Here is a 70,646-nt window from a genome sequence, read left to right as displayed (position 1 = left end):
GGCAGTGTTGGCTTTTGTTGAATGTACTACACTGTCTCACCTGTCAGAACTGCGGGCTGTACCTGCCGGGGCTGTGAGTATGTCCTTCCAGGGACATGGCATGGGGATAGCCACACTGTCAGGCAACAAGACGTGGGGGCAGGATCCCTGCAGCTGGTTTCCTCACCCTCCTGCTCTCGCCCCCCTGCAGAAGCCATCGTGGAGTCTGCCTTGTACAAGTGTGTCCTGAAGCCCCTGAAGGAGGCCATCAACTCCTGCCTGCGTGAGATCCACAGGAAGGACGGCTCGCTGCAGCAGCTCAAGGAGAACCAGGTGGTGATCCTAGCCACCACGACCACCGACCTGGGCGTGACCACTAGCGTGCCGGAGGTGCCCATCATGGAGAAGATCCTGCAGAAGTTTGCCAGTATGCACAAGGCCTACTCGCCCGAGAAGAAGATCTCCACCCTGCTCAAGACCTGTAAGCTCATCTACGACTCCATGGCCCTTGGCAACCCAGGTAGGTGGGCAGCCGGGAGGGACCCGGGCTGGGGGCGCTCTCCGGATCCCTGGAGCAGCGATATCGTATGAGGCTGGGACCCCTTCCCCTCGACAACTCCAGAGCCCTTGGAAGGCACTGGAGAAGCCTTCCCAGAATCAGAAGCCTGTTGGGGCAGGAGTAGCCACCGTGGGTTCCCTGGGGGCCGGGAGGGGAGCCACGGTTGGCTGCCACACTGAAAGCAGCCAAGGAAGCCAGCCCATACTGTGCCTTCGTATGACTTAGGCAAAGGTGCTACGTTCGTTTGCTAGGGCTGCCGCCACAAAGTTCCACAAACTGGTGACAACAGAAATTTATTGTCTCACAGTTCTGGAGGCTGGCAGGTAGAGATCAAGGTGTCAGCAGGGCCCTCCTCCCTCTAAAGGCCGTAAGGAAGGAGGTGCTCCAGGCCTCTCTGCTAGCTTCTGGGAGTTCCTTGGCTTGTGGCAACATCACTCCAGTCTTTGCATGGTGTGCTCTCTGTGTACGTGTCTGTGTCCACGCTTCCCCTTTTGATAAGGACGTCAGTCATATTGGATTAGGGGCCCACCCTACAACAGTATGACCTCATCTTAGCTAATTATATCGGCAAAGACCCAATGTCCCAGTAAGGTCACATTTCGAGGTACTGAGGGCTAGGACTTCAACATATGAGTTTTGGAAGGACACAATTCCACCCATAATGGCCACGTAACTCAGTTACAGAAGCCAGTGGGGCAGGTGTGCCCGCGCTGGGCTGGGCTGATGCGAGGGTCTGTGGTCGGAGGGGGTCGTTTGGAGGCCGGCTGGGCTAGGATGGCCTTGCTTATGTGTTGGGTGGTCGATTGGCTACTGACTGGTCTCGGATGGGGGTGACTGGGCCACGTGTTTCTCATTCTCCAGCAGGTTAGCCCAAGCTTGTACCCATGGCGGTAGTTGGGGTCCAAGTGGGCAAGTACAGACTGCAAGGCCTCTCGATATGAACTTGAACTGGCACAACGCCGGTCTGACACATTTCACTGACTCGTTTAGTCACAAGACTAGCCCAGATTTAAGGGGTGAGGAACCAGACTTCCCTGCTTGATGAGAAGAGCTGCAAAGGCACCTAGCAGGGGGTGCAGATGTTGGGAAGGGCATCATTAGGACCATTTCTAATCAGTCTGTCCCAGTGCTCCTCCAGGCAGACAAGCACAGGCACCACTGCACCGTGGTGCACACCTTACACTGAGCGCAGTGCTGGCTGGATTTCATCCCCTGACTACCCCTTCAGGTGGATGTCCCTGTGCAGTAAGCAACCTGCGTAACTGTACATGACAGCCATGGTAATGGAGAGTGGAGGGAGTTTTAACCTCTGTAGCCATACAGACTTAGGTTCAGATTCCTGCTCTGTCACTTACTACCTGTGTGACCTTGAGTGATTTACTTAACCCCATAAGACCCAGTTTCCTCATCTGAGGAAGCTGTTTTACAAAGAGGCAAAACTAGGACCCCTAATGGTTCAGAAGCCACACTTGGTCGCTTGTGGGTATTGGAAACAGCATATGTAAAATGTCAACCTCAGTGCATGGTGCCTGGCGGGCTCGACCAGTGGTGGCTGTTTTAGGGTAGGGATTCTCCATCTGCCTTGGAGAAGGGCAGGCCAGTGTGACCACAGGCCAACAGAAAACATCTGTTAGTGTGTGACTGGGGGATGGTGCAAGGTCCCCTCACCCTAGAAAAACTTCCTCACAGGCCTGGAACAGGCCACAGTTCCAGGTTGGAGTCACTCTTTTGGATTAAACTGACTTGGGTCCAACAGTCAACTGTGAGAATGAATACTGTTCCCCGTAAGCAGATGCCACCCTGACTTACAGCTGCACATTAACCCTGTATCATAATATTGGAAATGTGATTGGAAGAGAGAGGGTTACAGCAGTGGAGTCGGGGTGCTGAAGTGGAGGGTTTTCTTCATGGAGTGGGAGTCAGACCTCGAGATGGGATGTCCCATGCGGTGCAGAGTCCAGAGAACAGGCCAGCGTGTGAGCTCCACAGCTGAGAAACCGCCTCAGAAATCGCCAAGGAAGTAAGGTGGGGGTCAGCAGGCAGCCTGCACCCCCCAGAGCTCTCAGAGGTGGACCTGCTCTGTCCCAGGGGTGCAGAACCCGGGAAGCTGTCCAGGAGCCCACAGCAGCGATGTGAGGCTGGAGGTTAAGTCCCCACTGTGGCGTGGCAGAGGGCTGGCCAGGAACCTTCTCAGAGCGAGGCGGCCCCAGGTCAGCAGCGGGGGAGGGAGGCAGGCTCAGGGGGTGTCCTGCGTGGTGTGCAGAGGGGGCAGCTGGATCAGGGCAGGAAAAGAGACAAAGCCCCGTAGGACCCTTTGCTGGGAGCAGCCTCAGCGAGAACAGACAGGCGGGCCTGGGACCTTGGGGGAATGTGGAAGAGAGAGATCCGGGCTTCCTTCCCAGCTGTGTGATTGTGTCCAGGTAACTTCGGTGCTCTGAGCCTCAGTTTTGCCTGTGTTAAGTCAGCACAGCTACACCCGCGTTACGGGGCTGTTGTGAGACTGAGATGAGCCTGCAGTTTGCATCCAGCCCAGTGGCTGGCACTTAACAAGGACAGTTACCTTCCCCTCTGAACTTCTCGTTCGGGCAGTCATTCTCCCTGCCTTGAGGGGGCTCGGGGCAAAGTCAGGACCCAGGGCTCTACAGACCCTGAGCCGTTATCAGGGAGGCAGCTTTGGGCCTGAAATGGGCAATTGCGTCCTCAGCGAGTCCCCGTTTACTCAGAAGCCTTGAGCTTCCTGCAGTTCTTTTAAACACTCAGTGTCTTGGCAGTGACTTCAAACACTGTTTTGCTGACAATGAATTCACTTACTAAAAACTTACCAGCGAGCAGGGAATGGGGGAGGGAATGGCTAAATCTGAGGGAAAAGAAAGACAGAGAGGCACTGCCGGAGCTCAGCCCGTGAAAGACTGAACAGAACAAGGACGATCATAGCTTCCTTGTCCTTGGCTGGCAGGGGCAGGAAGACAGGAACCTCTGCTGATTCAAAAGCCAGCTCCAGGCAGGGAGACTCTGAGCCCAGAAATTCAGGACGGGATCAAGGCTCCGTGTGAAGATTCCCCACCAGGAACAGACCCACCAGGAACAGATGGGTTTCTTGGCAAGAGCCAGACAGTGGGTTCCCCTCCCACTGCTGAGTGAGCACTGGCCTTGTGAACCCAGTGGCTCCCAATCTTGCAGGCCTGGGCTGCCCCACTCGGAACCTCAGCCTCTTCCCTGAGAGGAAGCAGTTCCGCCAAGAAGAGCAGGGGTCTGAGGGTTCCTTCAAGGACGTGGGTTTGAACCCCGCTCCGGTGCTGTAGCCTTAGACTTGAATCTCATGGGGCCTCTGCTTGTGTGTAAAATGGGGATGATGAGACCTACCTTGCAGGTTGCCGTGCGGGGTAGAGGTGGGGAGAGCACACAGAAAACACCTGGGCTGCGTGGCCCCAAGGAGGTACTGATCTTCCAGAGCCTCTGGTTTCTAGCCCCGTTCAAAAAGAGGCTGGGAACACCTCTCTCACCTGGGCTGTGGCGAGGCTCAGAGGCAAACAGGTGTGTGGGTGAGTGTCCAGTAGATGTGAAGATGCAGGAACGGCTGCTCCAAATGTGGAGGATGCAGCCACTCAGTGGTTTCCAAGCTGGGTTCCCCGAGGCACCCCAGGGGCCGCCAGAGGGACACAGGACTGGGCTTGACCCCAGACAAACCTGCTTGTCCCTCTTTTACACACAGGGTTCCACCTGGGATTTTGTTTGAAATAACCAGTTCTGCTGCTAAATTTTTTGGCCTTTTGAGAAAACCTTTCATTTGGAAAACATTTCAGACTTCAAAAACTTCAAGAATAGGAATAGTACATTAAAATAGGAACATCCACTTACCCCTTGTGGACTGTTAATATCTTACGTCATTTGCTTTATCATTTATACTCTCTCTGTGCATATGTAATTTTTTCCTGAATCATATAAGGGCAAGTTACATACATCTTGGCCCTTTACCCCTAAATACTTCTGAGAATAGGGATATTCCCTCACATAACCACATTAAAGTTGTCTGCTTCGTAAACTTACATCAATAAAATATTTTTCTCCACTGCACTGCCTGTATTCCAGGTGGTCACTGATCTAACAAGGCTCTCATTAGCATTTCCTCCTCCAGTTCAGGGTCCGATCCAAGGTCAGGTATCGCATTTAGTTGCCTCCTTTAATCTGGAACGTTACAGCCTTTCTTTGTCTTTTATAGCATTGGCATCTTTAAAGAATACAGGTTTCCCTCCCTGCCCCCTCCCCATCTTTTCTTTGTCACGAAAGTTCCTCATTTTGTGTTTGTCAGATGTTTCCGCATGATTAGACTGAGGTTAGGCATTTTCAGTCAGATCTGGACTGACTCTTAAATTCTCTTCTGACTTTGACATGCAGTGACCTTAGGACCAGGTCTTCTGCTCACAACCTCCGCCCACCCGGCCCCGCTCCCCTCCCGCACCCTCACCCCCTCACCCACCAGACGCTTCCAGAGCTTTGCTACTCTGAGTGTGGTCCCCAGCACCCCCCGCCCCACCATGGAAGCCCTGGGAGGCATGGGCGACCCCGTGGAGGGCACAGCGCCGGCTTGGCTGCCGCCGGCCTCCACCACCGACACCCACTCTACGCAGAAAACTGCCCTTCCCCCCACCTGCCCTGCCCCAGCCCCTCAAGTCCAGGAAAGAAGCTCCACCGGCCCATCTCTCCCACTGCACGATGCTGGCGATAGTAACTGGTATCCACACGGCCTGGCTGCTGGCGAGACTGGCTGGGACAGTGGGAAAGGCAGAACTTAGAGACACAAAGCCTGAGGTAACGGCCAGGCTGTCTTTTCCAGAAAGGTAGTTGCTGTTAATGCCCATGTTACAGATGGGCCAGGATTCAAAGCTAGGATATCCTTACTCCAGAGCCTGTGCTTCCATCACTGTCCCAAGCAGTCAGCCTGGGAACGGGTCCCAAAGCTCCCGAGTCCTGATCAAGTGCTTCCTCCACTGTAGCAGGTTTAGGGGCCCGTGTCAGGGAGGGTGGGGAGCTCACAGAGACAGTGGCTTTGGATAGACCTGGCCCTCTGTCCTGCAGCCAGGAGCAGACTGCATGAGGCTCGGTGAGAGCAGTTAGAACTTCTAGAATCATCTGTCCCATTACTTTGACAGACAAGCTCTTCCCACCTCTTCAGTGTCTAAGACCCAGCATTCAGGGCTGGCCCTGCTGTTGGGGAGAAATAGCTTCAAACCCAAGAACTCCTCCATAAGATAGGCGTTGGGGGGAGGAAAGGAGAATGCAGTGCACACAAATGTGGGGCTCTTTCTTAAAAGAATAAAGAGCAGGCAACATCCGAGAGGGCAGTGAAGGCCAGCAGGCTATTCTCTTCCTTCGAGAGTCTGTATCTGGCTCAGGCAGGGCAGAGGCGGGGGTTGGGAGACCCCAGGTGCAGGGATCGACAGGCCTATGACATTGACTGAGGGTAGACAGGACAGAGAGGGAGGTCAGTCTGTTGGTTTCTAAAAATCGATGTTAAAAAATCTAAACTGATTTCTGATGACAAAAGTCACTAATGTTTATTGTAGAAAAGGATGATTAGTATTGCGGTAGATTTCTATCTGGTCTCTTTGAAGTAGATATAGATAGGTAGGTAAATAGATAATTAGTTAAGGAAATACTTTCTGCTATAACAGATAAACCCTGCAATCTCTAACTCAGTACAAATTCATTTCTCATGCATGGAAGTCCAGTTGGATGGAGGAGGGCTGGGGAGTGGGGACTGGGCTCTGCTCCGTATAGCCATCCAGGGATCCAGGCTGAGGGAGGCTTTCTAAGTCCCCCTGGGCATCGACATGCAGGTGACAGAGAGAGACAGACAGAGAACATATGTGCCAGGCCTGGAAACAAAGCATAACCTTGTTTTTATGCCCACAACAGAAATGGGGTTCAGGACCTCTAAGATGTCACGTTCTGAGGATTAGAAGCCACGTTACCCTCCTGTCTTGCATAATAACCATGTGTAACATGTAACCCAGAAGGCACCATGTTAATCACTCTCTATCTGTCTTGTCACTGAAACATCACAACCACCCCCACGAGGTGTGGGCACTGTTGTTATCCCCATTTTACAGCCAAGGAAACTGAGGCTCGGCGGGGTGAAGCAGCAAGCTCAGGGTCACACCTGAGCAGGTGAGTGGGGCCCTGGGACTTGGATCCAGGTCCTGTGCTGTACTGCTGTGTTCTCCTGCCTCTCCAGGGTGCCCTGGGGTCAGAGATGACCTCAGGGAGGCCAGGCCCAATCACAGTGGCTTCACACGTTTTCCAGCCAGGCTGGGACTTTTGGCCTCTGGTCCCTGCACCCGCAGCCTGTGTGGCTGACTGGCTTGTGGGCTGAGCTCTCCGAAGAGGAACCCAGGGAGCTGGAGTGATTTCCTCAGGGATCCACTGTTGCTCAAAGCAGAACTGAGACTTAAGCAGCATCTGCAAAAAGCACAAACAACCCAACAGGGTCGCTTTGGGAAGCTCAGTGGGAGAGAGGCTGGCCTCTCGTCTCACGTCAGCCACAGAGTACAGGGAACCTCCCTCCCTCGGGCTCCAGCTCTTTCATCCGTGCAGCTGGGAGTTCAAACTAGACCAGTGGTTTTCCAACTGGTCCCGGGGAACTCTCGAGGGACTCGAGGGACTGGGGACATCTTGCAAGGGGAAAGGGGGAGGAGGGGAAACAGCAAGCCAGCCCTGCTGTCCGACTCTGATCAACCAGAGCAGCCCAGTTCTGTATAAGATCTACCCCTTAACGAAAGGATTCCACTGCAAAAGGAAATTGAAAACCTCCTGTTCTAGAGGCTTTCTACTTCCTGCCATCCTGTGTTTTTATCAGATAAGTTCATTCATTCAGCAGTTCAACAAACATTTATTGACAGTATGGATGTTAACAGGAAACCCCAGCCCCTGTTTTTAGGATGGTCACAGTTCAAGTGGAAAAACAGAGCATTCAACAGGCGACAACCGTGCAGTGAGATAAATGATATTCATTCATTCATTTAGCAAGTATATTTATTTATTTATTTATTGTTTAGATGTTGGGAGTAGGAGTTTATTAATTAATTAATTTATTTTGGCTGTGTTGGGTCTTTGTTTCTGTGCGAGGGCTTTCTCTAGTTGTGGCAGGCGGGGGCCACTCTTCATCACGGTGCGCGGGCCTCACTATCGCGGCCTCTCTTGTTGCGGAGCACGGGCTCCAGACGCGCAGGCTCAGTAGTTGTGGCTCACGGGCCTAGTTGCTCCGTGGCCTGTGGGATCCTCCCAGACCAGGGCTCGAACCCCGTGTCCCCTGCATGAGCAGGCAGATTCTCAACCACTGCGCCACCAGGGAAGCCCTATTTAGCAAGTATATTTATCAAACACCTACTACTGTTGAGGCATCGGATATAAACAGTGAGCACGATAAAGTCCCTGCCCTCGTAAAGCTTTCATTACCTGGGGAGAGACAGCTAATAAACAAGGAAACAGGAATACAAAATCTATCATCAGATGCTGAAACAGGCCACTAGAATGAATAAAACAGGCTAAGCGGTCTGGGGAGTGTGAAGGAGTTTGCTGTTCTGGGTTGGGAAGTCAGGGGAGGCCTCTCTGAGTTAACATGTATTTGTTTTTCCATTCTTCAATGACAAGCCCAGGGAAACCCGTTATAAGGGCACTGAACCTAGCTGGTGGGGAGTGGGGGTCTTGGGTTAAAACTTCCTGGGGGCAGGAAGTGGCTTCAGGTGGGAATCGTGGCGGAGGGTTAGGGCCAAAGCAGCCGTGTGCTGCCCCAGGATCGTTGCACCAGCCACACCCACTTTCAATAAGAACCCAGTCAACACATTTCAAGGGGCAGTTATGATAAGATGATAGATTCTTTCCTCTAGATCGGGGTCTGCAGGCCAACTCTGGCCTGCCGCCTGATTTCGTAAATAAATTTTTATGGAAACAGCCACGTTCATTCATTTACACAGTGTCTCTCTGGCTGCTTCTGTACAATGGTTGAGTCAAATAGTTGGGACAGAGACCATGTGGCTCATGAAACTAAAAATACTTACTATCCAGCCCTTTATGGAAAAAAATTGCCAAGCCCTCTTTTAGAAAATGCTTCCTAGAAGACAACACTTTATTTTTAATCCAGCCACTTGTTCGACGCTCACAAGGGCTCTGAGTAACAGACTGAGTTTTGTTATTACCTCTGGTTTGCAGATAAGAAAAGTGAGGCTCAGAGGTAGTGGCCCGAGATCACATAGCTGGTTAAGCGGCCGAGTCGGGCGCCTCCTGATCCAGTGTCCTCACGGTTTGTGAGACCCAGGTGTGCACGCTTTCGCTCATTTTTATCAGAGCTCTTCTCCTCCAAAATCCCCCAGCTTATGAAACACGCATCAGGTCCCCAGCCAGCTCTTTAAACTATAATCGGCTCCCCCAGCATCTACAGATGGAAAACAGATGTGACTTTGGCAAAAAGAAAGCAGGAGTCAGCAGGAAATGCAGGCTGCAGCCCAGCAGGCCTTTCAGAGGTACAGCCTGATGGATGCGATCCCTGATCCACGCAAGACAGATGTTTCGACCACAGGTGAATTATTTGGCAGCTGTGCCCCAGCCTCTCAGTGTTGCTGCCCGAGGCCCCACTGTGTGCAGGGCTGAGCCCCGAGCCCTAAGCCTTGGGCTCCAGGCTTCAGGGAAGGAGAATGCAGCCCTAACCATCCCTAGGATGTCGGGTGGGAGCCAGTGCATTTATATGATGCTTAAAGTTTATGTTTGTCCACAAATAGCTCTCAGGTCAGGGATCCTGTGTGGGCATCTCTCACCACATCAGGGAAGAGAGACCCAGATTCTGCTGACCAGCTGTGGGGCCTGGAGCAAATTTCTCCCATCCCTGAGCCTCAGTTTCCTCACAGTGAGGTTGGACTTGATGAATCCAAGGCCACTGGTGTGCTAAGTCAGCGATGATACGAACCATCTCATGGGAGCTAGCCGTCTGCATCTCTTCCCCACTCCATGTTCATGTTGGTAGCTTGAAGCTGGCCGTTGTGGAAAGATTTATGCCATGCAAATTGGCAAATGCAGCAAATCAGAACTTTTTTTTTTTCTTAGCAGGGCCGGTTGTTAAGGATTCTCGTCACACCACTGTCTAAGGCCCATAATGGATCCTAGTTTCCTTGACCATGGCCCCAACCATGGGCAAGACAGAGTGGTGCCTGGTGGGAGCACATGTGGGTCCAGTTCAGCTCACTGTCGGTGTCCTGCATCCCAAGCTCTGTGCTGGAGACTGGGAAGGCAGTGATGGGGCAGAGGCTCAGAGAGGTTAAGTGACTTGCCCGAGCTCACATAGCCTCCAACCCTGCCTTCAGGGAGTTCACGATCCGAGGAAAAGGGCAGGCTCTGAAACAGTCAAGGGTGTGGGCACTAGAGCAGGAACCATCCAACTGTGCTTGAGGATGTGGGAAGGCCACGAGAAGTTAGTAAGGGAAAGGTAGGGAGGGCAGTCCAGGCAGAGGGAACCGTGTGTGCAAAGGCACAGAGGAGTGAAAGTGCCCGAGGAGTTCAACCGAGATTCAGCACAGTGGGGTGCCCCATGGGAGTGTGATGGTGGCAGAATGCCATTCTGAGTAGGAAGTTGTCGTTCTGAGTTCCCCCTAATGGGGGAAGGAGTCCTGGAGTCCGTGTAGAGGCCCGTCTGAGTCAGTGCCAGGCCCGGGCTCTGAGCTCTTGCTGGGAGCTCAGCATTCATTCATTCACTCACCCAGCACCACCTCTGCCGTGCGTGCTCTGTGTACTGGGGAGACGGAGAGGAAGTGCTCACCGGTAGTTGGAGGGACAGACCTGGGATCGAAGGAGTCCCCTGCAGTGGGCTAGCTGAACGCAGTGTCATGGAACCAAGGAGATGGGCCCCAAAGCCCTTCCTGAGAATCAGCCGAGATCCTCAAGAAGGGCTTGGGGAGAAGAAGAAAAGGGCAAAGCACTTTCCATCCCCACCAGGCACAGAGCCGCAGTCCAGAGGGCTTCCTTCCCCATCTCTCTGAGTCCTCAGACCTTGGGCTGGAGCTGGACCATCCTTCTGGCTGAATGTCACTGTCCCTTCCAGCAGGGTTTCTCACCTTAGCACTATAGACATGTGGGGACTGAGTAATTCATCTTTATGGAGGGCTGTGCTGTGGCCCCTGAAGGGCAGAATCACCCTGGTTGAGAACTACTGCTCCAAAGCAAATGAACTTGCCTGATTGTATTTTTGGGTGAGCTGTTAATACAATAGCAAGAAAAAATTGGTGTTCTTGGAGGCGGAGTAAAAATTCAATCAGCTCTTAACCAATGCATGAGTTACAGGTGAATTCCAAAAGGCACAGAACTGTTTCCCATCCATGCTGCTGGACATGCCTTGTTCCCTAATTCATAAATCAAACAAGAAAAGAATCTCCCGTGTGCCAGAATTCTAATGATTAAATTATCAACGTGGAAGACAACTGCAGGCACAAAATAATCTTTCCCCAGGAACTCTTTAGTCGTGTCTCAGGCTCATAAAGGTTTATGGAAGATGTTCTCCAAAACTGACTAATTCTGTGCACAGGCACAAGAACCTTGAAAGAAATGATCAGAGAGCTCAGAACACAGAGCTGGAATAAGAGGAACGACATTCTTCCTTAGTGGGCATTTCCATGGAGGCGGTACAGAAGCACTCCACTGTAAATCGTTTCCTAGAATTCTCACCAAAACCCCATTGGATGTCATGCTATCTGTGTCAGTTCACATGTGTCTAGAAATGCAGGCTCAGAGAGCTAGAACACTTAGCCCACGGTCTTATAGCTGGTAAGGAGTCCGGGTCTGACTCTGCTTTTCAGTGCTGTGTGTTACCAACCCCATCAGCCGATTCATTTTACAGGTGGAAAAACTGAGGCCGCCTGAGAAAGCGGAACAGATATGTCAATAATAGCTGACTTTTCCATTGCGCTCATGGGTACCGAATCACTTTCGTATTCTTTTTCTCATTTCATTCTCTCAAAAAACGTGAAAGGCCGTCAGGGCATCTTTTTTTGTTTTTTGTTTTTTGTTTTTTCTTTAGTGGTACTCGGGCCTCTCACTGTTGTGGCCTCTCCCGTTGCGGAGCACAGGCCCGGACGCGCAGGTTCAGCGGCCATGGCTCACGGGCCCAGCCGCTCTGCGGCATGTGGGATCTTCCCGGACCGGGGCACGAACCCATGTCCCCCTTATCGGCAGGCGGACTCTCAACCACTGAGCCACCAGGGAAGCCCCTGTCAGGGCATCTTTTAGGCCCATCTCCAGCCCCCTCCTTCCCCAAGGTATCTATTACTGTCAAGAGGCTCTGAGCCCCGGGAACATCTCCCACAAAAGCAGTAGTGATAAGTTATTCCTTTCAGAGGTATTTACGTTTTAGAAGAAACCCTAGGGAAAAGGCACTGCTTAACCCAAAAGAATGAAGGTTGGAGGGGAAACTTTAGGCCTGGTAGCATCTGGTCGAGGGAGGGCTTCACTTCTGCAAGTGGAGAGAGAGATGTGTGGTTCCCAAAAGACGTCAGTGTTAGACAGACATCTGCTTCTGGGTGCTTCCATGAATAAGTGTGACGTGAACTTAACTGAAGGCGTTGCAGGGGAAGAGCTGGGAAAGGGGAAGGGACTGGGTCTTGCCTACGCAGCAGAGGGCACTTTTCTCAGTTCCTTCTTCCTAAACCCAGACTGTGTCTCAGGCCTCCCGACCAGGCTGATCCCAGGGTCGCCCCCTGTCATGAGAGTCAGGAGAAAACAGGAAGGCTCCTCTTCCAGGGGTGACCACCCCCCACCCAGCAAACCACCGTCCCCTTGCCCTGGGCAGGGAGCGGCTCACAAGGAGAGCCTCACACTCACCACCTTCTGCCTCCTTCCTCTCCCAGGGAAGTCCTACGGGGCAGACGACTTCCTGCCGGTGCTCATGTATGTGCTGGCCCGCAGCAATCTCACGGAGATGCTTCTCAACGTGGAGTACATGATGGAGCTCATGGACCCTGCCCTGCAGCTGGGGGAGGGTGAGTCACCACCCCAGGCCCATCTCCGGAACCCTGGGGCCCATCGCCCACTCCTGACCCAGCCACACCAAAGGCTTGCTGGAGGGCCCAACAATTACCTCCTGGATGCCAGACTCCACTAAGCCCTGGGACACAACAGTGCCTGACACAGCCCCTGTCCTGGGGGGCTCACAGACTAGCAGGGGAGCTGGGCCAGTAAAGAGACCTTGTCACCTATGCTAGACAAGGGAAGCCCAGAGAGTACCAGAGCACGTTACTCAGGCTGTGCAATCAGGGAAGGCTTCCTGGAGGAGGTGATGCCTGAGCTGAGCATTGAAGGATAAATAGGGGCCAGTCAGATAAAGAAGGGGGAGAGGCAGTCTTCACAAAGGGAACAGCAGTTGCTGGCAGTGTACAGGATAAGGGAACAATGGTCAGCTCTTAGACAGGGGTGGCCCTGGGGACTCAGCCCCCTGCTCATCCAGATCTGGGCCAGGTACGCGTCAGTGGGAGGAGGGTAATGCTGTGGTGTGGGCAAGAGGCCAGGCACTCTCCTGTAGGGTGATGACAGGGGTGTAATTTGTCCCACCCTCACCTCCCCTTCCCTTTCCTCCTTCCTGTCACTTCGTCCCATACACTTAGCCTCGGCCACCCCTCCACCAAGAATCCCTGAGGTGCAGCCATCCCAGATAGCAGTTCTGAGGGAGCCCCAGGCTCCCTCTGAGACACCACCCCCAAAACGGTGAAGAGACTCTTAGGCCCCCAGTGGCCCCTTTGGGCTTTGTGGTTCTTGAGATAAGCTGGCCCTCTTTGCATCTGTTTGCATTTTTAGACTGTGTCGGTCTCTGGGGGGGACGGTATGACGTGGTTGGTTCTGTGAGTTCTTGGAAGCTCAGGGGAGCGTGTAAAGCTGTGCAGGACTGGCCCGCCCCCGTGGTTTGTTGTAGAGTCATAGAGAGTGTCAGGGAAAGAGCCCTTTGGCGGGTGGAAGGATGGAGCGAGGCTGTGGGGCTCTGCACTTGATCTCAGCACTGGCCGTCTCTCTGGCAGTGGTCGGCCCTGCCCTGGCCGCCGTGGCTCCTGTTCCGTCCACGGCCTGCATCCTTGCTGCCAGACAGGACTCCAGGCCAGGCGCAGTGGCGAACAGGGACAGGACAGGGACATCCTTGGCCCAACTACCCTCTCCTTATGGACCTGAAGCCCCCTGCCCCAATCCTGTCATAACCTCCTGCGATCCTTCTTCCTGTTCCCGAAACCCACAGGGGGTTCGGGTGGGAAAGCGGAGGTCCTGCAGGCAGGAGAGCTAGTCTGTTCGGGGCTACATTAAGTATTTTTAAAAATTGAAGTATGGTTGATTTATAAGATTGTGTTTCAGGTGTACAGCAAAGTGATTCAATTATATATATATATATATGTTTCTCAGATTCTTTTCCATTATAGGTTATTACAAGATATTGAATATAGTTCCCTGTGCCACACAGTAAATCCTTGTTGCCATCTATTTTATGTATAGGACTACATTAAGTATTTTTGAGGCAAGCCAAGTACAAATGAATACATAAAGATCTTAAACATTCCACATTTTCTGACCCAAAGCTGCCTGAATACCCTGCAGCCTGCCCCTTTTAGACTTAAGGGTCAGAGCCCCTGCCCCACCTCTGGACCTGTGGGGAAATTTCTAAGGGATCTATGAGGTGTTTGCTGGAAGAAAAGATGGCAGGGCAGAGCCTCGCATGCCACCACGTACCGCCCCTCCCAGCAGACCCTGCCCAGGGCAGCTCTGAGGACCATGCTGCACGCACCAGGAGGTGGGCTGTGTGGCATGGGTGCCTCTCTCTCTTCCTACGCCCATAGCCAGGGTGGGAGGTCACAGCAGCCAGGACAGCCCAGCCTCACAGGTGTTGGGCTCCGACAGAAGGATGACTTGGGGGTCTCCAGCATGGGCAGGAGCTTCCGCCCAAGTCTGCCAGCTGGTAGACCTCCATCTAGACATATCTGGGCCCAAGAGCAGGAGGACGGAGCGCCAGGCGGGCAGTGTTCCTGAGTTTCCCCAGGTTCACCCTCCTGTCTTTGCTGGGTGGTGGCCCACAGGGTGCTCCGTCACCAAAGCCTCTGAGGTGCAGTGAAAAGAGGGGCTTGCCTGGGAGGTGGGGGGGTGCGGAGAAGCAGAGCCCCCGCTGGCCAGTCCCCGCCCGTGATGCTCTGCAGAGTCAGACATGCCCGGGACAAGGGCAGGCCCCTGGGAAGTCCCTGCTCTTGAGAACTTGTTACTCCATCCTAAGAGGAGAACTAACACAGGGTGTAGAAAAAAGAGCAGTTTGGAGGCTGGATTTGGTCCCAGTTCTGCCTCTGATCGGCTGGAGACCTTGGGCAAGTCACTTAACCTCTCTGGCTTGGAAAAGGGAAGGCATTGGGCTAGGTTTGGGGTTTTCAGACCATCTGGGCACCTTCTGCAGAGGCAGCTGGGGGAAGGATGAGAGGTGGAGGGGGCCTCTGCCTTCTTGTGTTTCACAGTCTGAACAAACACATCTGCATTCTCCAAAAAGCCTGCAAGGCCGTCACATTCTTTCAGCTGGTTCCACGTGCTGGAATTTGGCAAAGATTGTGACTGGGTCCCACTTTTTCGCAGCAGGCTTCTGGAGAGTGAGAGATCAGGGACTTCCTGTAAGAAGTAGAGAGGACCTGAACGCTGGCCTGATGGGACCCTGACCCCTTTCTCCCCCGTCTCTCTGCAGCTCCCACCACTCTGGGCAATTACAGGGCAGATGGGAGACCCAGGCACCTGCTGGGCACCTGGCTGGAGCCAGCTCAAAATACAAACCTCTCCAGAAGCACCCTCATAGATTCCTTTACCCACATCCCGGCTGCACCCTGGCTGACAGCTGGCCATCCTGGGCTAGTAATCTCTTAAGAGAGGCAATGAGGTTTTCCCATCAATGGACAGCACCCTCTCCCTGAAGAGAACGCTCGACTCCAAAACTCACAGTGCGAGGAGTTGCCTGCCACCTAGTGGTCATGGCAGGAACTGCAGGACCCCCAAGTCCAAGGGAGGTCTACTGGGAGAGCCAGGAGGCTGTAAAAAAAAAGCAGGGCTTGAGCAGGCAGGAGTGCACTCGCAGGGCTTCGAGTTCCTCCCCTTTGCCCAAGGTGGGGAACCTCCAGAGCAGCTCCCTTAGGTCACCTAACCACCGTGCAATACTCGCATGTTACCGAGCACTGCACTTCATGTGTATTGATCTCATTTACTTTCCACAACATTATGGATTTTGCAGATGAGGAAATGGGAGCATAGAGGACACTAACTCACCTGAGAGCACAGGGCTCTCTGCCGAAGACCGAGACCTAAACCCTGCTCTCTGACTCCAAAACTGACCATTCGCAGTCAGCACACTGCACTCAGCTCCTCCCTTCCCAGCCAGGGGGATGCGATCACGATGGGAAACAGGACCATGGGGGAATGCCAACTAGAGGACAGGGCTCTCTGCCAGCAAGGGCTGGAGGCACCAAGGAAGGCTTCTTGCACACCCAGGCTTTGAGCTGGGCTGGAAAAGAAGACCCATGAGAGGTCTGCCGGCCCTTCTCTGATAAGGGACACCAAGCCAAGTTCCATGCTGGCCTTGATATACCTATTTCAAAAGCTGTCTTCTTCCTACACTGCCATGAAAGGGCGAGTGATCCTGTGGCAATAAACCCCTTTATCTCGTCCCCTGCCCACCCCGGTCAGGGTATGAACTTTTCCCATACTGGTTGTGAAATTTGTAGGAATATGTAGACGGCTTCATCCAGTGGAGCAGTTAGGAATGCTTTGGGCTGCAAATAATTACGATGTAACTAATAATGGTTTAAATCAGAGTGAGGGACTGGTTTGTCTCTTGCATCAAGAAGTCTTGGGGTAAGCAGCTGATAATGGTGGCAGCTTTTAGCCCCACCATCAGGAAATCGTAGACCCAGCTCTTTCCATTGCTCTTCAGGATGTGAACTTTTGTCTTTGTGCCTATCACCTCTGATCACAAACAGCCGCTGTGCCTCCAGGCTCACCTCTGTGTTCCAGAAAAGAGGAAGGGGGACAGACAGAAACCAGAAGGGATACAGTAACTGAGTCTGTCCCTTGCAAAAGGCTTTCCTGGAAGCGCCACTCAGGGACTTCCACTTACATCTAAGTAACCAGAACGGGGTCTCCTGCCCTCTACCCTGAACTACAAGAGAATCTAGGAAGTGAGCATTTTCAGTTGAGTGCGGCTTTACCCCACAAAAGTAGAGTTCAGTTAATTAGGAAGAGAGAGAAGATGGGATTTGGGCGGCTCACTAGCAGATGGGCCTCATGTCAAAACTCATTGCCCTGGTACCCAAAGGGCTGGGGAGAGGCTTGGTGAGTGGGAAAGAGGCCCAGGGAAGCACTGCAAGTCCTTGGCCAAGCCACCCTGCCTCCTCTAGAGTGAGGGGCGAAACAAGGCTAGTGCTTCTGAAACATTTTAACCAAAGCCTCCAGCGAGCCAAGGAGAGGAAACTTGTAAGCATCTGCGCAAATTGTTATCTTTTATCTTAACACTTCATGTAAATTTTGTAGTCTGAAGTATTTCGAAGCTTAAATTAGGAAACATTAGGTATTAGGAATATGTGTGAATTAACTTAAGGTAAAAAGAAATGGAGAAATAAATGAATCAAAGTTTTTACTTTCCTTAAATCTTTAAAAAATAGTGTGTGATAGTATGACCGTAATTAAAATTTTCTCCACATATTTTTAAGTCGTTTTTTAAAATAGGGTATATATGACACATACAGTGTGGAGTCTCCCACCCACCCATGTCTCCAAGGCACCCCTTTCCCCACCCTAAAGACATCCGTGCTTCTTGTGTATCTTTACATTGTAAAGCTCATTGTAAAACTAAAAACTCATTTTAAAACATCACTTAAATACAAGCAAGAGTTACGTCCCAAAAGGAACGAGCTTTGATCGGGGCCGTACAGATCAGGGCTGGACTTGAAGCTTGTGAGGCTGCGGTGGGCACAGAGCTGAAGTTGGGCCGGTGACCAACGGGGCGGCAGGCGCCTCCTTGCAGCGGCGATGGGTGGGGCTTACAGAGGTGGGCGGGGCGGGCCGAGCTGGGACCAGCCCCCTCCCTTTGGGGGTGGGCGGAGTCGGTCCTGGCTCAGCCTCCACACCCTTTCCCCTCGCAGGTTCCTACTATCTGACCACCACCTACGGGGCCCTGGAGCACATCAAGAACTACGACAAGATCACGGTGACCCGGCAGCTGAGCGTGGAGGTGCAGGACTCCATCCACCGCTGGGAGCGCCGGCGCACGCTCAACAAGGCCCGGGCCTCCCGCTCCTCCGTGCAGGTGACGCCTGGGGCAGAGGGTGGGAGGGGGGACGCCTGGGACAGACGGTGGGAGGGGGGACGCCTGGGACCGACGGTGGGAGGGGGGACGCCTGGGACAGAGGGTGGGAGGGGGGACGCCTGGGACAGACGGTGGGAGGGGGCCGGCGGACCTTGCCCCAGACCATCCCTACTGCCCGCTGGCTAACAAGCCTGACGCCGACTGGCTGCTCTGGCCAGCCAGCCCAGCCCCCAGGGGCGTTCACGTGGGAGGCAAAGACACCGGCTCTCGCCTGCCAGCGTGTGCCCAGCCCAGTGGCGGTTGCGGGGTGGGAGTGGAAGTTAAGGGGTGGAGACTACAAAAGTATCAGCAGGCCTCGGTGGGCAAACATGGTAGGGATATGGGACATTTATCCACTCTTCCTTAGCACCTATGATGTCGCAGCAGGCTGTTAGGGCTGGAGATGTGAACAGTAAGTCGTCCCAGTGAGAAGCCCACGAGGGCCCATTCCCACCTGTGCTTCCCACCCCTTCCCATTCCTGCCCCTCATTCCCTATGGTCTGGGTTAGATGCCCTCCTCTGTGCTTCCTGCTGCTCCTTCGCCCTTTACAGCACATATACACTGTATTGTAACCATCTGTGTATGAAGCTATCACCCTGAGAGAGCAGGGCCCATTGCTCACGTGTCTTAGGGGTCCCAAGCCCAGGGCCCGGGACAGAGTGAGACTGGGGTGCATGCAGAATGGGCAGAGTTAGGACAGTGAGCCAGGCTGCAACCCAGAGCTGTAAACAGCTCTACAGACTCACTTACCTGGCACCCAGAGCTCGCTGGACCTGAACCCCACGCCTGGCTTTCCAGATGGCCCTTCTGTAACCAGCAGAGCCCAGGCCTGGGAGGCAAGAGGCTCAAGGTGTGGACCCAGCTCTGTACTAGCTTGCTGTGTGACCCCGAGCAGTGTCTGCCCTCTCTGGGACTCAGTTTTCCTATCAGCTCAGGGGGACTCTGGACTCTTTGAGCTCTGCCTCCCCAGTACCTGTTCTAGGCGGCCAAGCTGATGTCCCCTCTCCTCTAATCAATGGTGTCTTGATAATGTTCAGTAACTGGTTCTCTGGGGAGGGAAGAAAAAAAACCCTCTGATTTCAGCTTCTGTCGATTTCCATGGTATAAATGCTCCCACCATGGCTGATTTCAAGCTACTAACTTGGCATCACTGAACTTGGAGTTGGGAAGCGGGTATGAGCCAGCATGAGTTGGCAAGTACCAGCTCCAGCACACCACCACTCCCCACCGCCTCCTGGGACAGCTGTCCCTCCACCAGCTCTTGGAATGTGGACACTCTTGGTCCAAGCCTGACCCAGGCATTCCTTACTTCTTGCTTCCACCCTGTGGATTCCCAGTGCTGACAGGCAGCGCATCAGTGCCTCCCGCTCAGGGAGGCGAAGCTCAGGAAGAGGCTTGGGCTGAGGAGTTTCTCAGCACTCTTTCTGGGGTAGGGGGAGGTCACCACCCTCTTCCTCCTCCCCCAGTGCCTCCTCTGCACTCCATGCCCTAAATCCCTCCCCTGGGAGTGAAGGCCCGGAGCTTGACCGTCATCAGGTGTAAAGGGCCCTTGGGAGGCCTAACGGGGGACAAGGAGAGCATAGGCAGCCACTGAGACCCAAGGAAGTGGATGGGCTTTCCTCTCCCGGAAGAAAGACTCTGGACACAGAGCCTGCCCTTCACACGCATTCACTACTCTGCAGCCATAATTACCACCATTCTGAAGCGGTCATCGCTCTCATGGTCCGCCTCCCCCTCATCAGGAGACGGCTGTGCTGCCACCATCCTTCCACGAGGGGGCAGCCCTGCACACACCACTTCCTACCCGTCCTCTGGGTCCTCGGGGGAAGGGGGACTCTTCCAGGCTCTGAGCTAGTTTTATGTGCTTCCTCACAGCCACGTAGTAAGGACTGGTTTTATCCCCAGTTGACAGTTGAGGAAATGGAGACTCAGAGAGGTGTAGGTCACACAGTGGGAGCAGATTCAAAGCCAGGCAGGGACTCCTTCCACCATCTCTGGTGGAGGAAGGTGTGAGTGTGATGTTCTGTGCGAATGCTCCCATCCCCAGCCTCGCAGGCATCGCCTCACCCTTGCCCACGTAGCTTATGAGGTGCAACTCCTCCACCTGTCCTAAAGCCCCCATCCTTCAGGCCCAGCTCCCCAATCCCTTTCCCCTAAGTCTTCTCCCCCCACCCCCGCCCTTCCCTGCCTGCCTGCTCCCCCTCGGAACACCACGCTTCTTACCCCCAGGCTCTTCCAGCCCTAAGGCCTGAACTGTTCTACCTGCCTTAGCTGCCCCAGCTGAGCCATGGATGCTGGGGGTGGGTCTGAACCTCTGGTATTATTTATGCTGCCCTGCGTGCCCAGCATAGCACCTGGGAGGAAGAGGGGCTCAGGGAGGAAGAGATGAGAAAGCGAGTGACAGATGAATAAATGATGGCGAGCACGTGGACTGACCACCAGGGGGCGGGCGCTCTCACTCATTGCCGAGACTGCAAGCCAACCGACTGACCTGGAATGGTCGGCCCCATCGAGAGCTGAGGCTCAGAGAGGGAAGGCCCTTGCCTGAGATCACACAGCAGGGTCAGCTGCAGGTGCCCCGACTGCCAGCCTCACGACCCCTCCTGCCATCCATCCGCTCTCTACAGAGAGGACCCCTGGGGTACAGAGAGTCCAAAGGACTTGTTCAAGACCACGCAGCTCCTCACTCCTGCCCAAGCTCCCAGCATCGGAACGGGGGTGAGACCCGACGCCGGTGACCCACGCCCCCTGCATCTCGCCCCATAGGACTTCATCTGCGTGTCGTACCTGGAGCCCGAGCAGCAGTCACGGACGCTGGCGTCGCGGGCGGACACGTTGGCCGAGGTGCTGTGCGCTCAGTGCGCAGAGAAGTTCGAGGTGGTGCAGCCCCAGGACCACCGGCTCTTCGTGCTGGTGGACGGACGCTGCTTCCAGCTGGCCGACGAGGCGCTGCCGCACCGCATCAAGGGCTACCTGCTGCGGAGCGAGCCCAAGCGCGACTTCCACTTTGTGTACCGGCCCCTGGACGGCGGCGGGGGCAGCGGGGGGCCGCCCTGCCTCGTGGTGCGGGAGCCCAACTTCCTGTGAGGCCGGGGCTGCAGCCCCTCCAAAGGCAGTGTTCACCCAGGTGGAGAAGCCGTCAGAAGACCCGGTCCGCGCCCTCACCCCACACACTCACACTCAGCCACACCCACACACGCACGCACACACTCTCCCAACAGGAATGCCCACGCGTCACACGTGCTCACAACCCACTGAGCGCGCGTAGACCAGCGTGACTTAAGCAACGTGATCAGTGGCCTCCAGCTTGCTTCCTGAAGGAGAGTCGTAGCCCCCTAGAGGCCACGTTATTCATTAGGCAGAAAGGGAAACGTCTCAGAGGGAGAAGGGACTCTCCAGCCCCCTGAAGCAGAGTCCAAGCCCGGCCCCTGTTCACACACAGCCCCTCAGGCCAGTCCCTCTGCCCCTGCCCCCCATGCCCGCCCGATCCTCAGTCTTTCCGGGGAGGGCTTCCCGTTTCCCCAGGACTGTCCTCAGGAGGAGTGGCCTGGCCCCAGCTGCTCCCACGCCCCTCTTCCCACAGGATGGAGCTGGGATGCTCTGGACCCTCCCAGCATCTCAGGAGCAGCTCAGGGTGTGTGGGGAGACAGCCCTCCCCCGATCCCTGCATAAGAGCCTGCACTTGGCTCTCAGCACCCGCAGCCCCGCCGCAGCTCCCGAGCCCCTCCAGGAGCAGCCAGACGTGCACTGGGACCTCCAAGTGAAGCCGGCTCCGTGGCTCCGTGGGTGAGCGCAGCCTCGGCCACGGGGGACACTGACAGGGCCGTCGCCTTGGGGGGCACCCCAGGGCTGTGGCAAGAGGCACCGTGTGGGGAGTGTTTAATAAAAGTCCTTTTGAAAAGGCGTCTCCTTTTCCTGGGCTAGAGCTCTGCTCAGCCAGCCAGGCCCCCCGTTAACAGCCTAATCCCCTTCCCAGGTGGAGTACAGAAGACCACCTCCTTTCCACCGAGGGCCCTATGTTTTGACAGAATCTGCAGCGTACTCTCAGCCCTCCGGGCCCTGGCCCCTGTCTGCCCCTCAGCCTGGTCATCTCCTGTCTCCTCCCACCCACGGTTCCCATCATTCCTGCCTCTGCCGCCTAGCCCAGGAATACCGTTCCATATAGTCTTTGCGTGGCCCAACTCTCTTTATCCTTCAAAGCCCGTCTCCTCCCCCTGGAGGAAGTTAGCCTTCTCTGACTTCCTAGGCTGGCCAGGTAGTCCCTGTCTCTGGCCCCCAGGCCCCTCGGATCATCTCTCTCACAAGAGATAGCTCATCAAATTGCATTTGTCTGTTGATATTTCTGCTTTCTCCACCGAATTTGGACCCTTCATGTCTGTGTCCTCAGCACTGATTAAAATATGTGTTTGCTGAGTGCCTGTTAAATGTCAGCACTCTCCTAGGCCCTGGGAAACAGCAGAGAGCAAAACAGACGAAGCTCACGTGGAGCCCCAGTGTGAACAGCAGTGAGCGGTGCGCCCAGGGCAGGTGGGCTGGACTCGCCCGGATTATACCCCTGGGCAGCAACCAGCTCGTTCACCAGTCAGCAAACGCCTGTCGAACTCTGGCTCCAGGCCAGCCCTGTGTGAGATGCAGGGATTGCTCCAGGATGCAGCCGGCCAGCCCTGGAGGACTTTCCAGGCCGGGGCTCGGTATAACAGACATGACAAAACGCAAACAGCTGCCGCTCTGAGGCCACCCTCAGATCAGAAGCTGAGGGTAGCCGGCTCTGATCCCAGGTTGCCCTTTCCTTCCCCAGCCCCCTACCCACCACCCAGTGCAGACACTGTTGCCTTCCTGAGCTTCCAGTGCTCCCTGCAGCCCTGAGCTGAGCTGGCCATACAGCCTCGTGCCCCCAGCTGTACGGCAAAGTGCCCACCAGCTCCCACTAGGCCTGAGGCTGGTGGGGAACGTCAGAGGCGGGTCCATTTACCCAAGCACCCTCTTGGCCAAGTGGGGCCCAAACTTGGGGTGGGGTTGGAGTTCAGAGGGTGGATCGGACACCAGCCCAGCCCTGGGAGTCTTCTGTCCAGCCAGTGAGCTGGACCGGGGACCACTGTAAGAACACGTGTGTGTGTGTGTGTGTGTGTGTGTGTGTGTGTGTCTGTGTGCACAAGCATATGTGCCGGGCCCACCGTCCTGGGGCCTCTCCCATCAGGAGAGGCCAGAGAGCAGGAGGGGTGGGGGTATCTGGACCCCTGTCTTCTGGATGCCTTCTACCCCGGGGAGGTGTGGGGGCCCGATTCAGGGCGCAGAAACACCCTCGCATGTACTGAGCCCTCACGGGGGTGCCTGGCCCTGGTTAGTGGCTGCTCTGTGTGATTTTATTTAATCCACACACCAGCCCCTTGTGGGAGGTGTTTATGGCTGAGGACGCAGAGGCTCAAAGGAAGGGGGAGAATTAGTCTACTTGGGCGGCCTTAACAAAATACCACTGATGGGGCAGCTTAGACAGCAGACATTTATTTTCTCACAGTTCCGGAGGCTGGAAGTCGCAGGTCAGGGCTGGTTTCTCCTTGGCTTGCAGACGGCTGCCTTCCCGCTCTGTCCTCACACAGCCTTTTCTCTGGGCCCGAGCAGCCCTAATCTCCTTCTCTTCTGAGAACACAGGTCCTATTGGATTAGGACGCAGCCATGTGACCTCATGCTACCTTAATTAACCCTTTAAGGCCCCGTCTCCAAACACAGTCACATTCTGAGATGCTAGAGGTTAGGGCTTCAACACATGAACTTGGAGGGATCACAACTGGGCCCATAACAAGGGATGACTTGCCCAAGGTCACACAGCTGGTTAGAGGCCAAAGTGAGGTTTGAACTCAGGGCTAACCTACCCCCAAATTCAGGGCTCTGTTTTCTACCCGGTGCAGCATCCCAAGTGACCTGTTGGTAGAAAACCAAAGTCAGATGAGCCTCGCCCGCCAGGCCCGCTCTGGGTGAACTTGCCTGAGGCCATGGTGAGCATCGCAAGGCTGACCTGATCCAGAGGCCCAAGATGCAAGTGAAGCGGCCTGGTTTCTCCACAGGCCCTGAACAGGGGGTCATTGTGTCCAAGGGTGATCGGGCCACAGGCTGGGACGTAGGACAGGGGCTCGGCTGTGTGTCCTCTCAGCGTTTGTCCCCTCTCCCCTTGGCCGGCTGGCTCCCTCCTTCCCTCCACTTTTACTGCCCGCCCCCCGCCCCCGTCCCTGAGGCTGAGACTGGAGCCAGCGGTGCTGGGAGAAGCTATGAGGGCTTCTGCAGAGACCAGGGCATGCCCAGGCCCTGCTGCTCTTCCGTCCCCAGGGCCTACCAGCGACAGCTGGGTGCAAAGCCCTGCCCATCGTGAGAAGTCCCGAACTGCCCCTGCAGACACCTGGCCCACGATGGCCTCACAACACCTTAATGTGTTGAATCCGGGTCTCCCTAGTATGAGCAAGTTTCTGCTGGGGGACAAGGGACGGGTCTGCAAGGGAGGTGGGCAGAGAAGAGCAGAGGCCCTGAGTGGGAGGAGGGACAGAGGGAGGAGGGGAGGGTCCTCTGGGTGCAGTGGAGATGCCTCCCTCCCCCAGCCACAGACCAGCCTGTCATCCCCACTTGGCGGCTGAGGCCGTATCTGGAAGGCACGGCACCCGTCTGCAGACGCAGTTGCAGATGCGATCGCTGTGTGTGCACTCAGCTGGCCGGAATCCAGGAACTGGCCACCTCCTGCTCTGCAGGGTCATCTGGGGCGGGGAAGCGGGGGAGCAGCTGGGGCAGGAACTGGGCCCTTCCTTCGCAGGAAGGTCAGGTGGGGCAGGGCTTCGGGAGAAAAGCGCTGATTCACAGCGGCTGCGGCTCTTCCTCTTCCCTAGCTGTCAGCCGTTTGCTGGAAGACAGCGGTTTCCCAGGAATGCCCTCCGGGAAACCTCTTTGCTGCTGACGCAGCCCTCCACCAAAAGGGAACTCTGAAATCTGGCTTCAAAGTCGGAGAAACTGCTCAGCTGGAAGGTGGGAAGAACCTCCACTCGTAGTCAGGAGACCTGGGCTCCAGGCCAGCTGTGAGCCCTCGGCAAGATGCTCAACATCTTTGTGCCTCAGTGTCCCCATTCTTAAGAATGCTCATGCCCTGATCTCCCAGGCTTGTCGCGGGGATCAGACAAGCTCCCGGGTTGGGGCAAGCGAAGCCTTAGATCTTTCAGAAAAGGGAAATAAATTCAGAGCTAGCACATGAGGGCAGGGAAGTTGTTCACGGCCAAGGCTACACGGCTGAGGGGACAAGTGGGGTTGAAATCCAGTCTGGGCTCCACTTGTCACCCTGGCACAGGACTGTGTCCACCCAGAGAAAGGGACACCTTTTCCATATGATGGCATTAAATGATCTATGGGGAGTCCAGGTGAACTCAAGCCTGGGGGTTACCGAGCCATGCACATATTTTCTGTTTAATGTGAGCAGTGTAGTGACAACAGTCAGCATGGGATGTGATGGGGTCCTGAGGGAGGGGAGGGCATGTAACCCGCCTGGAGGAAGCAGAGGGCTTCCCTGCAGACAGGGCTGCCTGAGCTCGGTCTTGAAGGATAAAGGGTTGGCCAAAAGCAGAAGGGAATTGCAGAACCCCTGAAGATTGCTGGAATTCTCCATGGATCTCCTGCATGTCTGGTGAAGACTCACTGACAGCTTTTATTCCAGACTATCTTCTTTCTTTCTTTTTTTTTTAAATGTTTAAAATTTACTTATTTATTTATTTTTGGCTGCATTGGGTCTCTGTTGCTGCGCGTGGGCTTTTTCTCTAGTTGCGGCGAGCGGGGGCTAGTCTTCGTTGTGGTGCACAGACGTTTCATCGCAGTGGCTTCTCTTGTCGCGGAGCAAGGGCTCTAGGTGCACGGGCTCTGTAATTGTGGCACACAGGCTCAGTAGTTGTGGCACACGGGCTTAGTTGCTCCGCGGCACGTGGGATCTTCCCAGACCAGGGCTCGAACCCGTGTCCCCTGCATTGGCAGGCAGATTCTTAACTACTGCGCCACCAGGGAAGCCCAAGACCATCTTCTTAAGAGTATTTGACTAGTCTTGGAGGATAAAGAGAATTTCTCCCTCCTGGGAAGAGGGCAGATTTTTTTTTTCCTGACCAAGATGATAAAATAATGTCTCTCACTTTGGAAGAGAGTGTCTCCCCGCAGGGTAAAAGTGGGACAGGTCTGCTCACAGCCCTTCTTCCTCAGCCTGATCCAGACCCACTGTGTGTATAGCTTCTACCAGGCCCCACCTCCGCATTCCCCTCAGGGCACTTGGCAGGCAAGAGGGGTCGAAGCAAATATGAAGCACGTGCGCCTGGTTGCCAGGGGTAATGAAGTCCCTTGTCATGGCCCCAGGAGTCTCCTGCCAGCACCTGTGAAACTGTGGCAGGTGACCTTGTTAACGTGCAAGTGGGGTAAAATCTCTGGCTCTTGACAGTTTCTGACAAGGAAGGTGAGAGAAAGTGAAAAATCACAGAAAAATGAAATAGGAGTGTGCTGTATGCAGGGTCACCAGTCGTTTCCAGATCGCTCGTACATAAAGCCTGAAGCAAAGAGTAGAGGAAGGTGCGGATGCGGGGCAGCTGGCCAGGCCCTTGAATAGCCCTGTCTGGCAGCACAGGGAGTCTGGACATTCTCCGCCCATGTAGAACAGAACTGGAGGGGGCCAGCCTGGAGGCAGGAGCAGTGAGCACTCCTAGCAGTCCAACTGTTGCCTTGAAAGACTATGTCTCGTGAAAAGAAACGAGCTTTTCCTGGAGAAATAGCTGATCTCAGCTTTGGGACAGGAAATGTAGAAAGAAACATCTTGATACACCAGATACGAAGGAAGCTATGGAGGTTTCCTAGGGTCACGTCAAAAGGGCTTGGGAGCCCACCTTTAAGATTCCATCAGCCGGAAATGAACAATTTGAGCTTCAGTACAGAAGCACAATGGATTGAAACCCATCAGACACGTGTAAGTCGTCCGGATCCTGCTGCTGATCCGTAAGAGAGCTGGACGTCAGAGGAACATGCTGAACAGCAGCCTGAATGTGCCATCAGCAAAGTCCAGACTGAGAAACTCTACCGATGCGCAGCCTGGACTCTTCAACGGAAATTGGAAGGAAGAGAAAGAATGAGGAAACCTGCAGAATGAAGACTAAGACGAGTGTCTAGGGATACACACTTGTGATAAAACCACAAAGAACACAGGGAGGGTGGTTACTCTTTGTGGGGGGTTGGCTGGGGTGTTCTGTGACTGGGATGGAGCACACGCACGGGCTCCCAGGGTGGCCGGTGTGATCGTTGATTCTGTGTGTCCGTTTGACTAGGCCACGGTGCTTATTTCGTCAGATATTATTCTGAATGTTGTGGACTTTGGATGATGTTAACATTTAAGTGAGTAGACACTGAGCAAAGCAGATGACCCTCCACAATGTGGGTGGGCCCCATCCAATCAGCTGAAGGCCTTAGGAGAGCAAAGACTGACCTTCCCTGAGCACGAAGGGATTCTGCTAGCAGGTGGCCTTTGGCCTGGACCGCAACTCCTCCCCTGGGTCTCCAGCTTGCCATTTTGGACTTACCAGGTCTCCACAATCATGTGAGCTGATTCCTTCAGATAAGTGTCTCTCTCTATATGTATACACATCCAACTGGTTCTATTTCTCAGGAGAATCTTGACGAGTACATCTGGTAAAGTTCTATCTCTCGGGTGGTAGTCACAAGGCTGTTCATCTTACAATTCACCAAGCATTACACTTGTTTTGTATGGTTTTCTATATCTGTTTTTATTTTATAATAAAAAGGCAAAAAAGTATTATTTGTATATAGGTATGTAAATATGTAGAAAGGGCATTCTAATGATGAATACAAACTGACATTTGGGATTTCTGGGGAAGAGAAGCGTTGGCCACGTTTTACTCCGAAAGTTTCTGTACTATGTACCTCTTATGACAGAACATGTCTGTACATTTTGGATATAACTAGGGAAAAAATGCTGGTCCTAGTTGTGATACACATAGAAAGGTCACCCTTATCAGAAATCTAATAGAAAATGGCTTAATACGAGGGATGGAGAGCCACATCTGCTGGGGGCCTATGAACCACATGAGGAGAAAGAAGAGGCAGTGTGACTTACTTATGAAACTGTCATTTATTTGAGAAATGAACAAGCTGCTTTTAACCTTTAGAACCATGAACATTCAAGTTACTGCACTTGTTATAGTTAAGTATATTTTTCTTCTACAGGGAGGACAAATAATAAGAGAGAAGCACGGTCACAAAGTAGTTAACAGTTCTAGAAAATAGAAGAACAGAACTTTTACCACCTGAACATTGAGGCCTTTTGACAGACTCCTTTTAAATATTCTACTTGTCAGTATTTGCATTTCGTTGAACATCAGCCGGCCCCCAGGGCTGCCCATTCTTGAGCTATAGTGATACATGTTCACACACCTTACGCTTCTTGTACTTGTTACTTCAATCCCTAAAGCCCCCCCAAATCTGTAGGACAATGAGTTCTTTATCCTGGTCACGTGATTGGATGTATTAGGACAACCTCATGGAGAAAGCATAAACTGATTAAAAATGGGCCCATTAGGGCTTCCCTGGTGGCGCAGTGGTTGAGAGTCCGCCTGCCGATGCAGGGGACATGGGTTCATGCCCCGGTCCGGGAAGATCCCACATGCCGCGAAGCGGCTGGGCCCGTGAGCCACGGCCGCTGAGCCTGCGCGTCCGGAGCCTGTGCTCCGCAACGGGAGAGGCCACGACAGTGAGAGGCCCATGTACCGCTAAAAAAAAAAAAAAAGGGGCCAATTAGAAACAAAAGTATCACCCTTGAATCTGTCACAGATATAAATAAACCTCTTTGCCAGTATCTCAACTTCCAGTCCATACCTCCAAACTTTAAAGGCGTCAACCACTGCTAAATAAGACAGGTTTCACTACATAAAGACAGGTGGTCACAAGTGTCGTGGTTTTTAGTGTTCCTTTTTTCTTTGCTCTCTATTTTAACAGTCACCTAGGTATATGGCTTATTTTTAAAAAGAACATTACTGAAACATAATTTGCAAACCACATAATTCCATTTGATGTGTACAAGTCACTGGGTTTTATTTAGTACATTCAGAGCTTTACAACCATCATCGTGATCGGTCTCCGAACATTTTCATCAGCCCCAAAAGACTCATGCCCATTAGCAGTCACTATTTCCCCATTTCCCTCTCTTGCTGGTTCCCGGCATCACTCATCCACTTTCTGTTTCTGTAGGTTTGCTTATTCTGGACATTAGATACAAGTCGAATCGTATAATACGGGGTCTCGTATGACCGGCTTCTTTCCCTTGGCTACATGCTGTAGCTGTAGCAGTGCTTCATCCTTTACGTGGCCGCATAATATTCCACTACATGGAGTCAGTGCTACTTTTAAATGTCTTTCACAAACCCACGGTGAGTACCACCCCGTGTGGGACACTGGGCCAAGGGAAACAAAGACAAGGCAGGCAGCCTGTGCCCTCGGAGGAGCTTAGATAACCTCCCAGCCCCCAGGCGTGGTGTAAGGGCACGCCTACAAGTGCTGGAAAAGCCCCAAGGAAAACGCAAATGCCCGCGGAAAGAGGAGAGGGGACTTTTGTGTGTGGGAGAGAAGGAAGCTGAGGAAGACAGGGCACTTTCAGATACACCTTGAGGATGGGTCAGATGGAGGGAAAGGCACTCCAGGGCACAAGGCACAGCAAGGAGCAAAGGCACAGGAGGCTGAAAAGTCCAGGCGGTCGGGGGAGCAGGGAGAACAAAGTGGCAGGTGGCGGTGTGGGAGAGGGGAGGCTGGAAGACACAGATGGGGAGCGGACCCCACCAGGAGGGGCCAGGAGCACAGACTACAAAGTCAGGGACCTGAAATTAATACTCGGATTCAGTTATAAATCTTTATTTTTCAGACTTGTCCATCATTGACAAATAAAATACAAAAGCAATCAAAAATTATACTGTTTTCTAAAAATAGTTTTCCATTTGGGGTTTATGTCCCTCTCCCATAAAATCACTGTAAAGACTTAAGAGGTTCTGACTTCAAATTCCTCAAAGACTGTTTCACTGGCTGCAGAAGCCCCAGTGAACGTGTCGCTCCGTAAAAGGCGTGGGCAAAAAACCCCTCTTAAAAAGCAAATGCACCTTTCTCAGTGCAGAGATTCAGCCTCCCACATCTGTGGGGTTCTCAGAGGATACACAGGACCTGTAGGAGCTGGGGAAGTAGATAAAGGTGAGCAAGCCATCCTGGGGGAGGCCTGGAGTGCGGCCCGCGTGGCCTGATCACATCCCCGGGAGGGCCTGCAGCCGCGGGGGGAGCCTCCCTCTGGCCCCAGCTCTTCTGTCTCTGATCAGCACACATTCTAAGGGACGTGTTCACATTCAGAAAAGCGTCGACAGCATTTCAGTAGTAACCAAGGCATACCTTGTTCATGGACAATTTTATTCTGTAAGAAACGGGAAGAAGAAGTTGTTGAACCCGAAGTTGGTCAACTCTGAAGAAATGAAGATGAACAGAACCCACCATGGAACATGTATGACAGACCCACCCAACCCAGCAACCCTGGGGATGCATCTATTTTGAATTCGTCCACAGTGAGAGGTAGAAGCCGGCAGAAGCCGGTAGAAGCAAAGTGCCCAGGTGCAGAAGAGGACAGCAGTGCTACATGTGCCCTTCTGCTTTCAGAAGGACACCGACCCTTTAAATGCCAGGTGCAGGGTTACCTGTCAATCGGATAAGGGTTTTCACAAAGGTTGACCAACACGTACAAATGTCTCAAAGCATACTCGTACTAGAGGAAAACAAACCAAAAAGCACAATCAAACATCATCATTTTATAACACGATCAGCTCCTAACATGGGAATATGTAAAGCAACTAGACCAGTGTTTCCTGAGAATTCCCTGGCAGTCCAGTGGTTAGGACTCCGCACTTTCACTGCTGAGGGCCCAGATTCGATCCCTGGTTGGGGAGCTAAGATCCCACAGGCCGCCTGGTGCAGTCAAAAAAAAAGAAAAAAAAATTACACCAATGGTTCTTAACCTTTCCTGAGTCAGGGATCCCCTCCCACCTTTAGATTATCTGGTGAGACTTATGGACCATCTCGTAAGAAAAATGCAAGAGTCATGTACCAAAATGTTCATTGCAGCTCTATTTACAATAGCCAGGAGATGGAAACAACCTAAGTGTCCATCATCGGATGAATGGATAAAGAAGATGTGGCACATAAATACAATGGAATATTACTCAGCCATAAAAATAAATGAAATTGAGCTATTTGTAATGAGGTGGATGGACCTAGAGTCTGTCATACAGAGTGAAGTAAGTCAGAAAGAGAAAGACAAATACCGTATGCTAACACATATATATGGCATTTAAGAAAAAAAAAATGTCATGAAGAACCTAGGGGTAAGACAGGAATAAAGACACAGACCTACTAGAGAGTGGACTTGAGGATGTAGGGAGGGGGAAGGGGAAGCTGTGACAAAGTGAGAGAGTGGCATGGACATATATACACTACCAAACGTAAGGTAGATAGCTAGTGGGAAGCAGCCGCATAGCACAGGGAGATCAGCTCGGTGCTTTGTGACCACCTGGAGGGGTGGGATAGGGAGGGTGGGAGGGAGGGAGACGCAAGAGGGAAGAGATATGGGAACATATGTATAACTGATTCACTTTGTTATAAAGCAGAAACTAACACACCATTGTAAAGCAATTATACTCCAATAAAGATGTAAAAAAAAAAAAAAATGCACATGTGCCCAGGATTGGCAGCACCCTCAAGCCCAGGTAAGGACTCCTGGACGAGAACCCCCTGGCCCTGCTCCCCTCTGTTAGCTCGGACCTCCCCCTGGCAGCCTGGCTTTTAGTCTGGGACACAGTGGTGAGGGAGACAGATGGTAAGTGATTGCCAAACAGGTGGCAACTAAGATGGAAATAACTGGGGGTGTTTACCTTCTGTGATTCCAGCAGGCAAAAAATGTAACACCAGAGGATTAAGTATTTGTTAAATAAATGGGAATTTTAAAAAGTCATTAAATAAAGAGAATGCTTTGTTAAATAAATGAAAAATAAAATTAAGAGCCTCTTAATAATGGAGAGCTATCTCCCAAGTGCCCAGCACTCCATCCTCAGAAGCATCTGAGGATGACCATGGTCTGCACGTCGCAGCCCAGAGAGGACTTTCTGCAACAATGAAAATGTTCTATAACGTTCTCAATTCAGTAGCCACTCACCGCATGTGGCTCCTAAACACGGGAAATGTAGCTACTGCAGCTAAGGAACTGACTTTTACGTTTGGTTTCATTTTAATCCATTTATTTCTTTATTTTAAATTAATTTTTTTCTACTGGAGTAGAGTTGCTTTATAATGTTGTGCTAGTTTCTGCTGTACAGCAAAGTGAGTCAGTTACACATACACATATATCCATTCTTTTTCAGATTCTTTTCCCATATAGGTCATTACAGAGTATTGAGTAGCGTTCCCTGTGCTATTTAGTAGGTTCTTTTAGTTACCTATTCTATATATTGTAGTGTGTATATGTCAATCCTTAATCAATTTAAATTCAAGTTTAAGGAGCCACGTGAGGCTAGTGACTACTGTTATCGAAGAGCATGGGTCTAAAGCAGGACTTGGCAAACTTTTCTGTCAAGGGCGAGACAGTAAATATTTGAGGCTTTGTAGGCTGCGTGAACTACTCAACTCTGCTGCAGGGTGAAAGCTATGTGACTGAGTGTGGCTGTGTTTTGATAAAACTTTATTTATAAAAACAGGCTGTGGGGGGAAAAACCCAACAGGCTGTGGGCAGGAACGGGCCTGCGGGCCACAGTTTGCTAACCCCTCCCCTATAAGGAGCCAAGCATCATGTAAGTACTGGCCAGAAAGGAGGCTTTTTAGGTACCTTCCAACCCTGACATTCGACAATCTGCAGAAACTAGGTCCTTTCTTCTCCTCCATGGGCCAGGGCCTGCTTCAACAACAAATCTGGGGAAGAGGTCGGAACAGACCCAGAAGGGAGAAAACCTGCGTGGCTGGTGTGAGGGGCAGGGCGGAGGGGTGGGGTTTGGCAGGGACGGCACAGTGTGAAGGGAAGGAAGTCCCCTTCAAAGGCCAATGGAAATAGCAGTTGAATGGTCTTTGACTGGTAAGCTCTCCCAGCCACTGGGACAGTTCAGAGTGTCTGGGGCCAAGATCTAGGGTCAGTGATTTTGGATGACTTTTCTCCTCTCGCATCCCCACCAAAGGCCCCTGAATGAGCCTGTTGCTTCTTCTACAAGATGGAACCTTCTACAAGGCAATGCACCTGATGTGATTCCCAGTGGACAGTACTAACTCAGGTTTGGGGTTTAAGATGCAGAGGAAGGCCAAGCTAGTTGGCCCACGGAAGGCAGGATGCAGAGGCCGGCAGCCCCAGGGTCCGGACTTACCGTGGGGTTGTGCCAGTTGAAGCAGTGCGTGCGGAAGTGCGACACGGCTGCCTGGTAGCAGTCGTGCGCCGTGAGCGGGGCTCTCTGGGACAGGAGCCTGTCTACCTCGGCATCGGACCCTGAGATCAAGGCGACAATCTTCCGCACTGACTTCTCAATGACATTTCTGACCTGTGAAGAAACACATCTTTTCCAAATGTATCTTACTTAACGTAGTCTCTCCTGGAACCCTGGACCAGTTAGATGCTTCTTTCATACAGCCTCCACCCCAGTATGTTGAAAGAGATGCCAACAGATGCTTTCTGCGGCCAAAGGTGCACACGCGAGGCTTCCGTTACAGCTGGAACCCTTCAGGAATACCTTGCCTTTTAGGGATCTTCGGGCATGATGGAAGCATTTAAATCTGAATACCCGAAGAGCAGATATGGCCCAGGCTAAGGAAGTGGGGGCTGCGGGAGGGCATGTAGAAATTGTGCCCCAAAGCAGACTGTTGTCCCATAAGCGGTGCTTTGTGTTCACAGGCACCTTTGTCCGTTCTGGAAACCATCAGATGCTTAGACAGAAGGATGCAAAGGGTGGACATCATTTTCTTCCCAGATAATGAAAGCCAGCATCATTAAGGAGAAAGCTGCTTCCATGTCAACCAAAACTTTCAATCGAGTCCCCTGACCCTCCCGCTCCCCAGCCAGGGTTTGTTCCATTCATGCCCGAATGCTCCCTGCCCACGGTGCGCCAGACCAGCGGGTCTCAACATGTGGTCCAGGACCACGGGGGTCCCCCAGGCTTCTTGGGGGCTCCATAATGTCCTCCCTTTCCCAACTATGTATCTGTGTAAGGTTATATTTTCTTTATATATTTCAACCAGAACAAAAGAGCCCAACAGTGAGTGCAGACCCAGGTACGATGACCCAGCTGTCTTCCATAACGCCAGGCAGAAAACAGATCTGCAAAAGTGTAGTGATGCCACTCTTCTCACCCAAATTGTTTTTATTTCAGAAAATAATTCTTTTTCATAAAAAATATATTAACACAAAATGGGTTTATTGTTATTTCTAAGTGAGTTACTATTTTAAAAATCTCAGTGTTCATTTCTAACGCAGTAAATATTGATATAACCCACACCAACAAAAGCTCTTTGGGATCAATAATTTTAAGAGCGTGAAGAGGTCCGAGAGCAAAGAAATATGAGAACTGTTGTATTACACTGTGGTACCAACAACTACAACAAAAACCCCATCCTGGTTAATGTACCACGTGTAGGATTGCTAGCTGTCAGGATTATGAGATATACGACTTTAAGACAGATCACACAGATTTTTTTTTTTTTCTTCCCTAGAAAATTCAGGCTGTATCCCAGCACATCAGTCCCTGTGCTGCGCTGATGAGGGGATAGAGTCTACACAGCTGGCTTTGTTGAATGGACAGTCTTCGCCCAGCATCTCGTGAGTACACGCCTGGTGGTTCTAGCCACACAGCCAGAATTTGAAAAGAAATTTGGCCAGTTGCAAACAAACTGATGAGCTGCTGAAAACAAACCCAGTCATCATAAAAGATTGCTCAAGCATTTTAGGAAGAATTTGGGGCCGTGACTATGATTTCCTAAGGCAGCAGAAATTTTTTGTGGACTGGATTTTTGTTTTTAAATATGATTAGCTACTAACTCACCAAGCAGCAAAATAAAAATGTCTTGTAAGCAACTAGGTGTAAAAGAGGAAACACCCATATGCCGTGGCTTCTTGGCAGGAGACAGGCTCCCTCTCTTTGCTTCCTGCTTCCAAAGAGGTCAAGGCCAGTTTACTAATGAAGCTGGCCACTGCCCTGCTCACTCATGTCCATTTTACAGCGAGTACAAAGCCTGGTTTCCTTTCCCATGTACCCCCAGTGTGGCAGGAGGAGGGTGACCCCAGAGCTCTGTCACTTGGCTCCCACCAACACGGATTTATGGTCAGGAGGCAGAGACAGGACTCGCACACGCTGCCCGGCAAGTCTGGGAGCCGCAGCTTCGCCACCACTTACCTCCAGCTGCCTGTCGATCTTCTTGACGAGACGCCTGGACTCGTGCAGGTCATTGGTGCTCATCAGTTTCCTTTTCATGATGGTGAGGGGCACCTCGGGGCTTGGAGTGAGGTCAAGGTGTTTGACTGGGGGCAGGGAGATGGGAGAACTAGCTTTGTGTTTCAGACCCTGAAACTGCATCAACTTCATGGCAGAGATGGACTGGGGAGGGAGGGGGAGAGGGAGCGGGCGAGGGGGTGGGGGGAGAGAGAGAGAGAGAGAGAGAGTCAGTTTGAGTGGGAGGGGCAGATGTGCCAAACGTCCCTTGGGTCCTGGAGTCCACAGCTCCCCGCACGTGGTTTCAGGACCACTGAAGGGTCACAATCGCAGCCTGAAAGCACGCGCTTGGTCTTCAGCAGCGGGCGAGGCAATGCATTTGACCACCTGAAATCCACCGATGATGAACTTCGAAGCTGCCTGGCATCCTCTGCAGCAGAACCGCTACCCAGTTCCGCCACGCTTAGAGTGGCGGAACTGGGAACTACCGCTACCCAGTTCCGCCACGACCAGAGTCGTTTCAGCCAGGGGTGACCCTGGGTTGTGCTCACCCCTCCACGCTCACCCGCCTGCCCCTAGTGACCAGCAGAAGGAAGGTGCAGAGCATCTGTCCAGGTCAGAGCTGAGGTCTGGGTCCACTGAGATGGGCAGAGCTAAGGCCACCGAGGGGCGGGGCCGACTTGGCATCAGGGCCTAACAAACGGGCCCGACTGCCTGGCTGTGTTTGCCTGCAGGGGTCACTGCAGACTGGATCCCGATTCAGAGGGAAAGAAATGCTACAAGCAGTCATGTTCCTAAACCAAGCGGCGCTAATCTAAAAACAGTTCTAAAACAAAAATTAAAATATACGCACACGTATATAGAAACATAATGCTTAGAAAAGATCCTTCATACCTCCTCTACCAAGAGCAGACGTGGCTAATGTGGAGGAAATTGTAAAGAGAACAGAAAGCTCAGGGCAGAAGAGTTGTGGCTGGTACCCTCCCTCCCTCCAGTCCCCCTACAAAGCTGGGGCAGCGCCACCTTTGACCCTGCCCCCTCTGAATTACCTTTCCCTGGCCTTCTCGCTGCTCTACCTCCCCACTACCCCCCCTCAAAAGCCTGGCCAAGCCCACGGCATCCTGAGTGCACTTCTCGTGGCCTGTGACTGCCCTGTTGGCTCCCAGGCCCTCCAATCGACACTCTGCCCGAGAAGTGCTGAAGGGAATAGCTGGACTGACTGCTCACAAGGTCTTCTAGAAGGCCAATGCTCACATCAAAGGAACAGAACTCAGCTGGCGAGCTCTCAGCTGGTGGCAGGCCACCTGAGGGGTGATGTCTGGTCGTACAGACTCCTGGAAGCCCTGCACACATCCCGAGGGCTAGCCCCAGGGGTGGCACCTAAGGCCCAAGCCTTCAGCAGCCACCTGCTATGACCTCTGTCCGGACAGCCCTGATGGACTGACCTATTTTACCACCTAGGTCCCTTCTGAACATAGCTGGGGGGGTGGGGGGTAGGGGGGTAAAAGTCTCGAATTTATAGCCAGAGGGTCAAGATAACATCCTGCAACTGCAGGAAGGCTGGACCCCGGAGGACTCAGGGTGCGGGGTTCTACGGGGCAAAGCCACAGAACTCACAGGAGAAGCTTTCGACTCAGTAAACTCTCACTGTGTGCTTTGCGCACGTGATGGACCCCCTTCTTTTTGCTCCTTATCACCTTGTGCACTAGGGCTTTGACCAAGGAGGAAACACAGAGGTTTCAGAGAGGTCAGGTAGGTTGCCCAAAGTCTCACCACTTTGTGAGTTTGAACCTAAGTCTGATTCCAAAGCACAGGCGGGATCTCCAGGATGGAGCGGCCATGAGAGACAGAGCCAGCCCTGCCTCAGCCGTTCCTCGCCCGGATGGATCCCGTTTCTCTTCACCGGGAGAGAAACGTCCCCGGTGAGTCAGCCTGAGACTTGAGGCATCATCAGAAGTGCGAGGCTCCCCTCCTCACCTTGTTTCCATACTGCATGACGTGGCTGGTGTTGGTGTGGGACTTCACCAGCTGGTACTGCTTGTGGAGGGTCTCCTTGGTCAGATCCTCCTGCGAAAATGAAAACAGTCGAGTCCTTTGACGATCGCAGCTGACAGCTAAGCCTCAGCTAAGCAGTCGGCCCCCAGATGTCTCACCACGTCCGAGTCTTCCATCCAGTTGACACTATACCAGTCCCCCAGGAACGTGGACCTCGCCTCATCGTAGTAACACGCATAGGACGACTCCCTGGGGTTGGCAGCAGTAGTTGCATAAACTACGAGGAATTAAAAGACACATTTCAGTCGTGTTTTATTCTCGGCTGTCTGCGGATTCCACTTGAGGCTTGAGTTCCTCCTCCTTTCCTAGTGCAATCAAAGCAGGTCACCTATGATCAGCTCAGGGAGGGCAGGGAGACCTCCTTGTATCCAGCCCTGCTCACTGAGTTTCAGTAACTCATCTAAAACTAAATGTGGAAAAAGAGAAGCCAGCTGATAGACACTGTTAGATAGTGCTAACAGATCTGAGTAGCTCTGGAATCTTGAAGGATTTGGACCTCATTTCATTTCCATAGAAAGTGAACATTCATTAAAGAAACACTTAGATGGACTGAACATATGAAATCCCTACCATTTACTACCTAGCTACCATGGGCTCAGAACTATGCTGGACAGATGTCATCGCTTAAAATGTAACTCTCCTAACAGACACTATCTTTATCCCCATTTTACAGATGAGTAAATCTGAGGGTCCAAGAGGGTAAGTCACCTGCCCAAGATCAGAGAGCCAGCAAGCAACGCATCTCAAAGGACAGAGGCTGGTCCAAAGACTGTGATCTTGGTCTTAAGGAGCCCTATTAGAACCCGGCAGAGCACTACAGAGTTCACATCAAGAGCTTCCATCCCTTCATCCCCTGACCACTAATCCTCCAGGAGAAGAAGAAGCTCAGAGCTGCCCACAGGTATCCCCCTACTTCCAAGCACTAGGCTGGCCTAGGCCTGGCTTATGTAAGACACTTGGTTCTTCCCATGGGCAGATTCAGAGAATGTCCAATTGCACCATGTAGCAAGGTGCTCACCCAGCCTGGCTCAGAGGCCAGTGTTCCCACCACCTACCATCGATGTTGGGGGGCAGGTGGCTCATCATGGACCCAGACTCGCAGGCTTCAATGTAGAACACCATCTGGGAGGTGAATGAGACAGGTGAACTCACCCCGTCCAGGCACAGGCCTCTCGTAAATGCTACTTTGACTTTGCCCACTCTCTTGACGTGTTTCTTTTTTTTTCTTTTTTTTCTTTTTTTTTGGAAGGGTGAAATAGATTTTTTTTTTTTTAACATCTTTATTGGGGTGACGTGTTTCTTAAGAGTCTTTCACTTTTGCTTTTGGGAGACATCTCTGCTGTAAGAAGCAGAGGCTACAGAAGCTGTTGTCATACAAACCAGAAGGACCCAAATTTATGCATGACTAATAGAATAAAATGATCTATTAGCTGAAATAATGCAGAAAAATATGGAGCCATAGGTGATGCTAAGGAAAACTGATCTGCCATCCAACGCCGGGAGCAGTTTCCAAGAGCAAAACACCTTACTAACACATACACACCTAAGCTACACAGGTTCCACACAGGGTGCAAAAGGGGCCAGAGAGGGCTTCCCTGGTGGCGCAGTGGTTGGGAGTCCGCCTGCCGATGCAGGGGACATGGGTTCGTGCCCCGGTCCGGGAAGATCCCACATGCGGTGGAGCAGCTGGGCCCATGAGCCATGGCCGCTGAGCCTGCGCGTCCGGAGCCTGTGCTCCACAACGGGAGAGGCCACAGCAGCGAGAAGCCCGCGTACCACCAAAAAAAAAAAAAAAAAAAGGCGCGGGGGCCAGAGAGGGCCAAAGGGAAAATAAGAAGGTGGTATTTTCCTCCCCAGCTGCCCCAGATTGGTGACAGCCCTAGAAACAGTAGTCCTCAAAGTGTGGTCCCTAGTCCAGCAGCATCAGTATCACCTGAAAACTCAGAAAGGCAAACCCGCAGGCCTCTCCCCAGAACAACTGAGCCAAATTCTGGGGCTGGGGCCCACACTGTACTTTAACAAGGTCGCCAGTGATTCTGATATAACAGCTGAAGCTGTAGAATCACAAAAAGCTAATCCTGGGAGACCAGAGGTCAAGACTGATTGAAAGGACACCCTTTCCAAAAACCACAGCCCATCCAGAGCTAGGAGGCCTGTCGAAGAACCATGGGCTTTGCTTCCACTGCATCCCTCACATTCCTCCCCCAAGGCCACCCCAAGCACTGACATTACCTTTTGGTACTTCTTGTGTTTGTGCATGTAATGGATGGTCTCATTCAGGTCCTTGACGTGAAGCTGAAAGGTAAGAATATGGACATTCAGACCAAACACATCAAGAGAAACCATTTGCTGGATAACCCACTAATCAAGTCTTAATGATGCTTTATAAATTCTTATTTAGAAATCCTGAGAGATTTCTAAATAATCGTGGTGAACAGCATTATCCCAGAACATCATGGAGGGCTTTAATCACATAATAAAAAGGGGAAGCAGATGTGCTTCCTCATCACTTTGTCCGGAGCATTCAGGGACTGTGTTCTATGACTGCGTCTAGTGCACTGCACCCAAGTTCAGGGACAGTGACTCATGCTGTGATGTCAGGAGACACGCAGGGAAAACCTGCCGGAAGAGATGCCTCTGGATAGATTGCAAGCTGCGAAATGTGACCTCACCCTCAGCGGCCACATACGAACCTACGCTGTAGGATGTTAGAGACACACATCACAGGTGGCCTGCCAACACTGAGGTTTTGTTTCCCATTCTCCCAGCTTGTTTTTTTTTTTTTTTTTGGCCGTACCACATGGCTTGTGGGTCCCCCGACCAGGAATTGAACCCGGGCCCTCGGCAGTGACAGTGTGGAGTCCTAACCACTGGACCGCCAGAGAGTTCCCCCCAGCTTGTCTTCAAAACATTAAGAAAAACTCACATCGTCATTAGGAAACACCAGTATTCCAGTGGCTCCGTGATCAGTGAAGTAAACGAACACGTGGTCCCGGGGGCCACTGCCAAGAGACACGCACACGAGCATGAGAGTCCAAGTGGACCATTTGGACTGAAATGCCACCCCGATCAAAAAACTCAGGAGAGATCTGAGGTTACAGTCTCCCAGCCAGGTGGGAGGAGGGGCCCAGGAGCCCGCCGCCCAGCCTGTTTCCTCTGCTCCCGCTGGGTGCCGTTCTGAACCACGAGGTGCGTCCCAGAGCCTGGAGGGTCTCAGTCACAGCCGGGAGGGTGCTCGGCAGACAGCCCAGGGTGATCTGGACAGCAAGGCCTCTGGCAACAGGGCCTCATCCCGGGCGGCCACTCTGTGCCACCAGATCTCTCCGAAACAAGTAAGGGAGCCAGGACACACCGCCAAGCACGGTCCTGCAGCTCTGACTGCCTCTCCGGGCCCCTCGGCCTGCACACGGCCTGGGACGCCCACCTGCGCCCCCTCACCAGGCTTCCACTCAGAGGGCCCTGCTTCAAGGTTGCAGAGATGCAGTAACTCACTCGGAGGCAATTTGCTTCATCCCGCGCAGATGTCCGCCTCTGCTCTAACTCACACGAGCTACTTGTGCCCAGGCCTCCCCTCGGGCATAAGGGAAACAGCACCATTTGCCAAGTACCTGAGACTCTCTGAAGTCACGCTCCTAAGGTCCCTGACATCACGTCAAAATGCTGCATAAAGAGATGCTAAACAAGACATCTCTAACCCACAGCCAACAGGGCAAGCAATGGGATGAATTTTCTCCCATACGGAGGTTTGCTCTCAACTTACAAATGTCCTCCTCCCACTGGGCTGACCCGCCATCAGAGCACAGGGTCGGCAGGAGGCGGGGCGGGGGCCCTACAACCTGACTGGCCACAGAGCCTCACGCCTGTCTTGGCGTGTTCCCCTGGTAGTGGAACCGACCAGAACCAGGATCCACAGATAACAAAACGTAGCAGGTTTAAGTGACGGGGAACATTTCACTAAGACTAACCAGGGACCCTGGATCACAGGGTTAATTCGTTACAGAAATGGGCTACCAAAAGAAGCCACCAGGTCTGTGCAGCCTGTCAGGGCAAAGGTGCCCACGCTGCCAGCTCTCACAGGTAAATAGTCCGGGAACAAAGGGCAAGGCCTGTTTGAATTCTCAGTTCTGGAGTACCACGTCATTCAGAAAAGTGTGACAGCCATAAACAGACATTACCTCTTCAAGACCTTTCCAGATCCTTTGCCCTTCACTGCCTCTGCATCACCTCTCAACACAGCAAGGAAGTTTTGCGGGGTGACATCCTACAAAGAATGGGGAGTTGAAATCAGATGCAGCTGTCACTCCAAATCAGTGCGTTTGCTGAGTCTGTCGCAGAGGGCCCAGGCCACCGTCCACATACCTCCAAGGCTTAAGGTTTAAGGGCAAACACTTTGCAACCAAGAAAGATCCAGTGTTTCCTGGGCATGTGCATGACCTCGTCTCAAGTATCATCTTGTCTTTGGCTGATGCCAACTCAGCAAGCCTGCCATTCCTTCTTAGCCGTTATAAAGTTCATGTGGAGAAACCCAAAGATGTCGGTAGGTAGGGGCAAAGAGCAGAGGAAGAGCACGCTGCCTCAGAGAGACAGCAAAGCGGGCGGCAGAAACATCAGCGCCGACCTTTGCAACCAGCTTGCCTCCTAAAAGGCCAGTTCCCAAGGACACTCAACGTCCTTAAAGGGGATTTTGTAAAATGGATAGGCAATCGTTAAAAAAATGTAATACAGAAAAGCACAAGGAAGAAAAAACATCAAAAATCCCACCACCTAAATTCCAAATGTTTCCCTATATAACTATATAGAAACAATTTTATAAAAAATGGAATCATCTATACAACACGTATGATGTGTCTGATTTAAATGTTCTTGAATTTAAAAGAGAAAAATAAAACTGAAAGAACTGCTAAACTTCAGACTTTCTCTGTCACAAGGAATATTAGTTTCGATCCCTCTGACATTACAAAAAAGAGACTCTGAAATCCATGAGGCTGAAGTCATAATGGTGCTTTTAAAAACGTGTCAATGTATACAGCCTCAATCGACTGGAAGGCATGTAATGTGCTGGAAGTTATATACTATAATGATTAATGAAAAACTATCTTACAAAATTTAGAGATATATTTTGTACTAGAGCTGATGCTGAGAAAATTGATTTTCAGGAAAGGGCACAGATAATCTATAATCAGATCACTGGCAATATCCTAAGAAAATCAGGTATTATGGAAGGAAATCTATTATGAGGCTTAAAGTACAACAAGATTAGAAACTAAGGATCAGTAGACTACAACTAACGTCCTTTTTTTTCCCTCTGCGTTCTTTCAAAATTCTCAGAAATTACACCTCAAGCACAAATCTTAATACAAACACGAAACATTAACCAGAAATCAGTCTAATGAGGTTCTGATCCCAGAAGTACAAGAAAGAGGGAAAAATCATCACTGAAATGAAACAGCAGACCCCGCTGGCTCTGACCCCGTGATGCGCCTCACCTCGCCCGTGTAGTCCTTTAGAACCCCCTCGTACACGTCTGAGCCGTTGGGCCTGTTGATCACAATTCCTGGGGTGGGATTGCTGAAAATCAAAGGACACGACTGAGGCACACAATTTGACGTATCTCTGAAATCTATGGCTTCGTGAATACGCCCCTGTTACGCTTTAAAATACTAAACGACCGTGGTTGTCACAGACATTCCTCATTGCCTCTGAGGTCACCAACGTGTTGGTGATTTTAGCAGCTCGGGGGTCTTGGTGTCCCACAACTCCTGAGTTCCTGGCAGGGGCAGTGAAGGACTGAGCTCTGCAAACCGAGGACAGGGACCCAGGCCCCTGTGTGCCTGGCTTCCTGCTGGACACCAGATTGCATCTTGGGGACAAGATGTCATCAAGAGATCTCTCAGAGCAAAACTACTTTCAGAAAAAGACAGAACAGAAAACAAGGCTTTAATACAAGAGCTTAGGTGTTAAAGCTCAGGATGGATTATGAGCTGTTAACGTGATCACAGTACAGGGCCATAGTCTGGGAACCAAGGAGCTGGGACACTGGATAGGGTTAGGGTTAGTATCCATACAAGGAGCTGGGAGACCAGAGTGGGCTAGATGCTCCAATGTATTCTAAGATACAATTGAGCCTTCTGTGTACAGGGCCTCTGAGGCGTCCCTGCTCAGAGCTTAGGAACAAGCACCACAGAACCCAATGATGAGTCAGTTCCCCAAGCTGAGAGGGAACTCATGCTTTAAATCCTTCCAAAGCCCCAGCCCAAGGACCTTCACCACCATTTCCTACGTCCCCGCCATTGCTGGGTCCCACCAAGATATGGTCAAAGCTCTAGATGAAGCACCATGTGGAACTTCATCCGGGAGTCTGTTTATATTCTAATGTTAGGCCGCTGATCTAAGGGTTCCTGAGTGTCTGTGTGCATTTTTTAAAATGCCCTGGGGCTTCCCTGGTGGCGCAGTGGTTGAGAGTCCACCTGCCGATGCAGGGGACATGGGTTCGTGCCCCGGTCCGGGAGGATCCCACATGCTGCGGAGCGGCTGGGCCCGTGAGCCATGGCCGTTGGGCCTGCGCATCCGGAGCCTGCGCTCCGCGACGGGAGAGGCCGCGGCGGTGAGAGGCCCGCGTACCGCAAAAAAAATAAATAAATAAAATAAAAATAAAATGCCCTGAAGTTCCTCACCATCAAGTTCAAAGCACTCCCTACTCACTCTTCAGAGTTGGCGATGTCATCATACATCATCACGATGATCTGCTCATCAGGAATCCCATTTCGGTGAACGATCTGGTAGGCGTGGCACGCATCGGCCTGGGAGAAGTGGTTTTGTCAAGTGTTAGATTTCTCCCGGAAGGAAGCCAATTTTGGTGTTCTAATGAGCAATGTTCCTTCTCACGGAAGATGTGCTGTGAACCGCTCCCTACTGGGCAGGTATTTAAATTATTTTAAAACACACTCATTTATCTTTTTCAATTCAATTTTTAAAAATCCACCCCCCCATGAAACTTTCATTCATCAGGCAGTTAGCGTATATGTGGATTACACACACACACACACACACACACACACACACCACCACCACCACCACCACCACCACCACCACCACCACCACCACCACCACCACCACCACCACCATCACATCTACAGGCAACAAGGGCCTTTGAAAGTCCTGAATAAGTTATTTTCATTTTCCACACCATAGAAAAGTCTCCTGAAAGCACTGATTTAGGTCTGAAGAACAGAATGACTTAGAATGATGAACCAGCAGATTAAAAGCTTAGCGGCTAGTTCTGTATCACACAGGATTCTTCTGGTTCCAGTAACTTTAACTGCCATAGTTGCTGTTCAGAGAACTGAGTGAAAACTCAAAAGTTCAGCTCAGGAATTGAAATGAGGGATGTGCTTTTTAGTTTAAAAAATAACAAGGGTTGGGACTTCCCTGGTGGCACAGTGGAGAAGAATCCGCCTGCCAACGCAGGGGACACAGGTTCGAGCCCTGCTCCGGGAGGATTCCCATATGCTACGGAGCAACTAAGCCCGTGCACCACAACTACGAGCCTGCACTCCAGAGCGAGCCACAACTACTGACGGCTTCATGCCACAACTACTGAAGCCCACGCACCTAGAGCCCATGCTCCACAACAAGAGAAGCCACCACAGTGAGAAGCCCGTGCACCACAATGAAGAGTAGCCCCTGCTCGCCACAACTAGAGAAAGCCCGTGTGCAGCAACAAAGACCCAACACAGCCAAAAATAAATTAATTAATTAAAAAAAATAAATAACAACAAGGGTGACCATATTAAGGGTAAAAGAAAAACTTTGCTAATGTGATTCCTTGTCCATAAAAGGGTGAAGACATTCTTTGCTTCCTTTTTCAGATGACACATACTACACTCCACGACATGGAAATCATTTGAGAACAGAAGGGAAATATGTCACCTAACTTTCTGCTTTTATTTAATTATGTCTTTCCTAGGACAAACCATAAAAGAAACAGTTTGCCCAACTACTTGCCTCTCTAAGGAAGAGGGCTTTAGGAACTGGGCCTCCACAGATCATATTCTACACAGCTCTCAGCACATCAATCAAAATAAAGCTTGCCTGACGTGGATGGACCTAGGGACTGTCATACAGAGTGAAGTAAGTCAGAAAGAGAAAAACAAATATCATATAATATCAGTCATATGTGGAATCTAGAAAAATGGTACAGGTGAATTTATATGCAAAGCAGAAATAGAGACACAGATATAGAGAACAAACGTATGGATACCAAGGAGGGAAGAGGGGTCGGATGAATTGGGAGATTGGGATTGACATACATACACTACTATGTATAAAATAGGTAACTAATGAGAACCTCCTATATAGCACAGGGAACTCTACTCAACGCTCTGTGGTTACCTAAATGGGAAGGAAACCCGAAAAAGAGGGGGTATATGTGTATGTATAACTGATTCACTTTGCTGTACAGCAGAAACACAACATTGTAAAGCAACTATACTCCAATAAAAAGTAATTAAAAAATAAAATAAAGCTCACTCACCACCAAACCCAGCACTTTGCCTGTAGATGCCCCACACAAATGGACTTTAGAGCAAACAATGGGTGCTCAAAATACAGCTGCTAAATGTTGAGTGGGTGAGTCTAAGACCTGGTACTCAAGAGCTGTTAGATGAACAGATGACTGAATAAATATGAAAACGCATACATTTATTGACTTTCTTCTATTTGTCAGGCACTATGCTCAGACTTTCTATGCACAATCTCATTTAATTCTCTTAACAACTCTATGTGATAATTATTCCCATTTCATAGATGAGGTCATCAAAGCTTAGGGAGGGGAGGTGACCTGTCCAAGTCACACAGCTCACAGTGAAAGATCCCAGGCATTCTGACTCCAGAACGTGATATTGCTTCAGACAGGGACAATCAAGAAATCATTAAAACTGTAAAGGCCCAGGAAGAGTAGGGGGCTGAAAATCTAAACATAGATGATTTTTTAAAAGTTACTAAATATTAAACACACACATTAAAATGTTTAAGTCCCCATTTCTATCAAATAACAAGGACCCTCAAACACCAACTGCCGTAGGATGAATAACAGCCCCCCAAAGACGTCCAAATCCTAATCCCCAGAACCTGTGAATATGTTACACTTCATGGCAAAAGGGAATTAAGATAGCAGATGGACTTAAGATTGCTAATCAGCTGACCCTAAAATAAAGAGGTTATCCTGGATTATTCCAGCAGGCCAAATGTAATCACAGGGGTCCTTATTTGTGGAAGAAGGAAGCAGGCAAGTTGGTGTCAGAGGCATATAATGTAAGAAAGACTGGATTGCCACTGCTGGCTTTGAAGATGGAAGAAGATGCCACAAGCCAAGGAATGTGGACAGCCTTTAAAAGCTGGAGAAGGTAAGAAAATGGACCTCTTCAAGAATCACCAGAAAGGAAAGCAGCCCTTTGGACACTTTGATTTAACCTAGTGAGACGCATTTCAGATTTCTCACCTCAAGCTGTAACATAATAAATTTGTATTGTTTTAAACCACTAAGTTTGTAGTAATTTGTAACAACAACAATAGGAAACTAAAACATTGATGGTGGAAGTATAGTGTCATTGGCACTGGGCTCGGGAAAACATCTTGACATTATTGGATCAGACTGAAGCATGTACCCTCCAACCCAGCAATTCTCCTCCAAGCTATACCCTAGGCCAGGGGTCCCAACCCCCAGGGCCGCAGACCACTACTGGTCTGCGGCCTGTTAGGAGCTGGGCCGCACAGCAGGAGGTGAGTGGCCGGCAAGCGAACGAAGCTTCATCTGCCGCTCCCCATGGCTCCCCATCGCGCACATTACCGCCTGAACCATCCCCCACCCTCACCCGAGTTCCGCAGGAAAAATGTCTTCCAAGAAACCGGTCCCTGGTGCCAAAAAGGTTGGGGACCGCTGCCCTAGACTATGTGTAATGGGAGAGTGCTCACAGCGTCACTGCAACAGTAAAAATCAAGAAATAATCCAGGGCTTCCCTGGTGGCGCAGTGGCTGAGAGTCCGCCTGCCGATGCAGGGGACACGGGTTCGTGCCCTGGTCCGGGAAGACTCCACATGCCGTGAAGCGGCTGGGCCCATGAGCCATGGCCGCTGAGCCTGCGCGTCCGGAGCCTGTGCTCCGCAACGGGAGAGGCCACAACAGTGAGAGGCCCGCGTACCGGAAAAAAAAAAAAAAAAAAAAAAGAAGTGCAAGACCTGTACACTGAAAATTATAAAACAGTGCTGAGGGAAATTAAAGAAGATCTAAATAGAGGAACATCTCATGTTCATGGATCAGAAGACTTACTACCCTTAAAATTTTTAAAAACCGATCAGCAGGGATTTCTGCAGAAATGGACAAGATGATCCTAAAATTTGTACAGAACTGCAAAAGACCTAGAATAGTGAAAAAAAGTATTGAAAAAAAAGAAAGTTGGAGGACTTTCACTTCCTGTTTTCAAAACTACACTGGGGAAGAAGAGTCTTTTCAACAAATGGTGCTGGGACAATTTGGATATCCATAAGCAAAATGATGAACTTAGACCCTCACTTCACACCATATACAAAAATTAACTCGAAGTGAATCGTAGACTTAAATGTAAGGGCTAAAATAATAGAACTTTTAGAAGATAACCTAGGAGAAAATCTTTGGAACCTTGAGTTATAACTGCAAATGTGTCATAGATATGATACCGAAAGCATGGTCTATAAAAGGAAAAGACTGACAAACTGGACATCATCAAAATTAGAAACGAGTGCTTCAAAAAACACCAGTAAGAAAATGAAAAGACAAACAGCAGAGTAAGAGGAAAATGTCTGCAAAACACATATCTGATAGAGGACTTGTACCTAGAATATGCAGAGAACTCTTATACCTCAATAAAACAATCAGTCCAATCAAAAATAGATAAATGATTTAAATAAACATTTCACTTAACTAGATATACTAATAAGCCCATAAAAAGATGATGTCCACGATCATTAGGTATTAGGGAAATGCAAACTAAAACCACAATGAGATACCACTTCATAGCCAGACAGACAGTAACAAAGTGTTGGTGAGTATAAACCAGGAACCTTCATCTACTACTTGTGGGAATGTAGAATGATGCAGCCATTTTGGAAAATTGTTTAACAGTTTCTTCAAAAGTTAAGTATAAATTTACCATATGACCCAGTAAATTCTACTCTTAGGTGTCTGCACAAGAGAAGCAAAAACATTTGTCCGTATATACAAAGACCTGCACACAAATGTTCTTAGCAGTATGATTCAAATAGACAAAAAAATGGAAACAACCCAAAAGTCCATCAACTGGTAAACAGAAACAAACGTGGTTTATCCATACAAGGGAACACTATTTGGCAAGAAAAGGAATGAAGTACTGATACAGGCTACAACACAGATAACCACAAAAACATTACCCTAAGAGAAGCCATACACAAAACACCACGTTGCAGGGCTCCGCTTGCGTGAAATGTTCAGAAAGGGCGAACTTACAGAGATAGAAAGTGTATTAGTGGTTGCCTCGGCCTGGAGGTAGGGAAATTGGTCCAAGGGCTCTTACTGGGGAGATGCAGATGTTCTAAAACTGGTTTATGGTGATGTTTGCACAATTTGGTAAATGTACTAAAAAAATCATTGAGTTGAGCCCTTGAAATGGGTGAATTATACATGCTCTGTAAAATAGGCTTCAATAAGACCATATATTTTAGAAAATATATTCAGCCTGTCCTGTTAGTGCTCCCCTACACCGTCTGGCTCCTCACCACCACCTTGACAGGCAGGTGCTTTTACACCCATTTCACAGATGCGGACAAGCTCAGGAAGGGCTCATGGCTTCCAACCCAGATCTCCCGCCCCCCGACCACGCCCTACGCCCTGCCTCCACACACAGTGGTCTCAGAGCCAAGCGGTGATTCTCTCTTGGGTCCTTGGAGTTTCTTGGTTGCCTCTAACTTTCTTAATTCAGAAGGGTTTTTGGTTGGAGTCAAGCATTTACTGGTACCCAAGAGAGATAAAAGGTAGGGTTAGGCCAAGTCAAATGACTTGGAGATGGTGTTAAAGGTTACTTGAATGGATTCCCTGAAACATATCTGATCTCTATGCATTTCTTCCCCTTAAAACAGAAATGCCATACGAGATGCTATGTGAGAGGAGGGTATTGAGCAAGGCTTTAAAGAAAGGGCAGAGCCCTCTGGACTACTGAACAGAGATTGCTGACTCAGCTTGTTTCATGGCCTGCGTAAGGAGTTCCGACGGGGCTTACTAATGCATCCCGTGATGTCCTGGTGCAGGCCACTGTCTGGACACTGATTGTGCTGCCTTACCTCAGGCCAACTGTAAGCAAAATAAGGATAACCGGCTTGGAGCAAAGGTTAAATACTGGGCATGTTCTAGTCACTGCCAAGGGGTCCACTTTCAAACCAGGTAGGGGCTGGGAAGTGGTTCTCACGGGCTGCTCATTGAGAGGATATTACCACTTGAGGGTATATTACCACTGCGTGTATATGACCACTTCCTGACACGTGCTCTGAGCACGGCAGAGGCTAAGCCCTGGGTCTGGGCTTTGCGGGGATGCCTCACTGAGCTCACCACCACCTCAAATTTTCCAGAGGAGAATCAGAGGTTTAGAGCGAGACTACGTAATTTGTTCAAACTAATACAGCAGGTGAGCGGAGAGCAGGAATTATACCCGGGGTCTGTGTAAGTCCACGGCCCACATTCCCCACGACCCTGCCCAGCCTCTGGCTTGTACAAGGACAGCCCTCCTGGGCTAACTGCATTCCCCCAAGTCAGTCCTACTCCGCTCTGCTCTCCATCCATGTTTCTGTTTTTAAAATATACGTGATATTTTGCAACAAGATGGATCAACCTCAAACACATTATGCTGAGCGAAAGAAGCCAGACACCACAAAGACTGCATATTGTAGGACTCCATTTATAGGAAGTTTTTGGAGAAGGCGAAACAATAAAGACAGAAGGCAAATCCTTGGTTGCATGGGGCTGGGATGGGCACAGGCATGGGGAACTTTCTAGAATGATGGAAGGGTCCTAAAACCGGACTGTGGTAATGCTTGCACAACTGTATGAATTTACAAAATCACGAAGCTATAGGATAGGTGAATTGTATGACATGTAAACGTATACCTCTTCAATAAAGCTGTTTCTAAAAAGTGGTCATTGTACACACTTTAAAAGTATATAAAATGAAAGGCAGTCTCTCAGAAATGTAATGACTCTGCCCTTGACCCTCCACCATCATATCTTCTCCTCCCGACTCCGACGTGTGTGAGTTCTAGACTTCTCCCTCTCCCTCCCTGCTTCCTCCTGGCCCCAGGATGTGGATGTTCTCAAAGCCTTCCCCCATGAGGTGGAGCTCCCTTCCTTACCGCGCCAGCCCCCAGCTTGAGACCAGCAGAGGGGAAGAGGCACCAGCATTCTCCCAGCCCCTCACCCCTCCTGCTGTTCTCAAACCACTCCTGTCCTACTGCCAACACGCCAGACCTCCTCCTTCAGTGCCCCACTGCCCAGCAGTGACCTCAAACCGCCCCCCAAGCCCCCTTCTCCTAGTGACACCTGGCTCACATCTGCCTGTCCTCCCAACTCCCACCATCCTCAGCGTCCTCCTGTTGGCCTGGGCAAGGGTGAACTTCACCTTCAATCTACTTAACACCACCCCCCGCTGCCCCCACTGGGCCTTATACTTTCCTTCTCGGCGTGCTCAAATCTCTGCCCTAAAAGAAACCCTCCTCCAGTCCTGTACCTCCTCTGGTGACCTACATACTTCTTTTTCCCCCTTACAAGCCTGTCGGAAGAATAGATGGTACCGCTGTCCCCGTGTGCAGCTTAGCTTGCACTGCGGGGCCTCTCTCTCTGTCCTCCATGCACTGCAGCCTGGCTTCTGCCTCTGCCACTGCAGGAGCCTGTCCTCCCAAGACCTTCCCCCCAATACTCAAGAGGCCGCACGCCCACCAGCATCACCGCAGACCAGCCAACTCCCTCTCTGTCATCCCATTATCCCAGCCAAAAATGGAAAACAGAGAAATCCAATTCAGTTTAACCAACATAGGTTAAATAACCATCAGAAAGCACAGAAAAGCTCTCTGCGGTGATTTAATTGTGCCTGGTGTACAAATCTTCCCTAAACAAAAGAAATTTGTGATAATGAGTGCTGTGTTCACTCAAGGAAAATATAAACCTCTATAAAAATGTAAGTTTAAAGGTCTGTGTAGAGGGGCTTCCCTGGTGGCGCAGTGGTTAAGAATCCGCCTGCCAATGCAGGGAACACGGGTTCAATCCCTGTGCCGTGGAAGATCCCACATTCCGCGGAGCAACTCAGCCTATGCACCACAACTACTGAGCCTGTGCTCTAGAACCCATGAGCCAGAACTACTGAGCTCACGTGCTACAACTACTGAAGCCCACGCACCTAGTGCCCGTGCTCCACAACGAGAAGCCACCGCAGTGGGAAGTCCCCACTTGCTGCAACTAGAGAAAGCCCACCCAGCAATGAAGACCCAACAGAGACAAAAATAAATAAATAAAATAAATAAATTTATTTTAAAAAAAAGTCTGTGTAGAAAAAAAAGTGTGTGTAGGTTCTAGGGGACAAGTTCTTTCAAATGCTATTTTAGTGCTCGGCCTCCAAAGTCGAGACGCCAAATGTTGGCAGAGAACCCGTCCGGCTGGTACATGGGCTGAGGCCAGAGATGATTCAGCACCCACGTTTCCTCTTCACAGCCTCAGTGCCAGCATCCTCCCTCATTTAGGGATGAAAATTTCAGTCTGTGGCCACTTCTGTTTGCCCTGCTTGCCTCATTCCACCTTGATATGGAATATTTTACCCAGGGAAACTAGCAACACTTAAAAATGTTTTCTGGGGCAAAGGTTAATCGGATACCTATACTTAATAATATTTAACCAATAATACATGCTTTTTTAAGTTGGTTGTATAAAAACCAGGGTGGCTGAGGAAGCAGCCTATCCACTCTCAATGACCCATGTTTAACACTGCATCTTTCGGACTCATGGTTAGAGAGGGAGGAGAAAGCTGAGCTGGGCAGTTAGTACTCGGGTTGCTCCTCTTTAACTGGGTCAGGTCTGGGTTAAGCATTAAAAAGAAAAGGGATCATTTTGCCATCATAATTTTTCAATCAAGCCAAATTTCCGATTCAGCTAACATACAAAAAGCATTCAAGAAATAAGTCATTCAATAATCATCAAATTATAGAGCTGGTAGGAAGTTCATCTAAACCAACCCCTATTTAACAGATATGAAACTGACACCCTGGGAGGGAAACGCACGTGAGGCAGCCCTGCTAAGCCATCAGGAACACAGATGCTAGGTCCGTGCTGTCTAATACAGCAGCCGCTGGCCACACTTGGTGACTGAGCACTTCAAATACGACCAGTCCAAACTGAATGTAACGTGAAGGTAAACGTGCACTGGATTTTGATGACTTAGTATATTTTTAAAAAACGTAAAGTATCTCATTAGTAACTTTTTATATTGTTTACAAATGAAATGATTTTGATGACTTAGTATATTTTAAAAAAACGTAAAGTATCTCATTAGTAACTTTTTATATTGTTTACAAATGAAATGATGATAGTTTGGCTATACTGGGTTAAAGAGGACATATGAAAGTTAATTTCACCTGTTTCTTTTTACTTTAAAAAAAACAAAAATGTGGCTACTAGAAAATTTGCCACGACACAGGTGGCTCTCCTGTTGGACGGCGCTGCTCTGGAGCTAGTCAGTCTGGGTTTGAATCCTGGCTCGACCACTTGCCATCTGGGCCACGTTGGGTTGAAGTACTGACCTTTTCAAAGCCTCAGTCCATGCATCCGTAAAAAGGGAACAACAACCAGACCTACTGCACGTAACCCCACAATGGTTAAATGAGTTCATTTGTGTAAAGGGCTCTTAGATGCAAGCCCAGCACCAACCATGATCATCTGTGCATCTTGTCTCTGAGAACTGAAAGATTCAATGACTTTTTTTTCTTTTTCTTTTTTTTAAATTTTCTTACTCTTTTTAAAAATTTTTTTTAATTAAAAAAAATTTTTAAATATTTATTTATTTGGTTGCACCAGGTCTTAGTTGTGGCAGGCGGGTTCCTTAGTTGTGGCTCGCCAGCTCCTTAGTTGCAGCACATGCGCTCCTTAGTTGTAGCACCTGGGCTCCTTAGTTGTGGCATGTGATCTCTTAGTTGCGGCATGCATGTGGGATCTAGTTCCCTGAGCAAGGATCAAACCCAGGCCCCCTGCATTGGGAGCATGGAGCCTTATCCACCGCACCACCAGGGAAGTCCCTAAAATTATTTATTTATTTATTTTTGCTGCACCACACAGCTTGCAGGATCTTAGTTCCCCAACCAGGGATTGAACCCAGATCCTCAGCAGTGAAAGAGTGCAGTCCTCATCACCGAACCACCAGGGAATTCCCTCAATGACTTTTTAAATAACAACTTTATTAAGGTATAATTCACATACCATAAAAGTCAACCTTTTAATATATACAATTCAGTGGTTTCTAGTATGTTCACAAAGTCACGCAACCATCACCACTCTCAAATTCCAGAACATTTTCATCACCCCCAAAAGAGACCCATACCCATTAGCAGTCATTCCCTCTGCCCAGACCTTGGCAACTACTAATCTACATTCTGTTTCTCTAGATTTCCCTATGCTAGACTTCCATATATAAATGGAATCCTATGGTCCTTTGTGACCGCCTTCTCTCACTTAGCATAATGTTTTATGGTTCAGCCATGTTGAAGCATGCATACAGTACCTTGTTGTTTTTTATGGCCAAATGCATGGATGGACTGCATTTTGTTTATCCATTTATCAGTTGATGGACACTTGGACTGTTTCCACTTTTTGGTTAACGTGAACAAAACTGCTCTCATCATCTGAGTACAAGTTTTATTAGGGGGGACATATGTGTTTATTTATTTATTTTAGTATATACCTAAAGAGTGAAATGCTGGGTCATATGGTCACTGTGTGTTGAAACTTTTGAAGAACAGCCAGACTGTTTTCCGAAGCAGCTGCACCATTTTACGTTCTCATCTGGAGGCTGCATTTTTAATGTATTTACGAATACAGATTCTTTCCGCCCTGATTTCTGCCAGGCTGATTTGCTGGGAATGCCAGGAAAGATGAGGAGAAAGGGGTAAGGGCACAGCAGCAGGGCAGAGGCGTGGAGGGCAAAGAGGCCTCGCGATGCTTTGACCAGAGTCCCGTCTGCACCTCAACTTGCTGCGTGGCCTCGGGCGAGTCACCGCCTCTCTTCAAGTCTCAGTTTCCTTATTTATAAAATGAAGGCATTAGACCAGTGGGTCTCAACTGGGGACATTTGGCACAGGCTGGAGACAACTTTGGTCGTGACAGTGGGTTGGGTGATGCTCCTGGTATCTAGAGGGCAGGGGTCAAGGATGCTGGCAAACATCCTACAATGTGCAGGACAGCCCCCCAACAATAAAGAATTACCTGGACCCAAGTGTCAATAGTGCCAAGGTTGAGAAAGCCTGCATCAGACTGAGGTGACCCCAGATGAGCCACTTTGAGAAACTGTCAAAATGTTTTCCAAAATGGCTGTACCATTTCATAATCCACCCAGCAACGTGGGAGGGTTCCCATTTCTCCATAGCCTCACCAACACACTTATCTTTGCCAACCTAATAGGGACATAACTGGCTTTTTAAAAAGTCTGTTCTAGTAACAATGTCCAGGATTGTTTACAGAATGCCAGCGTCATGAAGGAAACGATGAGTCATTTTCTTACCTGGTGCCTATAATTATACCAGCCATTTGATCCCGCGACGATCACCACCCAGTGCTTGCCTCCGTCCTCAGGATCGTCCACGGGAATAGCACCAGCTCCCAGGGCCAAGCTGAGCAACACAGCGACTTCCCAAATCATTCTGCGCCTTGGAGTTCCACTGTAGAAATCTGGGAAGAAAAAGGCTGAGTCAGGCAAGAAAGGAATGACGTGAACAGAAGAACATGACTGGCCCCTAGGCAAAGATCACAGCAAACGGGTCAAAAAGATAAGACGATTTAGTCGTCAGACACAACAAGCTGAGGATAAAAATGATGACAGAGCAGAATTTTACTCTTAGCTCTGCGGCCCTCTTCCCCGGGTGGAGCAGGGGGCTGCCCATAGCTCCCAACCTTCACTGTGGGTTGAAGTTACGAGTATAAACCAAAGAATATTGAGAAAGCTCTTGGGGCAACCTTTTAAAGTTTTTGTCACAACTTGGAATATGGCAGACAAAATCCATCAACAAACTTGACTGTGTTGGGAAAACGCCTACCACATACTATGAACTATTTGTAAGAAAATAGACATATAATGTGTGCACAGCAAAATGTGGAAGGCAGACAGAAGTTAACAGCAGTTATTCTTGGTAGGTGGAATTAAGGATGATCTTTATTTTTGTCTCTTTTACTACAATTAATAGATTATACAATAAAGTTTGTAAAAAGTCAACATACATTCAATATAAACACAGGGGGGGCAATTTACATTTGGGAGATATCTGGATAAGCTAGAGTCTAACACTGGCAGCCCAAATGAATGTCTTTGCATAACACAATCCATTTACATTATTCTGTACAAGAGGCGGGGCAAATATTTTAATCCTTGTGTTACAGGACGGGGAGGTTGAAGCATGAGAGAAGTGACTTGTCCAATATCTGCAGACAGTCAGCTCTGGCCAGAGATCAGAACCAATGCCTTCTGAATTCCTGGTCCAGCCTTTCTGCTACATGGTTCTGCATCTCAAGACTTTATTCTTAATGAAGTACATGCCCAATTTTATACTTCATTGCCAAAACTTTGAAGGGCTTTAAAGCACAAAAGGCAAGACTGAGGCCACTTTGCATTACTCAGACAAGTACTGCCCTGTGTCCTGACTATGTTATTTTAAAAAACAGCCTTCCTGTGACAGAAGCCAGGCCTCTCACTCTGAGACAAGAGGAAAAACAGTCTTTGAGCATCTCAGTCTGCTCTGAGATATAGAAACTCAGAGCAGAGCAAAGTCTAGGAGGCTAACCTCTGCCTCCGATGCCTTCTGACGAAATAGCGCTCATTCACTCATTCACTAATTTATTCACTCATTCATTCACCCATTGGGCCAGAGTCTCCTGAACTCCAACCCTGCCAAACAAAGTGCTGGGTGCCAGGAACGCAGCAGGGACAGGAAAAGGCCTCTGTCCTCACGGATCGCACAGCCAGCTAAGGCATGAACCACGTCTAAGCCTAAGAAACCATCCTCGGCATCTGTGCCTGACACTGTGCTGAAACTCAAAATGATGGATGTCCCCCCAAGTGAAAGAACAGAAAGCCCTGAGTCTGGTCAAAGTTTAAACAAGTAAAAGCACCTCGGGCCAGCACTTCTCCAACTTTACTGTCCGCCGAGATCACCTGGGGGGCTTGTTAGAAGGCCGATTCTGATTCAGTAGGCCTGGGCAGGGCCTGAGACTCTGCATTTCTGACAAGCTCTGGGTGATGCCCAGGACAACACTTGGACTCACAGCAGGCCTCTTCCTTAACCCTGGCAGGCTCTAGTCGGCTCCGCCCAGAAGCCTGGCATCCCCGTCAAGAAACCACACTACCCTATCCCCCGGATAACGTCTCCCAAGAACTCAGTTCTTAATGTGTAAGAATTAAGAATCTGAGTTGGTGCTGGATCCAGGTTTCTTTAGCTCTACTGCAAGGTCATGGATGCACGGGTAGCTACAATAACGTGCCCCAGGTTTGTTTTCAAGAGTGTCTTGAAACGGTCAAGGTGCGTCACAGATGAGGGCAGTGGACTGCCCAGGCTGCCCCAACACTGGAACCTGCTGGTCTGTGAGTACGTTAGCGTGTATCGGAGGATGCTCTCCCGAGTCCACTCGACCTGCCCAGGGCTCACCATGGGGCAATAAAAGGTGAAGTTATACAAATGTATGAAGCAGCAGCAGTGAGGTCAGGCAAGAGACAGCCAAACTCCCATCCCCAGAGCTCTGCAGTGGCCTCCAAACGGGAGGGGAAGTGTGCCAGTGACTGCTGAGGTCCTCCAGCCAGCAGCCTCCCGGCTGTAGCCAAGCCTCCCAGAAAGCCGTCCCATGCGGCAGGGGTCGGCAAACTCTTTCTGTAAAGGGTTGGAAAGTAAGTATTTTCAGCTTTGCAGGTCACATCATTTCCATCACAACTCTTCAATTCCCATTGTATCAGGAAAGCAGCCAGAGACAATACAGAAACCAGTAGACATGGCTACGTTCCGGGAAAACTGAAACCACGGGGAGCCAGAATGTGCTCTCAGCCCACGTGACTGGTACAGCCTGGGGTTTTTATCATCTTGCATTGACAATCATGAAACAGGCTCTCTGGTTTGCACACCATTCTCTTCTGAGTTTTAATCATGCGACTTAATCCCGAAGGGGCTCATTCCTCTGGAGACACTGGTGTGTGACCTTTCCCCCTCTTTTTTTTTTTCCTGTGCCTCACAGCATGCAGGATCTTAGTTCCCCTGACCAGGGATCGAACTCGTGGCCCCTGCAGTGGAAGCATGGATCCTTAACCACTGGACCACGAGGGAAGTCCTCCCCCTTCATATTGAAATAAAATACTAAAATTGAATGGTTGGCTGACTGTGAACAACAGAATAGACATCACCAGCTCAAATGCCTAAATTAGCAAACAGAAAACACCACCAGGTTAGTTTTACAAGTTCCAGTTTACCTTTCATTCTTCTACTAAAATACTAGCAAGTTACTCGTCGGTGAGGCAAAGTACCTTATCCATACACAAGTGATATTTTCATGGTTAACATTTGGCGATGGTTCCTGTCTATCTTCTTTTTTTTCTTCTTCTTATAAACACAGAGTTGTGGTTCCTTGAACCACAAGTTAAAAGCCTCACAGGGACTTCGCTGGTGGTGCAGTGGTTAAGAATCCGCCTGCCAATGCAGGCGACACAGGTTCGAGCCCTGGTCCAGGAAGATCCCACATGTCGCAGAGCAACTAAGTCCGTGCGCCACAACTACTGAGCCTGTGCTCTAGAGCGCACACACCACAACTACTGAGCCCGCACGCCTAGAGCCTGCGCTCCAACAAGAGAAGCCACCGCAATGAGAATCCCACGCACCGTAACGAAGAGTAGCCCCCGCTCTCCGCAACTGGAGAAAGCCTGAGAGCAGCATCGAAGACCCAAGGCAGCCAAAAATAAATCAATAAAATAAATTTTTAAAACAAATAAATAAATAAAAGCCTCACAGGGTGACACTGACTGGGAAATGCAACTTAAAAAAACATACTAATGCTATTCTGGGAAACATATCAGGGCCTGGGGCAAAGGAAAGATGTGAAAGTAATCTAATCCTTCCATTGCCCTCAGCAATGAATACATCTCAAAGCAGCAGGTCTCAGACAGCAACTTCCTGGTCAGCAATGTTCTTGACAACGTCAAAACATGAAAACAAAGTCATAATCTTGCAGCATACCTATTATTCTTGTTTCATCAGAGTGAAAAGTTCATGAGGAAAAAGTAAATGATCCCCGACAAACGAGCCCTTGGCGACCGCCCTTTGCTCGTGGCCCTCCATGGCACCAGTCACACGGGCGCTGTCATCTACTTCTTCCTGTCTACCCACCCACCCGTCCAACAAACATGGCCTGAGCACCCACCAGGTGCTCACAGGCACTGAACAGGGCCCAAACAGATGAAACCCTTCGCAGAGCTGACATTCTAGCAGGAAGAGACAGACCACTGAAACGCACAGGTTGTCCGGTGGTGATGAGTGCTGGAGAAGAAATAAAGGCAGGGGGAGGCAGTCCCAGTGGGAGTGGCTGGTATCATTTTCAAAAGGGGGAGATTTTTTTTTTTTTTTTTTTTTTTTGCGGTACGCGGGCCTCTCACTGTTGTGGCCTCTCCCGTTGCGGAGCACAGGCTCCGGACGCGCAGGCTCAGCGGCCACGGCTCACGGGCCCAGCCGCTCCGCGGCATGTGGGATCTTCCCGGACCGGGGCACGAACCCGTGTCCCTTGCATCGGCAGGTGGACTCTCAACCACCTGCCCCGCCACCAGGGAAGCCCGGGGGAGATTTTAAGAAGGTAAGGGAGCCCGCCTGGAAGCAACATAAATGGTCACCTACAGGAGCCTGCCTAGTTAAATCAATTATGATACATCCTTATAATGGGATACAGTGACGCCTTTAAAAGAGGAAGGCAGTTTTTAACGTGCCAAGCGTGGAAAGACCTCCAAGGGGATGGTTAGGGGTATGTGTTCAGTCTGCTAACTGTTTGCAGGGAGAAAATGACCCAGGTAGCTTTTGCTCTAACCACGGGCGGGACGGAAGTTTCCCCAGGAGTGCTGTGCTGCTGCACATGGTGGGTGAGTGGGATATGTGTGTGTCTATGAGCCATGCAGTGTGTGAGGCACTTTACCATCTTCACAGCAGCCTGTGAGCAGGCTCATTACTCCCTTCAGCTGAGACGGACTCGCAGAGGTGGAGAAACTAGGTAGAAAGTGGCACTGCTGGGTGACACACAGATCTCATTCCAAAGATTGCTTCTTCCACTACACCACCTCGCTTGTCACAAAAAAGCACTGTTTATGTGAACATCTGGGAGACCCTGCAACCACAGATGGGAGCGCTGCACCCCATACCCCAGGGCCTCCAAGTTTCCCCCAGTAGCAGGATACCCACAGTACTCTTCACCACCCTATTTTAAAGCTCTTGTTGGTAATTGGTTATAAAGAGCTCTTAGAAGAAGAACCCGTCAAAGGAGAACCTGAACCACACAAAGTCAAAGTCAACGGACAAGCCTTTACAAATGAATTTCAGCAGCCTCCAAGGACAGGTCCTCACTGGTTCCACTGGTCCTGCAACCCTCTCAGGCTACAGGGCTACATGAGGTCAGTGATTCAATTGAAGGACTCCACTTGACTTCAGGAAGTGTACCATCAATTGGGGTTTATCCATTTGGGAGGTTTGGGACAGAATGCCCATTCTAGATCAACTGGTACCAGCAATGCAAGTAATAGGCTACCGTTAGAGGACCATCTAAATAGCAGAATCAAGTTCAGCGCCACGTCTGACACCAAAGCCCGCACCTTAACCACCATTATGACCTCCCACCATCAGCCCTGTACTTGCTACTTGCTCTGGGTTAGAGACAGCGAACCGTCAAAGCCAGGAGAAGCAGCTGGGCAGACAATGGTATATGTGAAGAGCCTTCCAAACCTACAGGTTTTTGATTCTGCTCTCTGTTCCCTGGGGGCTTACAACAAAATCATCATGCAAGAGAGACAAGGACAGATGACAAGGACCCCTCCTTCACCAAACTTAAGTCGAGCTCCTCTGAGCCCTCTTCTCGACTAGACCTTGGCCTGCTGAGCCCAGGTTTAGCAAGAATCCTGCAAGAACCTCCCATCTTTGACATCTAATCAAGCTCCTCTTAGTCATTTTTCAGCCACTGACGCTCCCACTCTGCCTATTGGTGATAAGTCTCATCTGTCCTTGATGTATTTGGAGTTGAACTCAGTTCTATACTGAAGTCTCTCTCTTCTAATGCAACTGCTGGAATAAAACCCGTCTTGCCATTTTTTAAAAAATGTCAGGTGCAATTACTCTTTAATATGGGACAGGTAGTTACTAAGTCAAGGGAGACCCTCTCTGGGCCTTAATTGTCCATCTGTGAAATGAGACGGTAGAACTAAACTATTAAGGGCCCATTCAGTTCTCAAATCCTTTGATTTCCTGTTTCAAGAGTGAAATAAAAAAAAAGAATCCAAATAGGTCTTATCTCAAATCTCAAACAAAATATGGATTTTGTTCAAGTTAGTTAATCAAACTTTTTTCCATAGCGAAAATTTCTGATTCAGTGGCAAAGCAGATTCTAGATTAGAGCATGTCCTTCAAGGTTATCTAATTCTGATTCTATGGAAATTTTTTTCACAACTCTGTAAACCATGGATTCTAGCAATGCTAGTAATTCATGTCTAAAGACATGCAAATGAATTCTATCAAGTGAAGGTTCAAGTGACTCTAGTGAAAGAAAGAATCCAGGCTTCACAAGGCACATTTCAGTATTTCTAATCTACAAATGTACTTTGGATTCTCCTTTGAACTGGTTGTAATACCTCACTGAATCTCCTCATTAATAAGTTAAATACAATCTTTAACACTGGTTCATTTTTATATCTGTATAAAATTATGACTTTACTTTTTAAAAATTATATTTTAACATTACAAAAGGTACTAGCAGCTATATCATATTTCAAAATATAGTCAAGAAAGCATTATTTATTGATTATTTTTTACATCAAAGATTTTTTTTTGACATCTTTATTGGAGTATAATTGCTTTACAATGTTGTGTTAGTTTCTGCTGTATAACAAAGTGAATCAGCTATACGTATACATATATTTCCATATGCCCTCCCTCTTGCGTCTCCCTCCCACCCTCCCTATCCCACCCCTCTAGGTGGTCACAAAGCACCGAGCTGATGATCTCCCTGTGCTATGCCGCTGCTTCCCACTAGCTATTTATTTTACCTTTGGTAGTGTATATATGTAAATGCCACTCTCTCACTTCATCCCAGCTTACCCTTCCCCCTCCCTACATTTTTTAAATCTACTAATGATTACAATTAGGAATCTAGCAAAGTTAAATCTGACCAATGGTTAATGGTTTTTCTACAGTTTTATTTTCACTGCTTTTATTGGCACTTGAATTCCTTTTTTTGAATTTCTTCCAAATTACTATATTTTGAAACCTGGGATTAATAATAGTTTGTAGTCTTTTCCCAAAATCAATGAACATGACTTTTATAGCCAGATGTTAATTATTAAGTTTAATTTTGCTATAATTTATATTTTACAAAATTGAAGGATACACATTAAACTACAGAAATGTACAAAGTATAACATAAAATACCTGTTACCATCATCCAGATCATCAACTGTTAATATTCTGTAAATCCGTTAACCCTCTTTCCCCGTAAACAAAACATTACAGAAAAAATAGTCCCCCACGTCCTGTCCCATTCTCCCCATACCACAAGGTAACCACTACCGTAAGTTATTTCATTCCAATCAATTTATTATACTTTAAAAAATATATATCCACTTTATAAACATTCCCCTACTAACAGACATTTAGGCTGTTTCAATTTTTTTACTATTACAAACAATGTTGCAAAAACATTCTTATACTCATCTCCTTGTACACAAATGTCTCTTTCTCTAAGGTACTTTAGGAGTAGAACCACTGAGTCTTAAGATATACCTATTTGGGGGCTTCCCTGGTGGTGCAGTGGTTAAGAATCTGCCTGCCAATGCAGGAGACACAAGTTCGAGCCCTGGTCCAAGAAGATCCCATACGCCGCGGAGCAACTAAGCTTGTGCACCACAACTACTGAGCCTGCGCTCTAGAGCCCGTGAGCCACAACTATCGAGCCTGCATGCTGCAACTACTGAAGCCTGTGCACCTAGAGCCCGTGCTCCACACAAGAGAAGCCACCGCAATGAGAAGCCCGCTCACCGCAACGAAGAGAAGCCCCAGCTCGCTGCAACTAGAGAAAGCCCACGTGCAGCAATGAAAACCCAACGCAGCCAAAAATAAAAAAAAAAAAGATATACCTATTTTGCTAGCAGCTGTACTGTTCTAAGATACTCTTCCAAATTTCTATCATCTCTCGAGAGTATCAAACTTCATAATTCCTAATCTGATAGATATAAAGTGATCTAATTATGGGGTTTAATTTGTCTCTCCTGGATTACAGGAAAATTCAAGTCTTATATGCTTAACCATTCAGATTTCAACATCCTCGACATATGTGATAATTTCCCCATCCTAAACTGGGATTCGAATTTTGGTCTACAAAGCAATGTCTGCAGTTTAAGGGGGGAAAAAAATGTGGGTAATTTCCTAAAAAGATAGTCATAGGTGGAAAACTCAAGAGACAGCATTCGCTTCAGTATATTTTTACTGAACAATACTGGGTATGGTGTTCACCTCCTTAACAGTTCACAGTTTTTTCATCTTCTCTCCCTTCCCGCTGCAACAGTTTTTAAAACCCTCAGCAATTCTCCTGGGAATTACTGCAATGAGCTCCCTGGTGTGGCCTCTCTCCAACACCTTTCCAAATTAGAGAGTATCTAAGATACACATCTACTAAATTCGGCTTCCAGGGCTTTCAGGACAAAATCCAAATCTCTTACAGCAGCACAGGAGATCCTGCCAAGACGTGCCTCTCTGTTCTCCACTATCCACGTGAAATCCCTTGCTCCAACCAGGCTCCGGGACTCCAGGTCCAAAATTGGTGCTCTTTCCCTGTCTTCATCATGCTGTTTCCCAGGCGAAACGCTCTTCTCCTACATCTCATTAGCTCCTGCCCATCCCTCAAGCTCCATTCAATCATTCCCTTCTCTGCAAAGTTCTCTCTCTTCCCACAAGTCAGGGTTAGATGCTGCCCCTTGAACACTGGAATGGTTCATGGTAGACTGCCTCTCCCCTTTACGAAATAATCCCTGCTCAAAAAGCTGAGTAAGGCTCAATATATGTTTGCTAACGAATGCAGCCCTGGAGTGAAGAAAGCGGGGCTACTCCACTCACTACATACCACAGGGCAACTCTCAAATCCTGGGCATTTATTTTCATCTCTCAAACAAAGCATACGACACAAAGTTCCTTCTCCCAGCCCCCAGATTCTGCAGTTCTTGGCACTGAATAACACCTGTGGGTATAACCTCAACTCTAAGAGTTAGGAGAGGGGACCAAATCCAGGTAACTTTCACTTCCATTGTTGATGTGAATCATCCTGTAAGTCCCACCAGCTCAAGCCTCTGAGAAGTAGAGCTTTCCTGATTTCTCAGGAGGGATGTTTTTATACGTTTGGGTATATTAGTTGTGGTGGTTAACATAACCCCTTCCCCCCTGGACTACTGAGAACTAACTGGAAACTGGTGCAATCCTCCGCATTACAAGCCTCAACAGCTTGACCTGTTTCTAGACTGTGAAGATGGGAGCCAGGCCCCAGACACCTCCCGGCACTCTCTGGCTATGAGACCTTAGTAAATGTGCTCTCGTCTCGGGTCTGTTTCTCTCTCAGCTCGGAGGGGCCTGGGTCTCCTGCCAGAGCACGCGTAACAGAAGGAGCCCCACCCTGCCAACCAACAACCCCACAGCATGGCAGGCTGAGAGGTCGCAGGGTTTCCCTCGGAATTCATCGTTTGCAGAAACTCCCTTTCGCTGGGTGAGAAATGGATTACTCAGCAAAGGCCGGGGAAACTGAAAATCCCTGCCTTGAAGCCAAGAGCTGCGGCAGATGGGCGACCCTGGTCCGGGGCTTGGGACCCGGCCGCAGTCCCCTGCCAGGAATCAAGGTTACCTGCGGTGGGACCGTGGGAACTCCTCGCAACGCGCCGCCTCCAACCAGCCACCTTCCGACGGTAGCCCTGCAGTGATTGCAGAGCAGCGTCCTCGCTCCCCGCTTTGAGGGTCTGCTGCGCCGTGGTGATTGGCGGAGCTTCGGGGCGGGGCGTCTTAGAAAGCCAATGGGAAGCGGGAAAGCGGCCGGAGAGTCGCAGGGACTACGAGTCCCAGCGTGCACCCGCCGGGCCTTCTGAGCTCCGAGGCTAAAGAAACCCAGGGAGGCGGGTACGCAGTGAGCTAGGGCTGGGTGGGTGGGGACGGGGGTCCTGGAGTGCGTGGGAACAGGGGACGCAGTGATTCCACCCAAGGATCAAAGCCAGCGCGCGGAGCACTTTAACCCTCAGTTTCCAAACTTGTGCACATATTTGGAACCACCTAGAGTAGCTTCAGAGACACTGATGCCTCCGTCTCACCCTAGAGACTGTGAGTTCATTGGTCTGCGTGTGGCCTGGGTTTTGGAATCTTTAAAGAGCCCCAGGAGATTCGATGTGCAGATCTGTTTCGTCCTCCTAACAACCCCACGAGAGGGAGGAACTATTAGCGTACACATAAGGCAACGGAGGGAAGTTTTGTGAGGGAGGTTAATTTTCTGAAGGTCACACACCTCTGAAGTGGCAGAGCCAGAATGCGGAGCCAGGCAGTCTAGTTGCAGAATCCCGTGCTTTTAATCCATATGCAATGCTACTTCTCAGACGGTTGGTATTATCTCACAGGGAGAGAAAAATGAAATACTATACATACAAAGTGCCATGTTGTGGAGCACAGAAAGTTGAGTTGAATTATTGTGAGGGAATAAGTCCAGTTTTGCCCAAGAACATCAAGACGTCAAGTGCAAGATCTAGGACTACATTCATGGGCTGTCTTTTTTGGTTTTTGGTTTTTTTTTGGCGGGGCAGCTTATGGGATCTTAGTTCCCTGACTAGGGATTGAACCCAGGCCCTTGGCTGTGAAAGCACAGAGGTGTAACCACTGTACCGCCAGGGAATTCCCTGATCTTCTTTTATAATCTTCTTTTACAGTAAATCATGGGTCAGCATACTACCCTGGGCCTACTGCCTATTTTGTGAATAAAAGTCTATGAGAGCACAGCCTCGGTAATTCCCTGGCAGTCCAGTGGTTAGGACTCCACGCTTTCACTGCTGGGGCCGGGTTCGATACCTGGTCAAGGAACTAAGATACCACAAGCCGCTGGTGCTGCCAAAAAAAAAAAAAAAAAAAAGAACACAGCCACACCCATTGGTTTAGGTGTGACTGTTTTGGGGAACAAGGCAGAGATGAGTATTTATAGGAGAGACTATATAGCCCACAAAAGAATATATATACTGTCTGACCATTTACAGAAAAAGCTCACCCACCCTGAGTTAAGCAGCTGGCCCAAGATCACAGCTCCAGAGTGAACATGGGCTTCAAGCTCAGGTCTATCCTAGCCCAAGGTCAATTCTCATGACCACTATGCTTTCACAGTCTTCCTCAATGGGGAACATTAACATTATATGCCAGGTGTAACTGAACATGGAGAGAATTAGGATTCTGTCCCTTACCCTTGAAAACTTACTGTCTAGTAAGAGAGGTAGAGTGTCCTTAACCACTCCCTCAATTCACCCAGAATAAATGGCGACCTCTGGCTGGTGAGGCTTTCACAACTGAAATGGAATAAAAATAGTGGCCTGGTGCCAGGCATGTTTAGGCAAACAAAGGGCCGGGGGTAGCCCCCTCAGTCTCCCTCAGCATCACTGTGGGCTGAGAGCTCAAAGTTGGGACAAGAGAAGGTGGCTGAAAGTTGAGGACATGGGGAGGGGCGTGGCTGGGGGTTGCCATGGTGAAGGTCAGGTAAGCCTCAGAAGAGGCTGTAAGGTGTCTAGCCTAGGCCAGCCACGGGGAGGAGGCTGAGACGTGAGAAGCCTGGAATGGGAACTTGTAGGTGGTGGGCCATCAAGCTACCTGAATCCAAATCCCAGTTTTACTACTTACAAGCTGTGTGGCCTGAGCAAGTCGCTTAGCTTCTCAGTGCCTGGGTTTCCTCAACTGTTGAATGGAAAAAACGGCCCCTACTTCATAAATTCTCTCTGAGGATTAAATTTGTTAACACGGTACTTAGCACCAAGTAAGTGCCCTGTAAATATTAGCTACTCCCTGTGTTAATAGGATCTTTGGTTGCTGGGCTATAAATTAAGAATCCCAATTAGGAAAAGAAGATGGGGATCTGGGCTTCCCTGGTGGCGCAGTGGTTGGGAATCCGCCTGCCGATGCTGCGGACACGGGTTCGTGCCCTGGTCTGGGAGGATCCCACATGCCGTGGAGCGGCTGGGCCCGTGAGCCATGGACACTAAGCCTGTGCATCCAGAGCCTGTGCTCCGCAACGGGAGAGGCCACAACAGTGAGAGGCCCGTGTACTGCAAAAAAAACAAAAAAGAAAGAAAGAAAGAAGATGGGGGTCTGACTTTGGGCACTGCCTGGGCTCCTGGTACCCACTCATGGGATGGCAGCAAGGTATGTGCTAATAGGAAGCGCCAGGAGCAGGGAGGTTGGCACCAAAACAGCACACAGGTGGCAGGAAGGTGGCAGGTTCCCCGTGGACATACAGGCATGGGGACCTCCCCATCAAATGCCCCTGGCAGAATTCTCACAAGAAAAGTCACAGTCTGGGACTCTTGCCACCATTCCATGCAATCAGAGGGTAATGAGGCTCAGCTGGATATGGATGTGGCCGCTAACTCTCACCAGAGATAAGAGCCCTGAGGAGCCATGTCAGATTCAGACCCTTTTCTTATCTAATGGTGGGAGATTAAGTGAGATGAAAATTATAGAGCAACAAGAGTTGGGGAGAGTGTGAAAGAAATTGGTTAGGTTTAGAGCGGGTTTCTCAACACTTCTCAGCACTACTACATTTGGGGCCCAGTAATTCTTTGTTGGTGGGAAGGTGGGGGCCTGTCCTGCACATTTTAGGATGTTTAACAGCATCCCTAGCCACTACCTATCTGATGCTAGCAGCACCCCTCTCCCAAGTTGTGGCAGCCAAAAATATCTCCAGACTTTGCCAAAAGTTTCCCCCATGTTGAGAACCTCTGGTTTAGAGAGAAAGAGATAGTTGAATATATCATTCATGCATGCATTCATTCACTCCATTTGATGTGATGGTTAAAGGCCTGGACTGTGGTTCCAGACCACCCGGGTTTCAATTCCACCTCTGCTACACTTCCTGGTTGTGTGACCCTGGGCGATCATTTCACTTCTCTGTGCTTCATAGTGTTGTTATAAAGACCAAATAAAATTACATGTAATGAAAAAACTTAGTTCAGTGTCCAGCCAAGTATCAGCTATTCACTGAGAGCATCATAAGTGCTGGACCCTAGCCTCAGCCCTGAGGGTCCCTACAGTTAATTCCTCCCACCGCAGACAGACTGATCTTATTTTTAAATTTAAATATTTCAATGGAAGTAAATGTACAGCTCAATACACTTTCACAAAGCAAACACGTCCAGGTAACCAGCACCCAGATGAAAGACTGAGCCTGGCCAGCATCCCAGAAACTTTTTTTTTTTTTTAAATGTTCCATACCCTCCCTTCCCCTGAGCATTTAACTACACTGCTCCCTGCGGCTCCCAAGTCCCTTTGTTTTTATTCTGACCAAGTACTACTTATTCTTTTTTTTTTCCTTTTTCTTTTTTTATTGTAGTAAAACATATAACATAAAATTTGCCGTTTTAACCATTTTTATATGTGCACTTCAATAGCATTAATTACATTCACATTGCTGGGCAACCATCACTACTCTCTATTTCGGAAACTTTTCATCGTGATTTCCAGCTCAAAAACCACCCCATCCTTCCAGAATAAAATTCTGCCTGGCTCACATCGCCTGCCTTACCCCATGACCTCATTTCCTGCCACATGACTCACTCCACTCCAGCCTGATGGCTTTCTTGCCTTTGTGTACGCAGCTCCCTCTTCCTGGAATGCCCTTCCCCTTCCAGACACATAACTAGCTCCTGCCCAAACGGCACCACCTCCTCAGAGCGGCTGCCCTGGGCCAGCCAACTTAAAATAGCACACAAACCTCTAGCCCTTCTAGTTAGCTTTTTACCTAGCTTTATGATCATTCTCTAGCCTTTTACCTAGCTTTATGATCTCATTTATTTTTTGTTAGTTCATTTCCTGGGGATCCACTAAAAGTTAAACTGCTTGAGAGCAAGACCCAGTCTATCTTACTTATTTCTATATTCACAGCGCCTAAAAGTGTAGCTGTCATATAGTAGGTGCTCACTAAGTAGGTAGCAATTGAATTAAATGGCATGATACAGGTAAGTGCTGTTTGCTGTGCTCCTGTACTCAGGGGGGGCACCATCTCTTCTTGGTTGTTTTTTAAGGATTTCCAGTCAATCAATAAGCATTTATTTACCTCTGTGGTAGGCAGTAGTCTAAGAATAACCCCCATAACCCTCACTCATGTATAATCTGCTCCTCTTTCAGTATGGGTGAAACCTCTGAAGATGATGAGATATCATTCCTGTGATTATGTTATATGGCAAAAGGAGCCTACTCTAATTGTATGAGCCCTTTAAAAGCAGAATTTTCTCTGGCTAGTGCTAGAGAGAGTCATTGCTGGTTTGAAGATAGAGGGGCCACAGACATGCAGGCAGCTTAAGGAGCTAAGTGAGGACTTCAGCTGACAACCAGCAAAGAAATGGGGACATCAGTCCTACAAACTCAAGGAATATAATTCTGCCAACCAGCTGAATAAGCTTGGAAGTGGATTCTTCTCCAGAGCATCCAGGTAGACACCCAGACTGGCCAACACCTGGATTTCAGCCTGTGAGACCCTAAGTGGAGAACCAAATTGAGTTCACCTCTGATGGCCACGAGGCTACATAAGTCTACCCTGTCTCCAGACGCCATTTGGAAAAGAGGAGGGAACAGAAAGTATATTAGTTAGAATGCAGAGTCAGCTGCTATGACAAAAACCATAGTGACAGTGACACAAACAAGATGGGTTTCTCTCTTATGAAACACTTCAAGTGTTAGCAGTCCAGGGCTGATAGAGAAGCTCCCTGGTGCCGGGACCCAGATTCCTTCTGTCTTGAGCGCTCCCATTCCTAGATCGTTGGCTTTATCTGGTCCAAGATGGCTCCACACCATGTCACGTTGCAGGCAGCCAGCTGGAACATGTACACGTATGTTACATCCTGCTGGCCAGAACTGAGGCACATAGCCACACCTGGCTTCAAGGGAGGCTCGGAAGTGCAGCCTTTCGTTGGGCAGCCATGGACCCGGCTAAAACTCAGGGGTTCTGTTATTAAAGGAAGCAAGAGAGAGTGGGTATTTGGGGCTATCCAGCCATTTCTGCCACCAAGAAGACAGCCTGAAAGACTAATAGGTTTTCCCCCCAGATCTGAAGGAAAGTGACTTAAACCAGAAGAACCTGAGGAACCTCTCATTGGCAGCTTGAAGCCGTCTTCCTTCCCCCTTGAAGCCGTCTTCCTTCCCCTGCCCTTTTACCCTGCAAGATCCAGTCGAAGGACGTAGAGGAACACAATATTTTCTGCCTGTGTAAATTTTTAACCCTGCGAAGAAAGAAAACAGAACTAGGTAAGCTTTGTAGTCCAGCTCTGTTCCAGAACAGCCAGGCAGGCCTGCACCTCACCCTCGGGAGAGGGAGAAGGGAGTTCCATTGCCAACAAGCACCGGCACCGCAAAGCAGATGTAGCGAGAGGAGCATGAGCCTTCTGCAGAGGTT

The 70,646-nt window shown here is 49.8% G+C and overlaps 2 protein-coding genes across 6 annotated transcripts in view; one reads left to right on the top strand and one right to left on the bottom strand.

Moving 5' to 3' along the window:
• RIN3 (Ras and Rab interactor 3) overlaps positions 1–21,801 on the top strand; it is a 117,965-nt gene extending 96,164 nt beyond the window's left edge. For 2 of the 4 annotated variants that reach the window (XM_079914621.1, XM_079914619.1), the window contains 4 exons: positions 191–499; positions 12,424–12,555; positions 17,713–17,876; positions 20,683–21,801. In XM_079914621.1, the coding sequence (XP_079770747.1) occupies positions 191–499; positions 12,424–12,555; positions 17,713–17,876; positions 20,683–21,003 (926 nt within the window). In that variant the 3' untranslated portion in view covers positions 21,004–21,801. The remainder of the gene's footprint in view (positions 1–190; positions 500–12,423; positions 12,556–17,712; positions 17,877–20,682) is intronic. The other 2 variants (XM_079914620.1, XM_079914622.1) reach the window with 2 other exon arrangements.
• A 7,449-nt stretch (positions 21,802–29,250) lies between these two features.
• Positions 29,251–64,967, bottom strand: LGMN (legumain). Of its 2 annotated transcripts, XM_079913545.1 has the most exons (14): positions 64,869–64,967; positions 55,273–55,439; positions 44,163–44,260; positions 42,947–43,028; positions 41,636–41,721; positions 40,387–40,462; positions 39,693–39,755; positions 38,516–38,582; positions 37,559–37,677; positions 37,383–37,472; positions 35,370–35,570; positions 33,354–33,524; positions 30,651–30,718; positions 29,255–30,373 (listed from the first exon to the last, which is right to left on the bottom strand). In XM_079913545.1, exons 2-14 carry the CDS (start codon positions 55,408–55,410, stop codon positions 30,331–30,333), a joined length of 1,302 nt encoding a protein of 433 aa, XP_079769671.1. In that variant the 5' UTR covers positions 55,411–55,439; positions 64,869–64,967; the 3' UTR covers positions 29,255–30,330. The 2 variants fall into 2 exon arrangements, with proteins under 2 accessions (XP_079769672.1, XP_079769671.1); XM_079913546.1 differs by lacking the exons at positions 44,163–44,260; positions 64,869–64,967 and having other exon boundaries at positions 29,251–30,373; positions 55,273–55,425.
• Between the last annotated feature and the right edge of the window lie 5,679 nt (positions 64,968–70,646).

This window comes from Stenella coeruleoalba, assembly GCF_951394435.1.
Source record: "Stenella coeruleoalba genome assembly, chromosome: 2".
Lineage (NCBI taxonomy): Eukaryota > Metazoa > Chordata > Mammalia > Artiodactyla > Delphinidae > Stenella > Stenella coeruleoalba.
Note: the sequence above shows the minus strand (reverse complement) of the source record. Positions and strands in the feature narration are given on the sequence as shown.

Excerpts from the sequence above, each read along its gene's own strand:
- LGMN (XM_079913545.1), bottom strand. The coding sequence starts at position 55,410 with ATGATTTGGGAAGTCGCTGTGTTGCTCAGCTTGGCCCTGGGAGCTGGT. Across the intron at positions 40,463-41,635 it reads TCTGGAAAGGTCTTGAAGAG|TGGCCCCCGGGACCACGTGT; the intron begins GTAATGTCTGTT and ends GTCTCTTGGCAG. Across the intron at positions 39,756-40,386 it reads TGGTGTTTCCTAATGACGAT|CTTCACGTCAAGGACCTGAA; the intron begins GTGAGTTTTTCT and ends CTTACCTTTCAG.